Here is a 72089-nt window from a genome sequence, read left to right on the forward strand (position 1 = left end):
ATCTTGTGCACCTTAACAGGGTGGTGTGTACAAAATGAGAAATATGAAACTTCATATAAAATATAGGTCTTTCATGGACTCTTGGTTTGAATAGATCCAACAAAGATCCACTTCTGTATAGATGTGTTATAAATATAACTTAGTATTGTAGTATTCTTAATTATTTTAAGAGATTAGACAGATTAAGTTGTTTAAGGAGGAGATTGTCTCAAATCTCTCTGTAGCTTCCTTTTGAAGTTTTTGCTAAAGATCTTATGCAAGATCTTTGGCTTGTGTATATTAGGGGCTAAAATGCCATCTAAAATACTATGTGCTCCTTTGATCATGTGGTCCAATGAGGTATTTTTCAAAGGAAGCTACCACCCTCTTTTCTGGCACTTAGCTTTTAATTAGCCTTATTTTGGTTACAGTCCTGGTTTAATCGTGTGTGTTTTTTCAAGTGACTAAAAATATTTTTTCTCCAATGGATGATGTTATTTCACTGGGCAGTAGATTAATATTTTAAGATATTTCTTCTTCCATTTAGGAAACGTCGTGGAGCTTTTAATAGCAAGCAACTTCTGTACTTGGAGAAATACCGCCCCAAGATGCGCCTGCGTTTTAAAGACTCCAATGGTCACCGAAATAACTGTTGCATTCAGTAAAGCCCAGCAGCCTATGTTACTACTTTGGGATTAAAGGATGGAAACGAGAATTGAGCAGACTGCATGCCAAAGGCATGGATCTGATATTTTTAAGTAGTAAAGGAAGCTTCCATAGGAGTATTTAATAGGCTAAAAAGTTAATAGTAATGCAACTGTATTTAGATGAATATCCATCTGTTTGGAGACCTGATAAATGTTTTTGCTGTACCCTATTTCTGAGCTGTCTCCTTGTTTATTAATTACCAGTTGAAATATCCTTTAATCATGCCGTTGAGTCTTACCCACCTAGTTTCAACTACTAAAAATTGGGGTACTAAAATAAATCAGTCTGTAGAGAAATTAGGTGCCAAAATACTTAGCATATCAGCTACGTGTTTTTCCTTATAGATGGATGTAGTTCTGATAACGTAAGAACTACCAGCTTATCTGGACCTTACTATTTTTTTCTAGTCATTTCAATATTGAAGAATATGGCCTCTAAGATAGTCTTGCCTGCTCACTGTATGTTTTGTCTCCCACAATCGCACTAGAATTACCAGGATTTGCACAGTGTTTTTTTTTTTTTTTAAACTATGACTTACAGCAACTTTTTCCTCCAGTGTCTGTACTTTTCTGTTTTCTGACCTCTCCATTTTACAAATCATTACGCTCTGATTACTCATGTAGAAAATCTTTTAAATTGTACAGAAGCACACAAGTCTTTAATGTCTCCAGACAAAAAGCCTTACAGTAAAATTAATGTTGACACTTGATGTGCAACTTAACAGAGGGCCTAAAAAGGTTGGGAGGGGCTATTTAATATTTCTAGTAAAATGTTGCCTTTGTCTTGTGCAGGAAGTATAGAATATGCCCTTTACTTTAGTAAATATTTTTTTAAAACTTAGAAATGCTTTGTTATCGTAGCTAAAAATTCTTAATCAGAAAATTTCTGAAAAATCTTGTAGTTTCTTTTACTGTACCTATTGAAAGTTGTTTACCAACTATTGCTTTGTTGAAAGTGTGATTTTTTTTGTTTGTTTTGTTTTGTTTTTCCTCCTTGAGTTTCTGCTATGACTTGGGCAGACCTCTGTAATATTTTGTATGCCTTTCAAGCTGCGTAACTTAATATTTGGATACTTGATAATTTGTTTTATTATGTAATTGATAAAATGGTGATGTGTATTAATGTTAGTTCAACCATATATTTATACTGTCTTGGGAATGTGTGGTTATAGTTCTGTGGGAGAAATAATTTTGCCAGTGTTCACCAGCTTGTAAAATCTAGTGCGAGAGCTTAAACATCTAAATAAATACTGAAAAGCACTTACAAAGTTTGCTGAAACACTCATGATTCACTTCTTGTGTACTTTATTGGCAGTCTTATGGTGCCTAAGTTCTAAATCTATCCAGGCATCTTTTTTTTTTGTCTTCAAATCTGGGCCGGAGTGTCCCCTTTGCTGTAATGTTTGCTGTTTGTTTTACTCATAAATAAATGTGGACAAAATTAATAGTAGAGGGTATGGTATTATTTCTTTATGGAGCTTGCTTTTGACTTCTTTCCTCAGTACTAAAATAACTTAATTATTGAAATTCCTTGCAATAAATACAGAGGAGTAATAAAATGCTGCTGATATAAGTGCTCTCACGGCTTTATAGATGTATTTATATGTTATTGTACAATCCTAGACTGGTTTGGGTTGGAAGAGATCCCAAGGATTATCAGGTTCCAACCTCCCTGCTGTGTGTGGGTGGGGGGTAGGGGAAGAGTTCATAATGCTTCATTATCGAGGTAGAAACTTTAACGAGGCTTCTGAAGAATTGTTTCTGGAAAGGTATAGCCTCATTATAAAGAGCACTTTAAAATGTCAGTGTGTCTTGAAAAGGCCTGAAACTCGATATACTTTACCTTAGTTATGATTCTACACAGTAGTAAAATCTCTTGTAAGAGGAAATCAAGCTTTGTTTAAGTTTGTGTAAGTTTGTATACTAGTTTGTATTCTGAAGATACTATTTAAAAATCAGCAGTCTTGATGTGTTATATCTCAATCCTTGTGCTTCCACTTACCTACTTCCCTTCATCTTTTCAATTGCTGTAATCAATCTTAAAATTCCTCACATTGCAGTTATAATTCAAACTAAAATGACAGTCAAATCTGAAGTGTTCAGATAATTTTAGAAGTTGGGGGAAGTGAGGAAGTATGGAGAAGGTAGATAGTCTGAACACTTAGTTTCGGTGTCAGAAGCTTGAGGGGATCAAGTTCTGCAGGGTGACAGGACACTAGAGTACATCTTTTGATCCTATAGCAATGCTTAATCAGTTCTTTGTTGTTGTGACTTGTCAGACTCCATTTCCTCCAAAAACAAACGAATTTACACAGCAGAACTGGGGGAAAAAGTAGCATTGAACTCACTGAATGAGCAAAGGGATTGTTTAGTATCTTAACATCAACCCACCATCCGAGGTGACTTCCCCAGTTTACTGTAATTGGGGTAAATACAACTCTTCTATATGCAAAATGGTATTTTTGTTAAATTGGTCCTTGAATGGTTTTAGTATGACCAGCTGCATAGGGGCTTGCTAGCACCTTGTGCAAGTAAAAAGTGGCAGGATGCAGTTCTACTCTGTCCAGCTCCGTTGGCTTATTACTCCTGCGTATACATGACAGTTTATGGTCATTTGAAAGATTGAGACCACCTTTGGAATGAAAAAGTCATCGATATTTCTCTTGTCAAGGAAGAATTGCAAACATCCTACAAAAATTCTGTAACTCAGCAGTTAGCAGGCTGAAAACTGACACTTGTTCAGTGTAGGTAAGTATCCAAATTAAGGTAAAAATAATCCGTTCATATATTTCAGATTCTTCACATTTCTGTAGATCCTAGTGAAATACATTTGATTTTTTTACACTTAAACCTTTAGGTGTATATTCTTAGTCTCTTATGTAATTCCTGTATCTTACACATAGGAGGGATGAATTTAGCTTAACAGCTGTAACATACTTGCAATAGTAGTTTGGTCCTATGAACTTCTTAAAAGTGGACTTGACCTCAGGCACTTGCATAAACAGACACTGATAAAGAGGAAAAACTTTGCATAATGTTTTTTATCAGTTTAATGCAAAGATTAAGTCAACTTCTGAAGTGTGTATTTAAATATGAATCTGTAGGGAATGAAGAATAAGATTTCTTTTGTCTAACAAGACCTTTTAACAGAAAAAAAAATGTTGGCTCTATCTGAACTGTGAGTATAGCAGATGAAAATAAAGCTAGTTTAGGTTCTGTATAATTTATGAGTCTATAAAAAAAAAAAAGGAAGAAACTCAAATGGAATTACTGTATCTCCTTAATGCTAAGGCCTCACATTAAAGAGGCTCTACTAATGCATCTAATTTTAGATAATTTAAAATTATTGCTCAGCTATTGTTCTTTTATGTGTCTATATGTTGTTGGCAGTTCTTACAGCATATTACTCTTCTTTTACAAGGCTTTCATGTTGTGGACTGAATGGGTTGGGTAAGTATGGTTTGTAAATGGTAATGTTCCTTTGCATGTTTAACACAAGTTTAAAAATCTCTGTTAAGTATTTGGAGAAGAGGAGTATGATCTTGCAGTTGCGGCAAAAAATTGGTAGATTGTAATTGTAATGTTTTGCCAATGTTGGGGAAAGGCAGTTAAACAAGATACTCTGTAACCAGGCATCAAAATTGAATATGAAGTAGAAAATTTTTCTCTTGAATCTGACTACCTGAAGTGCTTGAGTACTCAATTTCAAATGAAGTGTAGAAATGATTTGATACTATGTAGTGTTACATATTTCTGATGGGTCCTGAAGCATTTCTAATGTAACACTCAAAACCAGGTAATGCTTGTTAACCAATCAGGTTCCTCAGTTCTCCATTAATTGGAGTCTTTGCATAAAGAGTGCAGTTGTAAGACCCATCCAAAGTGCTATAAAAGAACCACACAGGAAGATGTGTAATGCACAAATTTTAAATTAGAGCTGAGATCTTTGACCATATGAAAAACAGTAAAACATTGCTAATTCATATGAGCATTGCTCATTCTTGTAAATGCAGTGGTGGAGGGAAAAAGATGTATAATTAAGTATTTGTATTTGAGGGGAAAACTAAGGTTTCATAGCTGCCCATATCCATACCGTGTTTAAACTTCTGCATGTTTGACTGCAGCATTTAAGACTTTTTGTTTGTTTTTGTTTTTGCAAGGTGGCTTTTAAACATATGTGATACAGTTTAAATAATTGAGGTAGCATTCATTCATTTTTAGAGTTGTTGCAATTTGGCTATATTAGTAACTGTAGAGGAGACAGTCGATTTGGAAACCACAATAATCTATTTGGAACAGCGCTCTCTTTTTGTACATATTTGTGTAATCTCTACTGAAGTTATCACTAATAATTACATATGCATACATACATAAATACACTATAATTACAATTTGCCAGTTTAACTCAAATCCTAATAGCAGACCGAAGTTTCTTTTAATTGCTGGGACTCCTGAGCAAAGAGGATGTTTGCCCATTGTAATGGCTTACATTCCATTAAAGGATTTCTGAACTTATGTCAGGCAACTAATTGTGCTAACAGAGATGCCTAAAGCAGGCTGCATTACATAAAGGTGAGAGCATGTTCTGTAAAGGGAGCATGAGACAGCAAATTCAGTTCTGATCAGCACTGATATCTGCAGGTAGATAACAAAAAGTCTCACTTGTCTACACGCAATATACATTTCAAAGTAAGGTGAAAAGTCATTTATTTCAATTTGTAATAAACACTAATGATTATAACCTGATTTCATTTTTACTGATATGAATTTATGCTACAGCACAAAGCAAGCCCGACATTATTTTCCTTTTGGTGATTGCTTTGTATGAATTCTGTTAATTTTGATGTTGTTATAATGCATTCTGTCCTAGGTGTGTTGATAATTAATTATCTCAATAACAACACAATTGCTTATCATGGGAAAACATCTCTGTGAGGGAATAGTGGCTAAGTGATGGTCTGACAAGAAGAGATAAGGATGGTGCCAGAAGATCAAGTTGTCTGCTTCCATTTCTGATTCAAATGAGAACTCTAATTTTAAAGTGCGGCCAAAGAAAACCAGATACCACAGTGTTCACATAGGTGGGAATGCCAAACATAGAAATGTTTATACAGTGAAGAACTTCAGTGGTCAGCGCTGCATCTAGCCTGCATCAATGTAACAAAGCCTGAGTAATGGGGAAAATGCTTTTTGTGGTGGGTTTGAATCTTAGTTTCACTTCAGGAGTAATAGCTGTATAGAGCTGTACTTCATTCTTATTCTTACCCTTCATAAACTCGCACATGGAAATACTTAGCAAGCTTCACAGATACCTTTTTCTGAAGTTGAATTGCATTCAGGCTTTGTAGGAGGAACGGCTGAGGACGATCCAATCTTCCCAATGCACAGCACCACAGTTATGATACTGATCTGAATGCAACCATATCTCTTCGGCATTGTAGCTCAATGAATTTTTCATTGACTGGTACTAATAGGAGGCTATTTGTCACTTAGCCTCCCTTCTTCAGTTTCTGAGTAAATCTGTACTCCAATGTAGGAAATACAAACCCTGAACTTACCTTTAATGTCTCAAGTCAACTCTACAACAACTCAATTCACTCTAATAGAGATAGGTAATGGCAAAGGAAGCACAGCAGAAATGTAAGCCATGAAATGATTCCTTATACTGTGAGTGTAACTATCCCTTTGAGCTTGATGTGTGTGATGTTCTATATTAACACACAGCCCTCCTCCCAAGGATGGCTGCCTTTCTCTCCCATCTGCTCTTTAGGATGGGATGTCAGGCTTTTCACTACTCCCTTGATCCTAGTAGAGAGTTCCTTGAAAAGTACAAAACTTTAGGGGCTGAGATAAGTGCAGTTTCATAAATGAAAAAAAAAAAAAAAAGGATATTAACAAGAAGTGATGTATAACACAGTTGCTCACTATATGCTGACTGATGCCCTGCCAGTTCCCGAGCAATGGCAGCAAGCCCCTCACACCAACTTCCTGTTTTTGGTTCAACATGATGCCACAAGACATGGAATTTGCCAAATTTGCCACGTTTCAGAAAACAGAAGAGAATAATGATGAATTATGAACAATCTCAACCTAAATTAACACTTTGCCTCAGTATTGAGTAATACAGAGTAGAAGGAAATGGCTGCAAATTTTATGAAAATAAGTATGTAGAACATGAATATTTCTCATAGAAGCATTTCCAAGGGACTTTGTATTTTCTAGTTTGAGAGGTTGGAGAACGTCCACCTACAAATCCTGAAAGAGCTGACTAATCACGTTTCAAGTTCAGAGGCAAGATTTCTATTTGCATACCATAGGAAAGTTACAGGCAACACCCAGGAGAACATCTTTCTGCTTCTATAAGAGCTAGGGCTGGGACTGAACCATGCAGTTGTACCGCTCACCCTATACAGCCAATGACTCCCAGAGGAGCATGAGGAGCAGAGGCCCGTCTCAGCAGGAAGCCAGGGTTAGGAGTGGGTTTATTGCAAAGCTGAATGGTGTACAGCCAGTATTCCCCGGAGCATCATAAAATGTTTGTGACTTGTTGCTGTATAGACTCCCACTCAGATATATAATACACTATTATCTAATGACATTTGGATAAAATCTAGAATAAGAGCAAGAATTGTATTGACGGAAAAAGGCCTGGATGCCATGCATAGTCGTTGTCTAATTTGTCCAAGAAAGATTAATTCAGACTAAATATGTGTGTTCAATAAGATTTCTTCTACAACAGATGAGGGAACATCTAGGGAACATCTAGCAATATCAAATTACAATTTTGAATCTTTGAAGTTCTTTCACTTGATTTTGATTTTCAGAGTGATAAATCATATGTTCTTCATTCCTAAACTAGTTTATTTATACTGTATTTTTCTTTATTCTCTCTCTTTTTTTTTTTTTTTTTAATTAAGAATCATGTATTTAAGAAATAATTGGCCTTTTGTTTTTTACCAATCTGGTTACCTTACAGCCTCTTGGTTCTGTGCTTTAGCACTCAGCAGAACAGCCCTACAGCCCAACAACCTTAGCAAAAAGGCATGCTGACAGCCTCTATTTCTAGCATCATGCTCATGCTCCAGCTACTTGATGTGGTATCACATTTGTTGGCAGGAAACACTTGGAACAACCTGCTATAGAACAGGGATAGAGGGTAGAGATGATTGCTGAACATCCATGTGAAGGAAATACAATGCCAAGCCTTAGTGGAAAAGCAGAGAGGAAACACCACAAATCAGAAAACAGCTTCAAAGAAAACCTGTATGAATTTCTAATGAAGATATATCACGTACACAGTGCAACTTGTCTGAATAAAGTTCAGTAAGTATATATATATGGTGTATACATACATATATATATATGTATATATACACCTGAAGTTACTTATAGAATAAAGATTTATGCTTTTTTACATATCTCCTTATGAATACCTGTGGGAAAAAAATCATAAAATGAATACTTATTCAAAGCGTATTCTTTTTAACCATTATTTAGTACCAAACAATTGTCTCCACAGTACCTAAAAATAAAGTTAATCAGGCACTGGAGTGACACATCAGGTATTTAGAGTATTAGTAACTGTAGCAGCAGTTCCATAGGCAACTGCCCAAGCTACTGTAGGAAGTAACTCAGAAAAGCCAGCTTTATGTGAGCTATTGGAATTTGTTTTCCTCCAATCTAAAACTTCATTCAAGGATGTTTTTTTTCCTGTTTTACACAAATGTCTGCATATAATCATAACTCTATCTTATCTTCCAGTATAAAATATCTTATTTTAGTCTTTAATGTGTGTATTCCATTTGATAAAATAAATAGCTTGTATTATCTGTATGTTTCATATCTCTACTAAAAAATATCCTGGTATATAATCAATGGCCAAACATCCTCGTCTTCAGAATCACACTTTTGTTCTATTTTTTAAACCAACAGCTTAATCTACTTCTATTTCCATAGAACTGCATGATTTCTTGTTGCTCACATGAAACTACTGCTTTTTCTAATGATCAGCAGCTTTTGATGAGTCTTAAAGTGGGGAAAGAGAACAATCTTGTCTTAAACCTAATGGAAAGAAGTGGGTATAGTGCAACATTTGAGTTCAGGTATATATTTAGATGTTTGCACTCTATAACTACCTGAAAGGAGGTTGTGACACAGTGGGTGCCAGCTTCTTCTCCTGCATTAGCAGGAAGAAATTACATAGTTTACAAAATTACTGCAACACTTGAGCTTTAGTATGATTAAAATTAAATACTTTTAGAAAATTCAACAAACCTCCACAACCAAAAAAGAGCTGTTCTTGTGAGAGTTTCCCTGAATAGTTAAAGGACTAATGCTGTAGTGTATAACAATGAAAAATACTATCCTGGGGCACCGGAAAGACTTGATAGTTTGCAACATGTCCCATCACTTCATCCTTGATATAATTTGGGTGTGCAGCAATCCAGCTTCTTTCTATATTTTGACTGACGAACTGAAGAAACAGTATTTAATACACAAAAGCAAACCATGTTCAGTAAGAAATTTGACTACGTATAAGATATTTTCATAAGTAGTATTTAGAAAAAAACATCATGGAAAGCAGAAGAAGGGTATAAGGAAAACAATTCAGCAATCTTTTGGAATGAACTGTAGAGATTTGGAACTACTGGCAAAGAAACTGCCTTCTCCTGCTGATTTATCTTGTGTTTTAGGGCAGTGGCACAGAGTTCTCAGAAAATAAATAGGTTGCTTTCCAATGGAAATAACTTGCAAGATCTGGAATATTACCAAATATCTAATGTAATAGGATGGCATTATGAAAGTGTTGCTGGGAAAGATATCAAGTGGTGCAGCTGTACTTGTGCGTAGCTGATATGCCATTGTATACAAAGTTATCTGTAATGCCTATTCAGTTGCTCTCTGTGGTGATGTTGTTTTTTTTTTTGTTGTTTTTTTTTTGTTTGTTTGTTTTTGTTTTTCTTTTAATTAATGTTACCTAAAACCATAACGTAAGCATTATAAATGGAAAGATCGCTATATTTGATAGGCAGTCATGGCTAAAAGAAGTATATGAACTCTACTACAGTGACCTAGGTCACAGGAGTTGGGCAAGTTTGCAAAGTGTAAAAAAAGAACAGTGTGGCAATGAGCAGTGATCTGATTGCTAGTGATGCTTTGATGGTGCTTCCATCTAAAGTAGTGCAATCAATAGGAAAACCTGTGCGATGCAGATGTGGTAATGGGAGTTTCACTTCAGACAGTAATTTCATACCTTACTATAATCTTAATAATATATCAAAGTATTAGCACCTTGTTGAAAGCCTGTGGAGAATCTAGTGCCATAAACTCAGTAGCCCAGTGCTATGCCATTGTAATGTAGCACTATTCCTTGAAGCAGACGCCTGCCTTGGAGAGAGAATTTCTGAAACTGGAAAAGCACAGATGGATAATTTGAAAAATCAACTTGTGGTGATGTGATGTACATAAATATGATCTAAGAAGGACGGAGAGAGACATCTGGGTTAAAAACCACGCTTTGCAACGAAGGTGTTTGTCTCATTGCAACTAACCCGCGCAGCGGCTGAAAGCATGCCCTGTGACAGTGCTGTTGGTAAGTAAGCTGCATTTAAGTCGTCATAATGAAAACTAGAAGAAGGAAAAAAAAGGTTATTTGTTTAGGCAGCGTTACACGGTGCATAAATCTGTTCAGGTGCTGGAACAGGCTGCCCAGAGAGGTTGTGGATGCCCCGTCCCTGGAGGAGTTCAAGGCCAGACTGGATGGGGCCCTGGGCAGCCTGGCCTAGCATTAAATGGGGAGGAGGTTGGTGGCCCTGCATGTGGCAGGGAGGTTGGAGATTCATGATCCTTGAAGTCCCTTCCAACTCTGGCCATTCTGTGATTCTGTAATTCTGTGTGCGGAGGCCCACTCTGGCACGACGCACACGCACAAATCGACCAGAAAGCAAAAGAGAGGCAGAACGTGCCCCCGCAGGCCTTCTGCCGGCCGCCGCAACGCCGCAGTCCGTCTCGTGGTGGCCCCGGGGTTGCGAAGCGGGAGCCATTCTAGCTCCAACGGGAGTGACCGGGCGCGAATCAGCGCCGATGCCCTGAGGAGCGCCATTACCTTGCTGCAGGCAGACGGCACGCAGCACACGCGCCCTTCCCACCCGGTCGGGCCAGTCCCGCCCGGCGCCTGCGCAGCGTGGCACCGCCTCCCCGTAAACAGCACCATCACATGAGCGGCCGGGCCCGGCGCGGCGCCGCTCGCCTGACGCCGCGGGGGCGCGCTTACGGGAAGCGGGCGCGCGGCCGACACCGCCAGCCCTGCCCAGCCCAGCCAGCCAGCCGCGCCAGGCCGGGACGGAACCAGCCGCGGCAGGGGGAGCCCCGCTCCCGCAGGCCGCCCTCTCTCCCTTCACCGCGGCAGCCGCGTCCCTCCTGCCGGGGCAGCGCCGGGCGGCGGAGCAGGGTAAGTGGCCGCGGCAGGGCGAGGGAGAGAGGGCAGCGCCGCGCGGCCTCGCCCCCCTGTCCCGGGGCGTGGCGGACGGACGAGGCCCGGTGTGGCGAAGGCGCGCCCGGCCCGTTGGCGGGGCCCGGAGTCGCGGCTGGGGCCGGGCGGGCCGCGGCCTGCTTCCGTCGTACGGACGGAGCGCGGGCCGGGCGCGGAGGCGGCCTTCTTGCCCCGCGGAGGCGGCCCGCGGGCCTGGTGGGAGCTCCCGGCCCCGCTCCGTCGGCGATGACCTTGTGGAGGCCGCGGGCCTTTGGCCGGCCGGGGCCGGGCTCCGCGGTACTGTACGGCCCGGCCTGGCTGCCCGCGCATGCGGCGGACTGCTTGTCTGCCCCGGGGCCCGGCCCGTGCCCCCTGTCGTGCTCCTGCCCGCCATGCGCTGCCCCACGTGGGCGAAGCCTTCACCCTTCGCTGCTCTTGCCGGTTTTCACCTCTGCTGCCTTCTTGCCCCACGCAAACCTGGCAAACAAACGCCAGTTTAGAACCAGCTGTGCCTCTGCTATTGGTCTGACCTGCTGCGGGCTCCTCCTCCCATTCCTCATACTTAGCCTCATCAACTATTCCCGTGTTTAACTCTTGTGTACAGTACTCGCTGTAGGAAGCGTGGCACAAAATATGGTCATCTGGGGTGCATGGGGGAGGCTGTGGCCTGGTGGCATTCTGGATCCTGATTTTGAGTGATATGGCTATCCAGGGGCAGTGTGTCCACGCTTCCTTTCTAGTGCTGGAGTGTGGATACCTAATATGCATCGTATGTTAGGAGAGCTATCACTCAGGTTAACACGCATTCCTTCAGTATAGTCTGTATAGTGGAGACATAGCCGTGCAATGAGCAACTGAACACAATTGGATGCTTTCCTGTGTGACCTGTTCTAGAGAACCTGCTTTAGTGGCGGGCTTGGACTAGGTGATCCTCAGCAGTCCCTTCCAACTCCTACAGTTCTGTGACTGGGAGAGGAACACTGCTCACTGTAGGGTGAATTAAAAGAAATAGTGTGAGGAATGGAGCGTGAAAATGGCTAAGGGAATGCAGGAGCATGAAATGACAGCAGACGCAGTGTACAAATTCTTGTGGCTGCGTTGTCTTTTAGATGGCTGTTATTCCATTATGTGTCTATATGTTTACATTTGGTACTAACATCACAAAACTGAGGAAATATGATAGGATAATATGTGATAATTTTGAATATGGCTTTTCTTTAACAGTACTAATTCACATTAATTGTGCTTAATAAATTAATCTGTTAAAGTTTGGGGAACACCCAGTGAGGGAGATCTAGACATACTGTGTTCTGTATTTCTTGATGTAGTTTAGCTTGAATGGTCTTTATGCTTAGTTTGTAGCTTGCAACAGAACTGTGGTCAGCTCTCATTTTGCTTCACTACAAAGATTTTTCTTCTAATTTCAGTTCTGCTTTGAAATTCTTACTTATAATCAAAACATTTAGCTATTTTTTAACTATCATTATCTGTTATTCAACCATTTGTTTTTTGCAAGTATGTTACATTTGTTAACCCTCATGAATTTTAAGGAGCTGAGAGGGCATCTAGAACTCCAAGTCATGTTGAACTAGATCTAATTCAGTATAGTTGTCCCAGTGTAGAATTGGTTCTTGTTTCTGAGAAAACTAAAGCTCAGAGAACTGTTTAATAAGTCTGCTGTACTTCTGTGACCTCTTTGGAGTGCTTGACTCTACTCCTAAATGGAGTAAATGCTGTTCATGTGTGAAGGGCTGAGCATATGTATGATACGTGGAATAATGTTAGCTGTTAACTTTCTGAAAGTCTTCAGTTTTCTAAATTTAATTTTCCCTGAACAATGTAAGTATTATTGAATCCAAATCACAAAAATGTTAAGAAAGAAATTATTTCTAGGAAATAATAATCTTTTATTATCTTGCCTGTCATGTCAGATACCTTTTATGACTAAGAATACTTTTAAAAGATAGTATTTGGAAGTAGAAATGACAAAGTGCAGTGAAGAGGATATGAGTGTTCATTATATAACAGCAAAATGAGAAATATGGGCAGCTTGTGACATGCATCTGAATGATATCAGTGTGATCTCATGGAGGGTGTTATATTGCCATGGAAAATCTCCCAAGGTTTCACCACTGAGCATCTATTTCTGAAAATCCTAATTCTTGGGTGCTTTTCCAAATGAATCATATCGGAGAGAGTGAGAAACTCAACAAGTGTTAGGAATGAAGTTGCTCTATCTGGGACAACTGACAAGCAGTCAATGTAACGTATTACAGAGCTTAACACTTAGGCAGTGTTCAAACTTAAACTACCTTGGTCATCTTGTTAAAGTTGAAAAGTGGGCCCTTGTGAACCTAATGAAATTCAACAGGTTTTACACTTGGGTCAAGGTAATCCCATATATGTATGCAAACTGGGAGAAGAACTCCTTCTCAGCAGGACTACTCTCAAGGACTTAGGGGTGTCCTGGTTGATGAAAAACTGAACTTGAGCCAGCAGCACATGCTTGCTGCTTGGAAGGCCATTGGTATCCCAGGCTCCATCAGAAGAGGGCTGGCCAGCCGGGCGAGGGAGGTGACTGTCAACTTCTACTCTGCCCTTTTGAGGCCCCATCTGAAGTACTGGGTCCAGGTCTGAGGCCCCCAGCACAGGAAAGATGTGGAACTTTGGGGGAGAGAGAAGGGCCACAAAGATGGTCAAAAGGGCTGTAGCACCTCTCCTGTGAAGACAGACTAAAGGAACTGGTCTTGTTCACTCTAGAAAGGAGAAGGCTGTGAGGAGACCTTGTTACGGTCTTCCAATGTTTAAAGGGAGTTCATAAGCAAGAGGGAAGTCAACTTTTTACATGGGTGGATAGTGATAAAACAAGGGGGAATAGTTCTAAACTGAAAGAGGGGAGATTTAGATTAGATGTCAGGCGAAAACTTTTCATTGAGAGTGGTGAGGTGCTGGAACAGGTTGCTGAGGGAGACTGTGGATGCCCTGTCCCTGGAGGTGTTTAAAGCCAGATTGAATAGGGCTCTGGGCAACCCAATCTAGTATTTGATCTAGTGGCTGACAACTCTGCCTGCGGCAGGAGAGTTGGAACTTGATCCTTGACGTCACTTCCAACCCAAACTGTTCTGTGATTCTATGATAAAGCAGTTATTGAGGAATTTAAGGGGGGGAAGTGGAAGAGCATAGCAGTTATGGAAAAGGAGTCCTTTGGAGGTCCCTTCCAACTCCTACAGTTCTGTGATTCTGTGAAAAGTAATCTGTCTTAGGGTTTTTTATTTTCAGGGGAATATTTCTTCTTAGCGGGCTTATAAATTCTAGTGTTGTATAGAGATCTATAATGTGTCTGTGAGTGATATAAAAAAAAGTATAATCCTTCTTTGTTATCTGTGTGAGATTCAACAGTATTCACGGAGGGGATGGTCCAGCAAAGGAGAGAGGTCTGCTTTATGACATATGGAGGATATCCCAGCAATAAGTTGTTCTTGTGACAGAACACAACTTCTAGTGTAACACTTAATTCTTCTGCTAACAGCTGAAGTGAAAAAACGTTTTATTTGAAGAGTGGTTAATCTGTTGAAAGAAGGTCTGCTAATTTTATTTTGTGTGATATAATTTCATCTTGTATAATTAGGAAAATATTTTTCTATCTTTTTGCATTTCTTTGTCTTTTATCTTAAACCATTGTTTGAAATTTATTTTACTTCTTGGTCACTGAAAGAGAACAGGAGACATACAGATACTTATGGGATGATGTTTTAGGCATCCAGCTTTATCAGTGTACCTGCTGTGCACAATCCTGATGTTTCAAATACTCCTTTTGACTGCATGTTGCTGTTAGACATATCTTTGATGGTGTCCTGTTTGGTGAGAGATTGGTAAATTAGATAAAATCTGATTATTCTCAAAGGCCAAAGCTTAGCAAACCATATTCTGAGTTTTGTTTGATTTATCAGTTTTCTTGTTTGTTTTGTTTTTGATAAAGAGCACTGACATTTTCTGTAGTAAATCTGAACTCAGGTGTTCATAAATCAAATCTTCTCATCCTGTGAAAAGCATTTTGTCATTTCTTTTATTTTTTGAAGACTGCCCTCTATGATGGGATTTGAGACAGTGTGAACCAGAGTAAGAACAGATTGGTGTGGGAGCTGTAAAATCCAATTTAGTTACTGGCTCTGCCACTGACATATTGCCTAATACTGATTTCCTTCTTTATCCCATGATGTGTTTAGGTTGCGAGCTCTGTTGGCTAGAATCTGTTCTACTGTAGAGAACATGAGTCTCTCACTTGTGGCTTTTGGTGCTGAGTTAGCTATAAGCATTGTAAGACTAAATACAGCTTCTAATGCTGAAAACATGGATGCATGGCAGCTTAGCATTAATTTTCATCTAAGCAGTGGTAACCTTAAACATTAAGGTTTTGTATACATGGAAGTAGGAGAGTAAGAGTAAAACTTGCCGGTGCTCAGCAGGTGACGCTGGTTGATGGGTGAGTTACAAGTATAGGATATCAGGGGCACTTGAGGTGGTTTGTCACCTCTGTGGAGTGAAGAAGTGTCTGGTGTGCTGAGTGCTCTTTTTAGGTATGGTATTTACAAAAACACTCAGGAGAAGATTGCCTAAACCCCGTGTGCAGTTAGCTAACTCCATGTCAGTTCAGATGCAGTTTCTTTCTGTCCTGTTGGGAGGCTGTTCTTATAATTTATGGCTGACTGATGATGCAGTGTCAGCTTTTTGCGTATGTTTTGATCTCTAAGAAACAGTTTATTCAAATAGCTGTGTTCCATTTATACATTTTTCTGACCAGTGCTTTTAATACTATGGCTTGAGGAAATGAATGTCATTTGAGACTTCTGTGGAGTTCGTTAGCTGCTGTTTAGACCAGTCTTGCTCTGGTTATTTGGTGTGTGTAAGCTGATGGAAAGCGCTTACAGGACAACAGGCTGAGTCGCTTGTTTTCAACATTGTTGTGTTTCTAACATCAGTCCAGTCAATAGCTAGATTTAGAAAACCTTTTAGAAGCATCAGCCAAGTTCAGTGAATTGAAAAGAAAGTCTGTTCAGGAATGTAGATAAATGAAATGGAAAGAATTATAATGTCACTATGCTGTCTTCAGCAGCTTCAGACTTAGTGAGTCAAGTAGATCTGTTACGTAGGTGGGATCTCCAGCGTTTAGAATGCAGAGTATCCTGACTAGGAAGAGTGAGCTTTTTTCCTTCCTTTGGTTCGTTTTTCAGATGTTTTTCCTGTCTGTCCAAACCTCAGGCAATCATTACAATGTTTTTAATAGAACTACAGTATTTTTCTAATATCTTAAATTCTGTGGACTTCATAAGCTGGACTTCATTTTAAAGATGCAATTATTAAACATACAGGAACTTTATATGCTTAAATATAAAATGCAATCTGTGCAGAAGAGGGAAGAAATTTTTAAAAATGTTTTTAAAATCTTGTCTAGCACGAAGTATGTGTTTCTTTTTTTGTCAGTCCCTCCAGGTTCTACACCTCACATGATGATTGATGTAGTAGTCATAGAAATACTTTTTCGAAACTTGGTATGGTGCAAATTATACAAAGAATTGAACATTAGCATCTTGGAATCAAAATGTTGCCTTACTTTGTTCATGTGCTTTGCTGGCATGCTTCTCTAACTGTCTTAGCAATTGAAGAACGTCAGTTTTTTAATCTTATTAGATTTGGTTGTGGTGGGACTTCTATGTGAAACCACTTTGATTGTAAACTTGCAGTGATGATTTACTGCAACACTTGGCTAGAACTTTTACTTAATCATAGAATCATACTCCAGAAACAGACTTTTTGATACAATTTATCTTGAATTCTCTCTGTAATTAGCTAGGTGTTACTGAAGATGACTGTGGCCATTACATTGTAGATGTTTTGACAATTATTTTGCAGTGCATTTAGTGTTCTGAGTGGGTGCATGGTGGTTCTGCAGTACTGTAGGTAGTCTCCCCCCTGCCTCTTATCGGGTAGTTGAAGAGAAAGATTAGTTTGTCCGCAGCCATTTTTGGTAGCAGGGGCTGCAGTTCTACCAGAGCTTTTGTTATGTGGAACTTGCTATTAATGAAGTGGACAGCACCACCTTGATAACAGAAGTTTTTGAATGAGTACTGTATAGATGTTCTCCTCCTGTAGAAGGGAAAACAGGCAAACATTGTATGTGTCTCTCCTTCATATTTAATTTTAGGTAGAAAAGATTTCTTACAGTAATTTGTGAGTGTCATTGGTGCTTGCTGGTGGCTAAGTTTGCCATCATTTTATCATGTGTTTCTTACTCACATGCTTGTATGATGCAAGTGTTTAAAAACAAAACAAAACACACACGCATACAAAACAAACACATGTCATTACAGGAGGGAGTTTTAAAGTTCCAGTTGTGGCTATTATAATTATTTTCCTACTTGGAGCAGCTCCAGCTCTTCAGTTCACTCTGTGTAGTATCAAATCGTTGTAGCTTTGTTGCATAATAGAGTAGATCATACAGTACAGTACAGCACAGCACCTCCTCAGCTGCAATTAGCTTTGCTTGTTGCCAAACTTGGAAATCATTTTATGAACTCTGTAGAAGCCTATGGATTGCTGTAGACTCTTGTTGACATGCTGCATGCATAGATGCACTGCTTAATAAAAAACGTATTTTTTGGTGTAGGGAATTTTCAAATTACAGCATTCTTGTTGTAAAACTGCTACTTTATTATGTAAAAGCACCTGATTTGGCATGAATTTTCCTTTTGGCTGCTTGGTTGGCCTGTAGGATGTTGCGCATTAGACTGTTTTTGTCATGCTTAGTGTGTGAAAAGGCACTATGCTCTGCAGAGGCATCATGCTACACCTAACAGTTGTTTTCTGCCTTATGGGGGAATGAAGAAAGTCTGTCATGTTTTTAATAAAAAAAGGTATTTTTCATGCTCACATGTGTTTTTTGTGAACTTGTGATATTAAATACATTTTAAAAATAGTTTTAAAATGTTAGCAAGACAGGTACGTCTATGTCTTAGATTGCTCCCTTGATTACTAAAATGAAAGTAACTCAGTTAATATGCATGTAAAAGAAAGAATACTTACTGTTGTAGTGAGCATAAGTAGACTCATATTTTGTGGCAGTTTCCTAGAATAGGAATCTAGCAACTAATTCAAGCACCACAAACTGTAAATCTCACTTCTCTGCTTTTCCTTTAATGCCTTCATGCAAAAAATCAAATCTTGCTGTGTGGGTGAAGGTGGCTGATAAGGGAAAGTGTGGGAGAGAATGTGCCCTTTTCCTGTTTCCAGAAGCCTGGACAGCTTTGTATGTGCCAAAATCGGTCTCTCAGGCTTTCTAGATATTGCCAGACACTACTCCATCTCTCCCTTATGTCCTAAGATTACCATATTTACTATAATGATTAATCTGCACTCAGAGTACGTGGTTATGCTGAACTTTCGAAGAAGCATTTTGATGACATCTTTCTATCATGTAGTTGTCCGTTTTTATCAGTTGAATCTCTGCTGAAACAGTGACATCTTTGCTATGTTGCTAAGAACGGATACAGGAAATTGAGAATTTCTTCTTGTAAATTGTAGGTACAATCTTTGATTGAAGCTACTTAGGTCTCACCTGAACTTTTTCAAAACTAAAGTTTGTAAAGCAGTTCTTGCCTTTCTGAGGCCATCTGACAGAATTCTCATGTACTTGATCGGGGTTACATTTTCGTGTAAAACCTTTGTAACCTTGAATATAACAATAAGTGAAAAAATAGTAGGGTGAAGACTCCACTGCTTAAAAATAGTTACTTGCTTTGAAGTACTTGCTAGTTCCTGTGTGAGTGGGAATGTAATCTTTCTCAGTGTTGGGCCCTGGTCTTTGCTCCTGAGCTTTCTCAGTTTCACTAGTGTTGGCAGAAGCTGACCATGACTTTGTATTTAGAGGAACAAAGATGTGCATATGCAGAATACTAACCAGGTTCCACACCACCCCCTGCACCCCAGCTCTTTAAGGTTGAGACAACTAGAAGGATGTTTTGCTTAAACCTTGTTATAAGCACTCTGTGGAAGTGGCAGCACTTTGATGTTGATGAAGCAGCTATTAGTAACTTAGCATGCAGCTTCTTTTTGAGATAGCTAGAAAGAGAAATGATTTCAGGTATGCAGTGAGCCATAATAAGCCATAAGCAGATTTTAATTTTTTTAATTTTTCAAATAATTCCAGAATACCTTAAGAGTTCTGAAAACAGCAGAAAGAATTTACTAGTTTCTTAGGTGTTTTACAATTTGTAGCTTATTTTCTTATGATATTTTTCTTGTCTTTCTATAGGGCTGAAAGACACACAGGACTCTTCATGGATATAGTTGATACATTTAACCATTTAATTCCTACTGAACACTTAGATGATGCCCTATTTCTAGGATCCAACCTGGAGAATGAAATCTGTGAGGACTTTAGTACAAGTCAGAATGTCTTAGAGGATTCGCTGAAGAACATGCTCAGCGATAAGGATCCTATGCTAGGATCTGCAAGTGCCCAGTTCTGTTTGCCTGTTTTGGATAGCAATGATCCCAATTTCCAGATGCCTTGTTCAACAGGTAAATCTTATAATTTTTTAAGATTACAGTTTTAAATACAGTAATACCTCAGTGCCAATCCTTTTTCCGTAATGTAGAAATAACAACTTGGGATTTCTGTCTCTTCCCTGCCGCTTTTGTTTTGCTGTTTACATGCTTGGCATGTACAACATGCGGTTCTTTTTAATCTGGTCTGAGACAAAAGTAATTTGGGCTTTGACTTGAGTATGTGTAAATTATTCCCAATTAAAATTGTGATTTGTTTAGCATAACAACTGTGCCTCGTGGAGTTGGTAGGTGTTTTCAAAAATTTGACGGTTTGGGATGAGCAGTAGGAGCGTTTGAGGTGAACTAGATTGCTTCTCTAATGTCAGGGTTGCTTTGTCAGGACTGGAAGTTCTACTTCTCAGTTGATACTGAGTGCGTGTTGTGCTTTCGTTGTCTCGAAGCAAAACATTGGAACAGTAATACTATTGGTTATTGTTCGGAAACACCTGATTTGGAAACACGTTAGAACAAAGTTTTAAATAAAAATCATGTTGGGAGTTATGGAGCAGTTTTGAGAGACTGGAGAAAACTATTCTAACTTTGGAGAAGAGTTGGGAGAAAATTATATTCTAAAATTATGTATGTTGTAAATAGGTTTTTTTATTAATTTGACTACAAGTTTTGAATTTTTTTTTTTGATTCATTGCCATTGCCAAAAGGTGTTGTAGATTAGTGCAGAGAACTGATCACACTGACTTTTTTTCTATTAACTTTTATGAACTATTTCTGAAAATCTTGATGTATTCCTAGCATAATATATTCTGTTTCTGCTAACAGACTAAATTCTCACCTTCATTAGATCGAGTCCTGTTATGGCTTAGAGATTAATTTGCCTAAATAAAAGTTGTTACTGATTGAAGCAGTGACCCAGTGAGCTACAGAAACAAAAGAAGACTTTTGTTCTTTTACTGCTTTAGTACAATGTGATTTGAGGCCGTCTTTAATATTTTTGTTTGCTCTTGTAATAGTTCATGTCCTTACACTCTTTTGTCTTTAACCTAAAGGTAAAATGCATTTTATCAGTTTTAATGTGCAGCTGAACCAATTCTCCTCTCTCATGCCAACATGAAACCAGGAAAAAACATATCTCTGCCATCATTTTGTAAATTTGACTGGCTTTTAATTTTTGTTTCATTCAGTCAGGATACAGCTGGATGTTTTAGAAGTTATGGGGAGATATCTGAGGGCTTGTGGTACACTAGTTAAATATTTCTCCTAAAAGTGATCAGCAGTGGAATAATTAATACTGCAGATGTTTAAATAATTTTTAAGCTTGCTATTCATTTAAATAAGTGAACTAACTCAATTAATTGTGGCTACTATTTTAGTCTGCAGGGAATCAAAACTGAAAACATGACTGACAGTGGTGGAGTCCTCATATCTGGAGGATATTTAAGAGACATGTGGACATGGCATTAAGGGACATTGTTTATTATAATTATATTATGCTTATTATTTGTTTATTTTATTGTTTATTGATGGGACTTGGTAGGTCAGGTTGATGGTTGGACATGGTAATCTTGAAGGTGTTTTCCAATCTAGGTGATTCTATGATCCTATATGTTTAAAGCTGAATTTGAGTACATTTCTGTGAAAGGAGCTTTGAGAAGGGCAGGTGTCAGGCCTGTGTAACCACTTAACAGATTTGTAATAACCATTTTTCTGCTAGTCTCAGTTATGGGTCGATGTACTGCCCTTTTGCTTGCTGATGAGTTGACATCAGTCCTTGATAAGCATTATTTACAGGCCTAATACAAAGTGATTGCTTGCCAACACTGCACCAGTCTTGCTCAGCTTTTGTGTTTATATTGCATATCATTCACCTGGAGTGAGCTTTCTGTTACTGCTGAGCTCTTTTCAAGGTGGTGATCTTCCTGTATGTAATGGATGCTGATAGCATCTTAGCTGTACAACCCCTGAACAATTTAAGTACTTGTCTATGAAACAGAGCTGCTTTGATTTTCAAGTTTAATTTCCAGTTGCTGCTTGTTAGAGGCATTTCCACAGAAAATGTTCAAGCTGTTCTATAGATTGGATTATATGTGATTCTTATGGGAAGAGTATTAGCATCATAGTCAGCACTGACAAATACCAAAGGGAATGTGAATAAATATCTGTTGCTTGTGTCTTGACAGGAGGAACTTTGTCAGTGCCTTGTCCTACATCCAGTTTGTGCCGGATCTAATTTTTTTGTTCAATTAGATGACATTATTGATCTTAATCTACTCTGAGCTTGCTCTTTAGTTGCCACAAAGTAATGGGATGGGGTTGTCTTGTTCAACGTTGATTGAATGATTGGTGTTTGGAGAAGAAAAGATCGTTTCCAGGTCTGCTAATGACTTTGAGTAGAGATGGAAGTAATTTTTCATTACTTTTTGTAAGATAGAAGGGGCATGGGTCAAATCAGCATTTGTTATGCTGAAATCCTTTCAGGATGTGTCTGAAAAGTGAGTGCTAAACAGTGAAGATGTAGTTAGGTTGCTGGTCTGTGGGATCAAACAAAGCAGATTTCTGCTTCTGTAGCACACTTGGGAAGATTTTTATTTCAGTAATCAAGGTACAGACCATTGGCAAATCTTAGTCCTCAACTGCAGTTCTTGGGAACTTTGTAGTAATGAAAGTTGCTTATTGTGACCTATTGAAATAGGTTTTAGCAGTAAGACCCAGTGTCACTAGTAGAAGTTGACAAACTGCTGTCTTTGCCAGTTAAGAGACAGAATTTGATGAAGTGAGGCTTTCAAGAGTGAAATGAAACACTCAAAGCGTGGTGTGTAGGGTACTTGTAGGTGTGTTTCTGGTTCTGATCATCTGTATGGCAGAATGTTAGTTCTCCCAAAAATGAAATAATCAATGCAGATTAATTATGTGGAATAGCTCCCACCTGTCTTTCATGTTTGAGTACTGTGTGTGTGTGTGATGTGGTAGTTTTGGTTTTGTTTTAAATTGTGTTTCCTTCTTACCATTTTTCTTTAATCAGAAGTGAAAAATATGAAGCTTAGGGTATGACATTTCTCTTCAGAGCAACACCTTCTTTTCACTCTTGTTTGATAGCGTAGTGATAGGTTTTGTTCTGTTATTTCTTGCTGTAAGATATATGGAAATTTATCCACTAATTGTATGACCTTGTGAGATCAGACTGAAAACACTTGTAGTAGAGATTGTATGGTTTCATTCATTGCAAGTAATGCAGTGATTTGCCACTCATCTCCAAAGATGTTGACTTGCAATCAACAGCCGCAGAATGGCGATTTTCATCTTGTGTTGTTGAATTGAGTATGGCTGTGTGTGCATACATATATAATATATATGCATAATGAAACTAAATAAGCAGCATTCATACCAAATGGACATTTCTAGCTCTTGTAACTCTGTAGTTTTTCAGGATGTCACTCACTGGAGTAGTTTGATGTATTATATATTACACATGTAGTAGGATGAATGGGATTTGAATTGCCTAACATTCAGAGATGTTTCTGGATTTCATAATAGAATCAAATTTTTAACTAGTGTGTTTTATAAGTATGTTCATCACAGAAGTACTTCTAATAAATTATGTGGAAGACTGGCCCTATACGAGAGCGTGCAGAGGCTGTTGGGTGCTATAGCACTTTTTTCCTGTCCCTCTGGATTGCTACTTGGAAAAGGTTTCCTCCAGGTGCAGTCTGTTCTTTCTAGCTTTAGCCTGTGTGTTCATGAGTACTGTTGAAGGCATTACCTCTGCTAAAATTGTGGTCACATACTAAATGTTTGGTGTCAAAATGATTGTTCTGATTACAAATACTTTTTAATAATTGGCTGGATGTTTTAGATACTTCAGGCTGTTTTCTCTAAAATGAAACATACATCCTTTTTTTTTTTTTTTTTTTTTTTTCTTTTTTTTTCTTTTTTTTTCTTCCTTGCATATAAAGTAATTTTGAATGTAACTTCTAGATTGCAACCCAAAATGAGTTACAGTTTCAATATTTTTACCTTTTTACCTTCCTTCCTCTAAGCTACACAGTGTCTTGTGACCAAGGTAGTAACCTTTCTGTGTAAAATTGAGTTTGCTGCATTGGTGTCAGATTGAGAATTTGAAAGATGTTTTGCATGTTTTTTTGTGGTTTTTTTTTTTTGTGTGTTTTTATTTTTTTTGGGGGGTAGGTAATGAACTGTCAGTTTTCCACACTGTTGGTCCTTCTGCAGAGTTTACTTCTTTGGAACAGGGAGAGGAGTTGAATCTTCGGCAACAGTACAAAGCAGGAATAGTGGAACATTATTCGATGTGATTAGCTAAGCAAAAAACAGACCTTATATCCTCAAAATAAGAACTCCAGTTCTATACTTGAAACTTAACCTTGTCAAAAATGTGTCAAAAATTGGAATATTTCTGTCTAATTTTGGCTGAGAATAATAATTTCAGAGATGTTGCTGATATTTTATGTATTTTCTTCTCTTTCTCTTGCCTTCCTCCATCAAGTAAGGCCTGTTTGCCTCAATTATACATTGGTGAAGAATTTATCACAGTTTTGTTTTAACACATGCAAAATTTACTTGAATTTGCAAATATTTTTAATACGCTATTCTATTAGGGTCAAACACATGAAAAAATGGCACAGCAGAGTATTTTGGAAATATAAACACTTTGCAAGTAACAGAGACACTCAAAATATTAAGGTGATAGTAGTATTTCTTCCAGTATATATATATATGTATATTGACTATGACCCTTTTTTTCCTTCTTTGCAGCTTCTTCAGTTGTATGCTAGTGTACACCTTCTCTGTTCTGATATGATTTTTTTTCTTATTTTTCCTTCTTCCTACTTGATTTTCTATCACTGACACCTCTTTCTTCATTTCTGTAGATGCTTATTAATAAGATAATCTCTAGTTATTTATTAATAAGATAATCTCTTTCTGTCAGTATCTGCTTTGGTTGGTTTCCTCTTTCCAAATCTGCCTCGTCTTCCCTTTCATAATTCAATTTTCTCATCTCCCCTGTATCTGTTACTGTTCTGTGTCATTTTTTCCTTTCCCAGCAGGGTTCTGTGTTGAGTGCTCCTCATCCCACCTCACGTGGCTGTAGTAACTGAGTTGTAGCTCAGGTGGTTTGAAATAAACAAGATTCTGTGCTTCAAATTCACTCCATAAAATTAAAGCTACAGCACAGAGTCTTGTAAGTATGAAAATATTTTCATTCTAATATTTCAAACTGTCAATAGTAATCTGAATGTATCCCTTGTGTTAATGAAGAAGGGTGTTAAATTAGATTAACTTGTATAAGAACATGTAAAATCTGATGCTTTAATGAGCTGTGAAATCTGTTCTAGAACTGTTCCAGAAGTTTTCTGAATAGTCCTTATTTGTCACATTATCTTCAGTATTAGTGTAGTTCTGCATTAAAGGGTCAGAAAGAGGTGAGGGTGGTCTCTTCCCCATGCTCACTCCCTGCCCTTGGAGACTTTTGAGGCAGGGCTGGATCAGGCTCTGGGCAACCTGATCTAACTGTGGGTGTCCTGGTTCATTGCAGGGAAGTTGAACTAGATGACCTTTAAAGGTCCCTTCCAAGGCTAATGATTCTGTGATTCTATAGTTCTGTAGGAATATTGTTCTAATAAGACAACAGATGCCAAAGTGTTGTGCTGTTGAAGGAATGTAATCTTTCAGAACACAAGAACGGGTAGCCTGAGTTAGGATCCATCTTGTTCAGTTTCCTAATGCTGGCTGTTGTCCAAGACAGATATTAAGGAGAAAATAAAGTCTGACAGGGCAGTCAGTGTCACATTTTCCCCACTGTGTAGCTTATAGTAAATAAGTAATTAAAGAACATGTGGTTGAGTAGAGTAACACTGGCTTTATCAGTCCTGTGCAGCTTGTGTGATATCTGTGTGTATGCACTAAGATAGCTGCGTGGCTTGAAAAGAGTTGCCAGTAATTTTCAGAAATATGCTTTTCCTCTAACCAGAGGTAATGCAATGCAGTAACTAAATAAGATGGTTAAAATTAAATGAGTGACAGTAATTTGTCAGCTAAAGAAACTTCTAGCTTTCAGCTCCTGACAGCTTTCTAATTGCAGAGGTCCAGAATGCAGTTCACCAGGTGCCAAATTCAGCCTTACTTTAAAAGGCTATTTAAAAACTTTCTAATTTTTGAACTTGGAAAAAAAATCTTTGTTAGTTCATCCTGTCATGTACCTGTGGGTTGAATGACAGTCTTGACAGGCCTGGTTATTCATCAGTGCTTGGCTTTTAGCAATCTTTTACAACCTCTTTTTTTTGTTTGTTTGTTTTTAATGCTCATTATTGCAGTGGCTTCATGAGAGCTTTTAAAGCAGAAATTCAGAGTTTCAGAGGCAACCTGAAAATTTCAGCTTTTCTATTAGTTTCTTGCTTTTTTGATTTCTACGATAAATGCATTAAATCTAAGCAACCTTAAGTCAGCAACTGATTAAAAAAAATTAGCTTATTTCTGTTGTTTAAGTTTTGCCTTTAAAATTCTTCTGCCTAAGTGCCTGGATAGTGAGGAATAGGGTAATTTGCTTAGAGTCTTGTGTTGTGTTTGTAAGACTCTTCTATGTGTTTTTATAAAATTGCTTCAGTCTTTGGCTTGATCTCACAAATTTCGCATCCTACAGGGACCAGGATTCATTAATCACACATAGGATCTTGGGATAGGAGAGGCTACCATTGCAGAACCAGACTTAGAGAAGGTGAGGAGAATGGCTGGTACAGTGGCCTGACTGCCTCTTAGGAAACCTATTTTCAAGAGCAACCTCTGGGATCCTTCTCAGGTTAGTGGAGGATAGGAATTGGACAATGTTCTCTAACTCTGGCTGGGAGACTTGCGCATGCTGCACTCAGTACCCTTCCAAAAATGGGTTGTAGGTGGAGATGTGTGATGTGGGTGGGACTTGCAGTTTCGAAATTGTATCTCATGAGAAAACTCTGGTTTTTGAAGTCCATTGTTCTTCTGGATCAGCTTTTTCTACTGTTTATCTTTCTTCACCTTTTCTTAAATGAAAAGGAGCAGTGAGGGACAGCTGATCTTATTAAAACTGGGGACCTTCCTGTGGCATAAAAAACAATAAAAATGTGAGTCCACCAGAAAGCTATGAGGACTGTCTGCAGAAATTTTAAGCATTGGGTCATAGTTTCTTCTACACTAAAACTGCCTCACATGGGAATTTTTTGTCTTGCCTATCTTCATTTTTTTCCCTTTTGTTTGTTTTAAATGGCTTTTTACTTATTTTTCCCTGTCTCTTTCACTACCTTGCTTAGCCCTACAGCTGCAACACATTTTGTTCATTTTAAGTTTTAGGCTCTATCTTGGTTTTTTCTTTTTTGTTTTCTTTTTCCCCCCAGTTATTGGTCTTGATGATATTATGGATGAAGAAGGAGTTAAAGAGAGTGGTAATGATGCTATTGATGAAGATGAGTTAACTGTACCCAGCCGGAATTTGAGGAGCCGTCTGGAAGAAACATCAGTTGCATCACCCAGGAAATCACCACGTTTAATGGCACAAGGTGGTCATTCAATAGGTTATGCATGTTTTTGCACATTCAAGGTCAACTAAATTTTTATAATCCCTTCCTAATGTTTATACATGATAAATGAAGCTTAATATTTGATCATGTGAATTAGAGTACAGGCTGTTTTTCATACACTGTAGCTAGAATTCGGTATCAGTAGGGTGTATATATACATAAATCAGTGTGGTTCTTTAATAAAACTGTTACATTTTCAAACAATATTAGAAAATTAAACTAGCATGGCTATTTATTTTGGATTAAAAATTTTAATTCTGTTGTTTTTGTGTATTCTTTTTGTTTTAAATTAAGTTAAAATAGTAATCTTTCATACAGACATTTCAACATGCTTAATACTTACTTCAATTACATACTTAAATTCCGCATGATTTTGCTTATGGTAATGATTTGTGATTATGCCAAATGTTTATGATTAGGGATTTTTTGAACTTATTCAGCTGGTGGAGTTATTGACAGCCCTACTTCTTCCTCCATAGTGTACTCTGAGTTAAAAAGATAAAATTAATTGATTAAAAAAAATGGGAATTTAAGGAAGAGTCTGTTACGAAGCTGGTGAATATATGCTTTTTTAAAAACATAGTGAAATTGATGATTGCTTAAAATTTGAAAAGATGTCATCAAGTGAGGCTGTTACTGACTTTCAGATTCGTTTATTGTGCTTTCTAAAAACCTTCTAAACATTACAGCTATACTTCTAATCACAATATTATCTAGACATCATTTTTATTTAGATAAAGTTCAGTACTAGAAAACTAGTGGGTTTTGATTCTTTTTCATCAGAGGTTCATCAGAAGTTTTTTTCATATGCTATTTGCAATTTTAACAGCTGTTAGAGTAATGAAATGCTTAGATTCAAACTGTTGTGTTTTTGTTTAATGTATTAACACTTAGTTGTTTCACTAAACTTGAGTTCCCTTCGTGCCTGGTATTATAAGTAAGGCTAAATCATTTCTGTTCTAGGTTATTCTTGTGTTTGCAAATAGCAGTATACAGTAAAGTTAAGATGTTTTCTTTTTGCCTTCGTAGAGCCAGTCCGGAGTTTGCGACAGAGCACACTGGCCAAGCGTTCAAATATTGCCCCCGTAGCTAGTACCAAGAAATCATCTGTGAAAAGTGGATCTGCCACCAAAACAGGACAGAAACAGCAAGACAAAAGTCCAGCTAAAGAGGCAGATGTTGCCACACCCCTGAAAGTGGAACAGCCTAAAGAAGTTAGGCGTAGTACAAGGAGATCAGGACAGACGGAAGGAACAGTAGCAGCTTCCCAGAGTACAAAAAGTATTCCTAGTCCTGAAGAGGTAAATGAAGTGAAGTCCGAACCCCTTGAGCAGGCAAAAGTTGAGGAAACATCCCAAGAGTTAAGTTCTAATTCTGCAGGATCTTGTACTCTTCCTAAAGAAACAAAGGAAATATCAGAGATTGCTGCAAAGGCCAAGTCTGGGAATGTTGATTCAGTTTGTCCTGCAGATACTGAAATTACTGCACTTAATGATGAAGCAAATGATGTGAATGATTCAATGGGCTCTGAAGCTTCTTCAGAAGAAAAGGCTGAAAATAAAACAGTGGAATTGGAGAAGATAACAGAAGAGCAAAGTGAGCAAACTGGAAAAACTAATGATCTGTCTAGCGTTTGTGTGAATCAGAGTGAAGTTTATGAGACCTTTTCCAATTTGTCTGGCTCTGTAGAAGATGGGGTTGAATGTAGATTGGGTTCCTGCAGTGTGGAACTCCCAGATGAAAATAGATTGTCAGTAAAAGAATGTGTAACAGAGGCTGTGGATGATGGCAAGGGACTGGAGAAAACTGTAACTTCAGCAGAGAAATTACTGGACAGTACAGAGTTTGATAATAAAGACTTGAAAAGTGAAGAGTTTACTTCTGTTGACCCAGGAAATAGCATTTTAGAAAGCACTGTTCTTGACCATACAAGCCAAAATGTACAGCAACAGATCAACAGTACTACGGTAGAAGACTCTGACACATTAAAATTTCAGGTTGATGATAAACAAATTAACATTCCATCAAAATGTGAAAAGAACATGAAACCTCGGCATAGTAAATCTGTAGTAGAAAATAAGCAAGATATGACTGTGGGTACTGAACAGAAATCAAGTACAACGCAACAGGATGTGAAGCATTCAAGAACAAGAGCTGATTCTACTGTTTCAGGTCTTCACAGTTCATCTTCAGCAAGTCTCAAACGGAATGCAGAAGAACAAGAAAGTCATCAGCATCCAAATAACCCTGTTAAAATTAGGAAGAAACAAACTGATCTGGCTTTGAAAACAAAGAGTCGTCTTACATCAGCCTCGGTAAAAAAGCAGGCTAATACAATGCTGAAGAAAATACCCCGAGTCCAGGCTTCTGGGCTTGTGCATAAGTCATCAATTCAGAAAGCAATTGAGAAATCTACTCAAAGCAGTTCTAAAGATATTCACCACTCTGGGCATCCAATACCAGGACATATTTCAAATCTTGGTCAAAAGCAAGGCCAGAAACACCAGTTTGCTTCTGTGCTAAAAACAAATAGTTCTACAAAGGAAGAGCTAGAGGCAAAAGATGCCGCTACAGTAGAACATCTGAAGGAGGATGATAAAGAAAAAAACAAATCAAAAAGAACTGATAAGAATCTTCAACCTCGCCAGAGAAGAAGTAGCAAAAGTCTTTCACTTGATGAACCCCCGTTGTTCATTCCAGATAACATTTCAACTGTTAAAAGGGAAGGCTTGGAGCATGCCCCTGCTAGTGAAAGCAGACATGTTTGGGTGCCCAACAAGCAGTGTGGCTTTTGCAAAAAGCCACATGGCAACAGGTGTGTGTGGCTTTGTGCCTGCAGAGTTATTTATCGTTGGTCTCAGAAGACTTTTTTTTCCCTTTTATCAATTGTTTCTTACTGCTGGTACCCAAACAAAAGCATAGCCTAGTAATGGTAGCCTGTTATACTGTGAATTGGTTTCATTTGCCCTCATGCACTTTTGTCTTTTGTTTGGAATGTTAGAAACTAGCTTGGCTATACGTTTTTACTAGGAAAGTTTTGTTTGCATCTCAGCCGGAATGTTGTGTATTTTGAACTAACTTTTTTTCTCAGAAATCAGACAAAGCTTTCCATGGTCTAGATTCATTTCTTTCCACATGCTCCTTAAGCTAAAGGTTCACCATCTATCAGAGTTGAATGGTTGTATACATACGATTTTTAGCTGTTAGAACTAGGATTGTATTACATAGAGGTGAAGAGGGGAATAGCAAGTTGGGTGGGGAGCAGAAAAGGCTGGGGAAAACATTATGAAACTTTCACATAGGCATACCTGAAATTGCTTTCATATGCAGCCTCATTTGCCATTTAAAGTTGACGTCCCTCTGTCACTAAGTGAACTGAAAAAGGCCATTATGTTCCAATAATGTGCTGTCAATCCAGGAATAAGAATTCCTTCACTACCACTTTTTTATGTTTTAGATTCATTATCTAGTAACTGTTTTTTGCTCATTTAATTTGCAGTTGTAGTATCTGTATTGGTGTTATTAAAAGAAGTAATGATAGGTTTGCTCTGCAAACTTAATTTCATATGCTTTCTTTTAGAAAAACATTATTAGAACTTGTTACCATTTATCCCTCTGTAATACTGTTTTATTTTATGCCATTGGCATCTCCTCAGTTTAAGCCAGGACTAATCAGTTTGAAGTAAAATTAACGATATAACACATATACAACCTATGTATTTGTACAGGAATAAGTGCAGCAAACCAATTTGACATGGTCAGGTTTTAGTGCTCTTAGAATGGCATATAACAGTATAATATTTGGATGACCAACTGAGGTCATTGTTGATAGTGGTCATGAATTTTCTCAGATTGTGATTACTGGTAACTCAAGCTTTTTAATGTCAGGTTTTGTTGTGTAGGTATTTTTTTTATTTTGTCTTTTTTTTTCTTCTTTTTTGAGACAGCAACAACAAAAAATTGTCAGAAGTCTTGATCTAACCAAGTTTCAGCAGAAGATTGTATTACCTAAGTTTAGAAAGATATAGGGAATGTGATTGAAATATGCTAATGAGGAAGCTTTCATTATTGAACCTCATACTTAATAACAGAAAAATTAAGACCAGTCCATCATATTCCATTAACACTTTTTAAAAATTAATTTTTTTTTAATTTCATAAACCTTTCTGATTCGCTTGATGTTGCTGGGATTGAAGGGGAAGCAGAACTTACATCTGAAGTGTCTTGGCGTTTTTATGTCTGTTTAAATATTGGTACAAAGCCAAGCAAACATCTTCAGTATTCAATATTAAAATAATAAATTTAATAGTTTTGATGTATTTCCGAGTGAATAGCATATCAAAATTATCCAGAGGAATGTTTCCTCCTCCCCTTAATGCACTTTGTGGATTGCATTTCAAGGGATTTTTGTCTTCCTCATGTAACAGTGTGGTCAGCCAGCCCATTTTGTTTACTTGTATGTTTGTGGTATAGGGGTGAGGAGAAAGAAAAGTGTGACATGATAGAGAAGTATTTTAAAATGGACGAAGTTTGACAGGCCTAAGATATGGAACAGTATTTGCAATGGAAATTCTGTTCAGTGGTCACTTTAGAAATTTTTATTAATGCTGTGGTACAAATTATTTGTAGAAAAAGTTGAGCTGAATTTGCAGTCTTGTTCATAAATGATGTGCATTACCACTTTGCAATATGCCATAATAATGAAACACACAAAATTTAGGCTACAAAATACTAGACTCGTGAACCTTTTAATCTTCCCCGCAATAAATACAAACTCACCAACTTATTAACATAATACTAAGCTTGGAGAATTGATTCAGGTCAGAGAGAATGTAGAGATTGTTTCATCAGCCTTGTTTGTGTAGAGAATCCCCAAGCAGGATGCTTAATTAGGCCTTTCACAGCCCCAGGGTAATCTTCCTGTGATCTTCCTATGCTATGCTAGAAGAACAGCACAGGATGGAGGTACTGTTGGGTGCTGTTTTATTTCAGAATCAACTTGAAAAAATTGTATCCAGTTTTCTACAATTGACCACATTTAGAGTTGAAGTAGACTTACCTTATACAGCTGACAGAAGGATTTGGTTGGGAAAGGAGTCCATCCTTGTAACTTTAATGATCAAAAAAACTTTCAAGTTAAAATATGCCTTATCTTATAAGAGTTGTACCTCTTTCTTAATGTTGATAGATCTGATTATTCTTCTTGCTTTGAACAGTAACTGTTTATATTCTGCTTTCTACTTGTCTTGATGCTTGTAAGCTGGAACCAACGTAGCTGAATTGTATTTTGTGTCACCCTTCCCCATAAACTGGGTGATCAGTGCTTGACTTAAAAATTGGTTGTTATAATCTGTTTGCTTGATGGTTTTCTGCTGATTCCTATTCAGAGATTTACTTTTGCAAGATAACTAAATAAATAGTTGTTCTTTCAAATGGAAACTAAACTCTTTCTGCGTCAGGTCAGATAATTGATGTCTCTTTATATTCAGTAATTTTTATAACATATGGCACAGTTTTATCTGCTTAGAGCAAAGTTTGAATTGTTTTTTATTACTGATTGCAGTATTTCTTTCAACTTGTTTGGCTTTACTATTGTGTTCCAGTACTGTCAGATGTTTTCTTGTCATCTAGTAACATACATCACACCTGTAAATTTTGATTCATTCATATATAGATGAAAGGCATTTGTATATACGTGTATATCTATATCTATCTAGTTATCTATCTATCTATCTATATATATATGCGTATTGCACGAAGATCTTACAGACCAAAGTTATTACCTGAATTTCTCAGTGAGCTGAAACTATGTTGGAAATAATAAAATCTATCACAAATGTAAATGTTACTTTTCCTGAAGACGGATTGAAGATATTTAAAAATAGTAGAAGAAAAAAAAAACATGGAATTTCCTGGCATAGAGATAGATGAGGGTACCCTGCAGATTGTGAGAAATCTGCTAATGGAGGATTTCTTCTTGTGTCCATATTATAAATTTCTCCATTTTTCTTTGTAAATGTTCAATACGCTCAGATTCATAAGCTGAATTAATTTCTTTCTTAGGCAGATAGACAAAACTTAACTGAAGTTTTGAAGATCCTCTTCTTTGTTCACCAACTTAAATTTAATAATTAGTACGTAACTTGAGATTTTCTGTTTCTAAACAAATTTTCTAGAAAGCATTATGGAAAGCAAAAGGAAGTCTGTAATTCTAATTGCTTTCTGGTAATTTCCTCTTGATTTCTACAATTCTAGTAATTTTTTTATTATTTTTTATTTTTTTATTTTTTTTTAAATCTGTTTTTGTGTTGCTTGGAATTTGATGATGCCATTTGTGTGGTCAGAGTACTAGGACTTCTCAGAGCTCACAGATGAGCTTTGTACTGCAGGACAAGAGTCTTCCTTACTTAGGTCATGCTTTTTTCCTGCATTTCAGTTGTGGAAAATGGAGGAAAAGGTACCGATACTGTAAAAGGCAGTTGTAAAGGTGTAGAATTTAATTAAGAAAAGATAAAATATTCTAAATCTCTTGGGTACAGAGAGCCACCAAAAAGCTTCTGTAAAACTAATATACAAAATTACTTCAATTTATGTGTAAAGTTTAAAAACAAACAAATCCACGTGCTGTTGTTGCTGTAGCAAAATTAAATTACAGTGTAAACAAGGTGGCATTGTAATATGTCATTAAAAAATTTAAGGACTCCAGTGTGTTTCATACAACTGTGCCATTTTATTGCTAGTGTTTTTAATACAGATTCTATTAATTTGCTGCAATATTAGTAGAATTTCCATTAATACCAGTACCAGTGGAGAGCCAGGAATCCATGGAGTGGTTTGGGTTGGAAGGAACCTTTAAGATCATCTCGTTCCAACCCCCCTGCTATAGGCAGGGGCACGACCCTCTAGACCGGGTTGCTCGAAATCCCATCCAGCCTGGCCTTAAACACCTTCAGGATGAGAGCACCCACAGTCTCTCTGGACAACCTGTTCCAGTGTCTCACCACCCTCAAAGTAAAGAAGTCCTTTCTAGTATCCCGTCTAAATCTACTATCTTTCAGTTTAGAATCATTTTAGTTGTCTAAAATACATGGTTTTATAACATGCTTGTGTACGTTCAGTTTAGAGAACTGATTCTGCAAGATGCAAAACGTAGATAAAACCGCTTACTAAGGGAGCTGCCTTTAGTATTGCTTTTAGCAGGTTTGTGATTAGTGTTAGGAGATGCAGCCAGTTTTTTCATGGTTTGGGGAAGATCAAGGATTTTGGTTTTTCAGTTGCTTGAGCCTGTTTTTTGTTTTTTTTTCCATTTACCTTCTGTTTAGGCAGAATAGAATTGTCAGTGTCATAGATTGCTTCCATTTTAGAAAGGCTTGTGTAACACGAAAAATGGTAAAGAATCAGCCTTTAAATGAGAAAGGAGCTTGTATTGTATAATAGAGTTACTCAAATGATAACTAGGAAATTAGAGTTTTCAGTATCTTTATCCTATGCTGTGCACTCCTTGTAAAGACATCTGATGATAATGTTTCTTTGAAAACCACCAGTACTTGTTTCTAGAAGACTAAAAACCTGACAAAAATCAGTAATCAAGTGTATTGAACTTGTATGATAAACAAACAAAAACTTGTTCTCTGGTAACAAGGTTGTGCACTTTTTTTTTTTTTTGTAACTTTTTGTTTCTCTGAGTTTTGAATTGAGTCCAAGCTACACTGATGTGAAACACAGGCTTTGCTAAAGTTGCTGTGAATATCTTTCTCAGTCTCTATGGGAATGAAGTGGATTGGTAAAGGTTAAGCTCATCATTCTTCTAATAATGTCTGAAGGGAAAACAATTGTTTCCATGCAATGTCTCAGCTTTAATGTTGGCTGACTTGTAGCACAAAGTTTTATAATCTAATTTCACAGTGATTGGATTCTCTAGAAACTTGTTTTTGTTGTATGTATTGAGTTTATGTAAATTAATTTTAAAACCTGACCCTGCATTTTGAAAATGTGGTCCAAACCTTGGGGGATTTTTTAATATCACAGATGAATTTAATTTGTCACAAATAACCCTAAGGGAAGTCTCCCAGACTTAAAGGTGGTGATGGAATGTTTGCTTCAATTATTGTCTCTTTTCATCTATGATCTGTTCTGATTTTTGAAGGTGCATCTTTTTACACAGTACGGAGACTGCCAAGAATTATTTAAAAGGAATGAAACAATAAAATGTAAAGGTCCCAGTGAACTGTTACACGTTCCACTGTCACCTGTCAGTTCTTCTTAATTTTTTTTCATGATGAAAAGTTTTTATATTGAAGAAATGTAAAAGCAGTTCTAATTTTCTATTGAATGGGGGTTGATACAATATTTTAAAACACTTTTTTTTTTCTCTTTCAGCTTTACATCTTCCACTCCAGCCTTACAACACGGGTAAAACTCCTGCTCTGCAAATTGAAGCAATCTGCGTTCAGAAACTTTGGTGTTTTAAATAGTCCAAGATATCAGAACCTCTTCAGTCACAACTGACAGCTTTGCAAGAGGACATCTTTGATCCTTCAAGCGAGGCTTCAGTGTCCCTTGATGTCCCCTTTTAATTTTTGAGTGTTGCACTGTCACTTTTGTTATCCAAATACAATTACTGTTATAAATCATAATTGCATTTTGTGTGCAGATGAGTGAAACCGATGAAGATGCAAATACAGCCTTATGATACAAAGGATTTCTTACATTACTTGTATCAAAATCATATGTTCTCTTTCAGCCTTGAAACTGAGACTTTCAGTTGACTAGTGTGAAAACAGTGACATTTTCAGGCAGGCAGCACCACTATTTTTATTACCATTTTGTATAACAAAGTTTAAGCCAGATAATTGTGAACAGTTAAATTTTGTTTATAGCACAGGCTTCATGGACATTTCCAGATTCTTTTTGAGTCTTATTTTCTGAATCTGAAGTTTTATTATGCGTGTTTAAATACAGTGCAATTGAAACCTTATTGTAAAACCTTATTTGGGATAAACCCAAATGGATACTACGTCTTCAGTAGTTTCATTAAGATGGCTAAAATGACATCTCTCCATCTTGGTGTATATTCTTTGTGAATAATTACTTGTTTCTGAGCAGAATTCATTTACAGTTTTTCCTTTTTTTTTTTTTTTAATTATTTGCATAAAAATGTAGAAACAAAACCAAGAAAGTACAACTTGTAAATATCTTTGAAGTTGGGCTATTAGGAATCAGCTTGTTCTTGGAAGCCTGTGACTCTGCTCTTCTGCTCATTTGCCTTAAATTACTCCTGTTCAGCAAGGTTAAACTATTTAGAAGCTGAAATCCCTAGTTCAGAGTATGGGATAGGACTTTATTATAAACTGTCCAACTAGGTAAAGCCTTTGTGAAGGGGGAGGGAAAAAAAAAGTCTCACTTCTGTTATTGCTAGACCTGAAAATAAAGATATAAGACTGAATGCTTATTTGGTGCTTTACTGATGTCGCAAACCATCCGTCCCTTTTGCCACTTCCAGTTTGTGAGCAAAGCTGCAAATTACACATGCTGTCAGTTTAAAGCTGAAGTTCTGCAGCATTTTGTTTGTTTTAGTCCTGAGTTCATCTGTGCTTTCAAATCAAAATTTTAGTTTTGGTTGCTGCAGTTGCAATGTGTCCTGCTCATTTAACAAATTAGTTTCCAATGCTTGAGTTTACAAACTGAAATTTAAAAAAAAAAAAAAAAAAAAAAAAAGTTTTTAATAAAAATTCCAGTAGTATTTGCAGCTTCAAGATTGTGCTTTCTCAGTTTCCTTCAGTTTTTAACTAGAAGGCGTTCATTCATCAGTACAACAAAATACTTGTCTGTTTTGATCTTATTTCAGCTCTGTAGAAAATGGTTTTGGATTTTTATAAACCAGTTTTTGGTATTCCCAGAGTTTTAGTAATTTTTGCAATGCTGCAGGATGTATCATGTCAAGCATCTTGTAGATCCTTGGAATTGTGAAATAGGAATTGTGACGTAGGCATTCATGCAATATTTCATACCATCACATTTGGCTTTTTGCTCTCATAAGCAGTCATCTTTGTGTCAAATTTCCACCACTTCTCTTTTGTTTTCCTGTAATACTACAGTATTTCTGTGGTAGACGGTCAGAAGCACGTAACAGTAGTGTTACCATTCTTATATCTTGCTTTGCTGGAACATATATGTGAAGAGATGGAGGTACTGGCAAACTTGGAAGGAACCTGTGCCTTCATTAACTGAAACAACTGAATAGACAGGCAGATCTTTTTGTTAGTTGTCATTAACACCAACTAATGTACTTGTAGCTTAGGAAAAAGAGAAAATAGCTTTCTTCACAAACTAGATTATTATAAAGACTTTTTGTTTTTTCAAATCTAGTGAACAGCATATATATAATATAGACTACTAAAGCTGAAAGTGACCTGTTCCTCGAACAGCTGGAGCTTTAAAGCTTATCATACTCATTTTGCATCAAAAAACTTATTTACTTCAACTGAATTTAATAAATCAGGTATTTTGGGTAAGTAAGGACAGAAGATAAAGCTATGATTCTTTTCTGTTCTTGCACTTCAAACTTATGCTGCTAGACTAGGAAGATTCTCCATCTCTTGTAGTTTTTTGAGTACAGTACTGGCCTCAAACCACCTTGAGTGTTTGTCTGTAGTTCTGGTGAATGAGAATTTCTCTAAGCACACTTTGTAATATATGCTTAGTCTTTCAAAGTAGGTAAGTCAGAGAGTAGTAGCTCCTCATTTTTACAGGAGCTCGTACACATTAGGAGTCTTCCTTCGAAGAGTCTACAGACTTCAGATCAGTCATCTATGGGATTTACGAAGAAATTGTATATAATTTTTCAGTACTTACAAAGTCACACTTTTCATAATGCAATCACCTGCAGTCTTTCTGTATTTTCTGCCAGACATTAAGATACATAATATGTAAAGGAAAAAAAAAAAGATAAAAAGGAAGAAAAAAATTTAGGTAGGTGATACAAGAGATCTTTTACATCACTTGAAAGCAGATCAGTAGCACTTAACTTAGGTGCATTTTTTTTAATAAGAAATTATTTTGAAAGCAGTTACTTCTGAGTGAAACAAATCTATTGATGCATAATCTGTTTAACTCTGAAATTCCACTTTACTCCAAAATAGTTCCTGTGAGAAATTATACCTATCAGTGCAATTAGGGGCCAGTAATACTACTGAAATTTCAAAGTAGCTTTAGCAAAATCATTGGAAACTAGGGTTTTATCTTAGACCAGGTGATCTTCATTGCACTTTGAAATGCAAGCTGTGCATAAAGTCACATTTGCTGAAAAACAATGAAACAGTTTAAGTGACTGTGAGATGAAAAGTGTTCTTTAAGCAATTCTCATTTTGATGTTATAAGTATGATTCAAGAAGCTACTAGCTTGGAGTAAGATGGTGACAGAAGTGACATACCCAATTTCAAACTTACTAATAACTGCAAACAGGTCAGATTTAGCTGGAAGCCACATTCCTAACCCCAAGTTCACAAGAAAAGAGAAGGGGGGAAAAAAAAACTTTCTGGAAGTAGTTGTGTACTGTTTATATTTCTCAAAATGCTTAAACATATCTTACTGCAGTAGAAGGCTAAGTCATCAGCTGATACATTTCTACTGTGAGTTTGGAGGAAAACGTGAGATATGCTTCTGCAGGAAAATGTTTCAGTTTTCTCAAAGTTCGTTCAGTGGTTTTCAGTTTTTGAGAGTCTTCTTTGCTCAATTTGTTTTGGTAGTATTCTGAAAAGATTCTGTTGGTAGGGCTTACAGGTTACATTACATAGCGAGGTTGTGATATTCTCTTGGACTATTGCAAAAAGGCAAATAAAACCACTCAAACTCTGAAATACAGCCATTTCTCAGATCATACCATGTTGTAAGGCTGGAGATGGATGTAAAGCTACAAAAAGAATCGTTTATCAGGTAAGAACAAGTTGCTGAGATGCACAAATCAAAGCAAGTGTGATACATTCTGCTTGAATTGTTGCTTGCTTTTTTTTTAATGTGCTAATCTGTATCTTTGTTTTCAGGTTTATGGTAGGCTGTGGTAGGTGTGATGACTGGTTTCATGGCGATTGTGTTGGACTGAGTCTTTCTCAAGCGCAGCAGATGGGCGAAGAAGATAAAGAATACGTGTGTGTGAAGTGCTGTGCTGAAGAAGATAAAAAGGCAGAGTGTTTGGATCAAAGTGTTCTGGATACTCAAGTGAAAATGGACAGCCATAAAGAAGAAAAAGCAATTGAATATGAAAAACCGGGGATGTCAAAGCAAGGACCTACTTGTAATCTGAACGTAGCGACTGAAAAAGGAAAGCAGACAGAGGACATAGGAAAACATAAAGTCAAAATTTTCAAACGGGTGAGTCTTATTTAATGCTTAAATTCTTTTTTGCTACTGAGGGTAGAGCGTTTTCTCCTACCTCCCCTGTTTGGGAATACTACATTACAAGCCTTTTTGAATCTAGTATACACTGTAGGTTTTCTCATGTTACATAATTTGCATAATCTAATGCTGTAGCGTCCAATCAAAGCATAGCCAGATGATTTTGAACGTTCTATTCATCTTTTTTTTGAAGGAGTTAGTGAATTTTGCCTTCAAAACTCCAGTCACTTTTCTTAGGCATCTGTCCATTTGCTATCTTATTAAAAGCATACATCCTTTAAGCATTATGGGACTAGGTGAAAACAGCATTTTAGTTTTGACAATCTTACTTTAGGTTTGATTTAGAAGAAAATGCTTGATGTTTTAATTAGTATCTTTCTGCTTTCTTTTACTTATCAAGAGCAGTGAGGTGACTTGCTTTTTGTTAAATTTACTCAGTCTTTTGACATATTGTATCATGTTTAGCATAACTTAATCATCATTGATCATTTTTTGTTTTATTGCATTGCTGTGATTCTGACATGTAAGCTCTTCTGTTTAACTTTGATCAGGTTTTTTTTTTTATTTGTTTTGTTTTACATGTAAGCTACAATCATATGTGGCTTCCTGTAAATGTGTGACTAAAGCTGGTTATGGGATGTTCTGGTCTTCCTGGCAGCTAAACACAGTGTTTTTCAACATAGAGCTTAACTGCAAATTGCCTGTGGTGTGCCTTGGGCCAGTTCAATTTTCAAGGAAATTGTCAGTCAATTTGAGAAATTATTCAGTAACTTCCAAGACGGCATTACATGGTGGTGCGTGTACTTCTGGGGGGTTTACTATACTCGTATACTTAAAAATTTGAGAAAAATGCATGGTAATTATGCTGTGATTCATTACAGCATTCAGTAGAATGTTATCATGTAAATGTTTGTTTCAGGAATCTGGTGATGGGAAGAACTTAACAGAATCCAGAGACTCAGATACTAAAAAAGGCCAACATGTTCCTGCTCGTAAAGCATCGCAAACTGCTGTAATTCCTCGGCGGTCCTCTGAAGAAAAAGGAGAAAAAAATAGTAAAGAGTCACTTAATGTAGTTGAAAAGTCCACAAAATCAGGTAATGACTAGGAAAAGTACTTCATGCTGTAACTGACGTGTACAGTGAAGGGCAGTGATACTATGTAGTATCAATTTTTAAATGTTTTATTCCTGCAAATGATTTTCATTTGAAATTTTATTTGAAAGATGAAAGGTACATATCTTCCCTCAGAATAAACCTACCTGCATCCCCTGTCTCCCTTCCTGGAAACAGTACTCTTTTAAGCTCATGGTAAGATGGAATTCCTGTGATCCGGTATTGAAATCTTAGCAGCAGTGCTAATGAGATTTTGTATGAGAACTGTCTTTAAATCCTAAACTCAAACTTTGAATTCATGTCTAAAAAAAAATCTGCTTTTCTGGTCGTTTGTCAATTCTGACATTCCAGAAACTTTTTTTCTGGAAGAAAATAATTGAATGTATCAGGATTAAATGTAAATCTAAATGTAAGTATTTGATACTGAATGGCGTCCTTTAGACTTCAGATACTGTACTATTCAAGTTCTGAGTCGCAGAATAGCTAAGAACCTTTCCAACTACGTATTGCATGAGTGAAATGAGTCTTCAGCATCTGTGGAATCATTGAATTGTTCTAAAATGTATTAATTGAATTAAGAGGTGACAAAAGGGTGTCTCACTGATGAGTTCAGAGTAAGAATTAACCTGAAGATCACTTTTAAACTGGATGGCTTGGCAATCTCCTTTAGGGCAATTAACATAAAAATGGATAAGCAGTGAGTTTGTCTTAATCTTAACTGCTTTTTAGGATGCTTATAGTGGCATTGTTTATTGCTAATCTTTCCTATCATTTCCCTCTTATGGGACTGTAGTTTCAGATGGTTGAAATTTGTCTGAAATATTGCTTGCATGTGGAAACTTTCTATTTCCCCTGACACTCTCAGGCTTCATTTTATTTTTAAAAATGTTTCAACTTAGCTCTTCATCCAATTCTGAAAAGGAGATGAGCAAATAAAAGCATTATTAAAGCTGCTTTACTTAATAAGTCTAGCATATCAGATCACAGTGTAAAAGTATGACAACGGTTTCCAGTCTTTACTGCCTTTCTAGTGAGGAAAGAGAATTTATAATCTTGGTAGGGCTGATTGTCACATTAATTACAGAGCTGATGTTCCAAATACGTATTCTGCCCCATGGAAAATAAAATCTGTCCTTTTCTAGTTACTTGAAAAAGTAGTATGCTTCTGGTATTGAAGTGTTTTAAATTGCACACAATAGTTGAAGGAAATAATGAAGAAATGTTCTTTTTACCATCAGTCATAAAGCTAGGTCTTTATTAGTCTTAGATGTTTCTTTTTTTTTTCCAGAGTAAAAAAAAAAAAAAGAATAAGTTAATGTTTTTTTCTCTTTAATTTCATAAAAAGAAGTTAACTACTGTATATTAGGGATATATGCATAAGCTGAGACATGAGTAGTCAGTTGAAACTTTGCAAATTAAAATTTGAAGTGATTGTTGAAATGATTGTAGTTTGGGTATAAATGTATATTGTTTATATATAATTTTAATTGTACACAATATATCATTGTTATTATTTACGATACAAACATTATAGTGGCCATGTTTGAGACTGTCTTTTACCACCTAAACTGGCAGCTGAGATTCTCATGATTGGAGTAGTTTTGATGGCTAATAGGTTCACGAATGCTATGTTGAAAAATTCCATTTTAAAGTAACATTGAGTATGCTTGTGGTAAGTGCTTCCCAGTGTGCTTTTTTTCTCAATGTAGCAATGGAAAAATTAGTTTTAATTAAAATTAGTCTTAGTAGAATATCCCAAGTTGGCGGGGACCTGCAGTGGTCATCAAATACAGCTCCTGGCTCCAAGTAGGACTACACAAAATTCAAACCCAGTGTCTGAGAGCATTGTCCAAATGCTCCTTGAGCTCCAGCAGCTCGGGGCTGTGCCGACTATTCCATGCCCACCACCTTCTGATTAAGAACCACAGCCCAGGGTGCAGTTGGCCTTTGGGCTCCCAGGGCACAATACTAGCTGAGGTGCAACTTGCTGTTGACCAGAATCCCCCGATCCCGAAAGAAAACAGACAAAGTAAATGTTTATTGTAGTGGCCGTGCAGCTTATGGTTTTTAACTCTGTGTTTTCGTAGGTGTTCATGAGAAACAAGAAATTAAGAAAAAGAAAAATGAGAAAGGACCAATCAGTACAGCACATTTACCAACCGTGCCAGCTTCCAAACCTTCTGCTGATCAGATAAGGCATAGCGTTAAGCAATCTCTTAAGGAAATTCTGATGAAAAGGTATGAAAATATAATGAAATGCATTTATTAATTTGTGTTTGCAAGTATTTCCTTTCAGAAGAAAACAGAGGGGAAATAATATTTGGAAGTAATTGCTAATTATTGTATTTGCTCTTCTATTGTTTCACAGGTTGACAGACTCCAGTTTAAAGATTCCTGAGGAGAGAGCAGCAAAAGTTGCCACGAGGATTGAAAGAGAACTGTTTTCTTTTTTTCGAGACACTGACTCAAAATATAAGAACAAATATAGAAGTTTAATGTTCAATCTAAAAGATCCTAAAAATAATGTATGTATTACTTGTCTGTAATGATTTGTTGAAATCCCTTATTTACCGTGTACCAAAGGAACAGTCTTCTATGAAAATGTTATTAAACCTCTCACAATTAATCTTGTTCATTATTTTTCCTCTGTTTCCTTGTCTCTTTGATGTTTTGTCCTCTTGTTGCATACCCAATCTTCTCTGTTTCTTTGTGTTTTTTTTTTTTCCCTACAATTAATTCTACAAATCTTTGCTCTCAGTGTACTTAATAGTCAGATTTCAGATTGTAGTGAATGTAGCTTGCCTTGTCAAAGTTGTCCTTACTACTGATGTGTATTTTTTCTCATAATTTTCTTTTTTTTTTTTTGTTTCTGTCATGTAGCTTGTTTCACTGGAGTTCTGGCTTTCTGTAAGCCCATTATTTGATATAGCCTTTTTCGCTTGTCTTTTTTACTTTTTGTCAGTTATTCTGATCATTTGTATTCTGTTCTGATCAAGTTTCTTTTTTCAGTCTCTCGTTCTTTAGTAATAATGGACTGTAAATTGTAAATTCTCTAACTGGCTTGCTTTGTTTGCTCATGCTGCCAAGTAATGTAAGTCCTCCCTCCTACCTGCACGCCCCTTCGATTTCACTTAAGTCAATCAGGAATTACAGATATCCTCTTTATTATTAGCTTCTTTCTGTTGTGTCGTACAGAGAATTTACAGCTTTACAGAAAAGTCTGTTACTGCTGCAGTGGGGATAAACTTACTTTCTATTTTTGCAACAACAGTTAATCATACAGCTGATCATTAAGGGTGTATGTAGATGTAGACTGAACAGGGGACTCTGGAGATGAGATTTTTATCTTTAAAAAAAAAAAAGTCTAGTAGTGTTTCTGATTCAGAGAATATTTTAAAACAATACTCATGTTTAGAGAGAGTATATTGAATTTGTTCTACTTTGTTTTCTGTTAGGAGCTGTTTTTGTCTCCACAGCAATAGTTTTCTTTTTTCTTCTAGATATTGTTCAAAAAAGTACTGAAAGGAGAGGTTACTCCAGACCATCTAATAAAAATGAGCCCAGAAGAACTGGCCTCCAAAGAACTGGCTGCTTGGAGACAAAGAGAAAACAGACACGTGAGATTTGTCAACTTAATGTTGTTTAGTTGGCTGCCTAAGTGTATTTATCTTCTGTTTCCAGGTTAAGTGTATTTAGAAAGAACAGAATGCATGTCACATAAGTCAACTCCAACTGGTCAGGAAGACCTCCATAATTTATTGAGTATTCAAAACTGAAAGGAGATGTTAGTACTGAAGTGAAAGAACTCTAGTAAATTCCTGAAAGGGGGCAACGATGCAGCTTTGTTTCTACTCTTTTTTTTTTTTTTTTATATGTCTCAAAAGGAAAGGCTTTTGTGTCTTTCCAGCAAGATTTTAAAGCTCTTGTTGGAGCTTTGTAGAACAGTTCTAACCAGGGTGGGAGATCTCTTAGAACTAGCCAGACATAACCAGTGTTGTTTATAACTCGCGTGTCGATGAAACATTGCATCTCACCCATCAAGAAGTCTGGAGCTGAAAATGTTATCTGCCAATCTGGAAACCATCTAGAGAAATAATTAATAATACACAGTATAGGAAGTTTATTAGGTTACTTTAAGCATTACTTTCCTTGAAATAGAAAGTCATGCTATATTTGTAACTGTGTTGATAGTTTAAAAGGAGAAGCAGGAATAGTAAGAGCTGTGTTACTACTTTTATACTTTTTCTTGAATAGTACCCAATAACTGACAATAGTTAACAAATGACAGTTAAGCATAGTTATTTAAAAATGGCTATATTAGAGCATCAAGATGTCTAATTTACAAAATCTGGATTTGTATTGGGGAGAATCTTTAATATTTATGTGCCAATATATAGGACTGAAAGGCAAAAAATTTGGATAGGGTTGATTGGGATATATGTTTTATGTTTGGGTTTTATGGCACTAGAAATTGTTAGTTATGTTGGATGATTTCCAATGAAAACAAATAAATGAGTAGATACCATGACATATAGTAGATTTGGGAACAGCGCATACAAACTGTTTCTGGATTCAGAAATTGAGATGTGCTTTAAGAAGCAATTTTAGAACTAATGGTGTTTTCCTTTTTTCAATGGAGCCAAGTAGCAGTACTGATGAGAATTAGCATATGCATTACTGGAAGAATATATTTAATGTTTTTTCTTGGGGAAGAACATTATTAGATTTATGTACTCAAGATCAAGCTCTTGAAAAATTACATAAATCTAGGTGTAGTTATGTCCTACATTATCCCCTATATATTTCCTATTATTATGGAAAAAAGTTAATAAATTTTTCTTTAGGAAAATGTGGATTACTTGTACTTAAATTCAGTGTTCAAGGTCTGCTTTACAGTTTCCTTATTCTTGTATTTTAAGTGAAGTTAGATGAGGTTCTTGTGTTCTTCCTTGAAGAAACTGCTTAACACTTGTAAAATAAGAATATACTCTTTTATTCACGGAGAGGTCCTTGATTACAGTCCTTATTTTATATATTACATATGCTGAGTTCCAAATTTTATTATGTGGAAACAAATAAATAGTATAACTTGTTTTTACAGACAATTGAAATGATTGAGAAAGAACAGAGGGAAGTCGAAAGAAGACCTATCACAAAAATTACTCACAAAGGCGAAATTGAAATTGAAAGCGAGACACCAATGAAAGAACAAGAAGTTATGGAAATTCAGGTAGGAAAGAGAAACAGCACATTTGGTTCATAGATAACGTGGTTGTAAGTCTGATTACTTGTTAGTTCTGTTTTAATTCTTCTTTCTTCTTGCCTTTGACTTAGAGGCCTGGTGGGTTTTTTTTTTGTTGTTGTTTGTTTGTTTCAGATTAATTAATGAATACAGCAGAAAATACTCTAAATCTTATGTAAAATATATTTGGGAATACCTATTCACTATTTTAATGAATTTTTATAGATTTTGTCATAGCCTTTCAAGTTACAGAGGCTTTATAGCCTCAGAGCCATAGATGCAAAGGGAAAATTAGAATCATAGAATGGCTTGGGTTGAAAAGGATCACAATGATCATGTGGTTTCAGCCACCCTGCTATATGCAGGTCGCCAACCACCAGACCAGGCTGCCCAGAGCCACATCCAGCCTGGCCTTGAATGCCTCCAGGGATGGGGCGTCCACAACCTCTTTGGGCAACCTGTTTCAGTGCGTCACCACCCTCTGTGTGAAAAACTTCCTCCTAATATCTAACCTAAACCTCCCTTGTCTCAGTTTAAAATCATTCCCCCTTGTCCTATCGCCATGCACCCTTGTAAACAGCCATTATGTCTGAAAGGAAGAAAATACTATAAATAAATAGAAGCAGTACAAATAGTGACATTAGGAATATTAACAGAAGAAAAAACCTGAGATGTTTTGACTTTCCTTAGGAACCTAATACGATGAAGTTGCATGAGAAGTCAGAGGAAGCTGAGAAAGATAAAGAAGGAAATGAATCTGCGTCTCCAGACACCACAAGTCAACACAAAAATCATCTCTTTGATCTTAACTGCAAAATCTGCATAGGTGACAAGAACATATTTTTATTCTCAGTTTGCAGACAAAGATGTGGCAGCAGAGTTTTACAATTTTAAAATGATAGTTGCCTTCTATTTATAAAATGTAGATAGATAAATCTTTTTAATGAATGCATGTATTATTGTTGATACCTAATGTATTTATCCTATTGCACTACAATGGCAATAACATCTTCCATGTTTTCTAAGGAAGTTCTCTTAGCTTTTTTTTTTTTTTTTTTTTCCAATTACAAAACAAAACATGTTCAAAACATTGTAATTCATCTCTGTAGGTCGAATGGCACCACCTACTGATGATGATCTTTCTGCAAAAAAAGTGAAAGTGTCTGTTGGAGTTGCACGGAAGCAGTCAGACAATGAAGCAGAGAGCATTGCAGATGCGCTTTCTTCTACATCCTGTATTTTAGCTTCAGAATTACTGGAAGATGATAAGCAAGACTCATCAAAATCGTCATTCCCGCCTCTTCCAAAGTAATATAAACTTAAGAAACAGTATTTTTAAGTGAAACACATTATTTCTGTTGTTAAATTATTATGATTAATTTTAGTTGTTTTTATAGCATTTTGTAATTTCATATAACGGAGGTTGTACACCTCTTCTTAGGAATGGGGCTAATTGCTTGCTGCTGTGCATTTGTATAAATAATGCTACTTGTGTAGTGACTACAAACCTCTGATTCTCGTAGTTCCTTTCAGGGTAGATAGGTTACTTTATTCAAGGTGTATATGTGCTTGTATGGATATATATAATGTTAGGGAATTTGAGTTTGCTGTGAACAAATTGTGATGGATCAAGCTAGTTTCAAATCTCAAAAATTATTTTGCTAGTTAGTTGACTTTCTGATGTTTGTTTTTTACACTTTATCAGTTATTACCCTTGTGTACTGCAACAGCTAGCCCTTTAAAGTTTTGCCACCAGTTAACTCTGAGTGTGTAGTACTGTAGGTCTGATGCCTTGCACTTAGCACTGGTGTTCATAGTCTTTGTCAGGGTTGTGGGACTAGAGGTCTTCTCAGGGGTGAGAAGGTAGAGCTGAAGTGATGCAGTCTTTCGTACCGATTTTCCCATTGCTTATTCCTGGTGCTTAATGCTTTCTGTATTATCTCCAAAAAGACAGAGAGGAGAATGGAGAAATCTCAACTGTTATCAACATAGTGTATTAGATTTTTTGCAGTTTTGTTTTTGCCAGGCATTTCCCCTGCTTGTCCTGCAGTATTATTGTATCAGGCATCTTTTCCTGCCTGCTCTACATCCTTTGTTGTTGCCATTCAGATTTTGTTATCATTTACAAATGCTTTCTGCACCCCATGTGGAAGCCAGACCACAGCTCTCTATTTTTGTTTTATGCTTTGCTATGTACACAATGCATGTGTGTGTGGCTGACTGTATTCTTAGCAATGTTTTTCCAAAAATGTTAATATACGTTGCTTGTTTATGCACTTTTTATGTTTGGTTGTTGCCTTTTTTTTTCTTTATTTGTAGCAAGTAATTATTGTGTCATGCTTAACGTTTCTTTTGAATCATGGGGTTCATGAGGCCTTTGCTTTGGCCACAATGATGTCTGGTGAAAATGATAGTTGGAGAATAGCTGACAACATTGAGTTTAATGTATGGAGCATCTTCATTTGAAAGAAGAGTAGTTTAGCTTAGCAAGGCTTTTGACACTGTCTCCTCTAACATCCTCATAGGTAAGCTTAGGAAATGTCTAAAGGAAAGCATCCACCTGGATGCTGCTTTCCTGTGTAACCTGTAGGAAACCTTCTTTAGCAGGGGTTTGGAGTAGATGATCTCCAGAAGTCCCCTACAATTCTGTAGTTTTCAGCAATGTCAGACTGTGTGTTCTGGGATGCTATCAGCTTTTTTTGTGTTGAGGAGAACACCACAGAGTAAGTGAGGGAAAGCAGCAGCCATAACTTCTAGGCCTGTCACCATACTCCTTTTAACACGAAAATGCAGTGGCTGTTCTTGAACAGGTTCTTCTTTCTGATGAAGAATTTTCTTCCTCACCACTCCTTCCATTCTCCCTTTCCTCAGCTTATAGTTGATCTAGTATGGATGTTGCTGTCAACTCTCTTCATTTTCTTCCTTTCAACCTTTACTCTCTTCTAAATTGCAATTATGAGGATAGTTTTTCTGGTCTTGGAGACAGGTTTCTAGAAAAACACTGACTCATTTGTTTAGAATTGACCATAGTCCAGGAATGCAACCTTTATCAGGACATGATCCTTCACCAAGGACACGGGACTTCGTGTTTAGAATGGTTTGCTGAAGATTCAAAGAAATAATTTCTAGTGTAGAACAGCATGAAACAGGTTACTGTGTTACTACACAGCACAGCTTTTGTTACTAGTGAGTGACTGATAAACAGTGCTAGTAGCATGCCTAAAATATATTTTTTTAAAATGGGTTCAGAAGTGTTAAAATGTAGCTGTATTATTTTCTGTGAAGAAGCTCCCAGGCTGAGAAACGATTTTCTATGAAATTATTTAAGCTTTCAGTTTATTTTTTGCAGTTGCTATGCTATAGTTGCTGTTTTGTTGTCGTTGCTGTTTTGTTTTGTTTTTTCAAGTGTGAGGCGGTAAAGTTGCTTTGTATGGGTAATGATGTTGGAATTGAGAAGAGGTGCTGACCGAGCCAGTGGAGGTGATGCCTGGGTGAGAACAGCTAGCTGGCCAGGCAATGTATCTGTAACTGGTGGTCAGTGTTGCAACAAGAAGTAGGAGCTAGGAAAGCAGGGTGAAGACAGGCCAGCAGTTCACATGCTGTCTTCTCCCTCCCTACATGTTGCAGGGGGAAGATAGATCTCAATGGGTCTGCAGCACTGTACGTGTCTCTCTGTCTCCTTTGGTACCATTTTTTAGTTCTTGGAAAAAATAATTTCTGCAGGCTCCAAAAATACAGTACTGAGCTAATATGCTGTTTATTTAATGGCTCTTCATGTGAGAAATATCTTCTTCTACCCTGGAAGATGAGGAACAGTAGGCTTGTCTGCTTGTGTATTTTCTTACCCTCTCAAGTATTCTTAACTGAAAAATAAAATTCTTAAGGATCTTATTTTATGAATAAAGGTGATGATTTACATGTCATGCTCTAAACAAAGTGGTTTTGTCTTTTATTTTTTTAAGATCGGAAACACCTGGTACTGTAGAATGTGAAAGTCTGTTTCTGGCACGCCTGAATTTCATCTGGAAGGGTTTCATCAACATGCCTTCTGTGGCAAAGTTCGTTATCAAGGCTTATCCAGTTTCTGGCTCCTTTGAATATTTAACAGAGGTACTTACATTTATTGCAAAGAGTAGACAATTCTTTTGTGAACTTTAGTGATTTATTTACCATATAGGCTAATGGTAGTATAATGATAAAAGACAATGAAATGTGATTATACTGAACACAGTGCGTGCAGGAGGAAAGAAGGTAGGCACAGTTTATCTGTGTAAGTAAATATTTTTCAGTTTGCCCTAAGTGAACCCATGGTTCAGCAGGATTCAAGTTCTCCAATGTATTTTAAGGTGTTTTTCTCTCATCTTTCTTGAGAATGAATAGCAGTTTCTATTGAGATAATTTTCCAAACATTCAACTGTTTCTAGTTTGCTATAAAACATCTTCTGTGTTAGGAAACTTAGGACAAAATTTATTACAGAAATAATCATCTCAGTGGCATCCATTTTCTGAATTACAGGTGAGGAAATGAAATCTTCCCTTTGAATTGAAAGCATTAAACAAGTCAGCATCAATTTTTGTAAGAAAGTGTCTATTGGAGATTTCTGTTAACATTATGAGCAGTCTTTTTTTCTAGAATAGAAATGTTTGTAACAAGATTTGGATTTTTTTTTTCTAATCTGGTGCAATTACAGCCCTTGTAAGGCAAAATTAACCTTAAAAATGTTTACTTAGTATTCTGTTCAGGCTCTGAGAGGCAGGAAAAGGATGCAACTACTTGTAACAGTTGTCACTGGAGCATAAAATAAAGATCAAAGAGCATGTAAGGCTCAGTCTTACTTCTCACCAAGTGACGCAGGATGTGTCAGCCTTCTAATTAAATAGTGTTAGGTCTTCTATTAATGTGCTTATCTTAATTTTACTGTAAATCTTCAGTCAATTGCAGATCACATATTACCTCTTGGTGTTAAAGGATTGTTTTAAAAATAGAGTGTACTTAGTATAATTCTTCTGCTTTATTTCAAAACAACTCATTTTCCTAAGTTCTGCAGTTATTCTGGAAGTCTGTTTATGTCATTAACAAAAATGAGTTCAGTTAGTATCTAAGAACAATTTTTCTTCTATGTACGTAAGTGTGTAGGTTATATATTTTCTCATTATTTAAATTTTAAAAGCTTATTATATTTCCCTATAGGTGTGCAATTCTCATAACAGCTTAATCATTAATGAAACTTGAGTATTTCTGGAGTGGAGTTCAATTTTGTTACTGTGGTGAACTGTTTTGGAGGAAGGTGTATATGAACAGCTTTGAGTGATAACTAATTTAGTACTAATTGATTTTGCTCTGAAAATCCTAATAGAAATATCCAAAATCTGAATTTAATTAATTTTCTAAATTATTTTTTCTACTGTTGTAACTTCTACTGACTTTTAAAATTAGTAGTTAAGAACTTTAATAATTAAGAATGTTTTGAATATATAAAATAGATATGTTTGATTCAGATTTTTGATTTCCTTTTTCATAGGATTTACCTGATAGTATTCAGGTAGGTGGCAGGATATCCCCTCACACTGTCTGGGAGTATGTAGAAAAAATCAAAGCCTCAGGGACCAAGGTAAGAAATTCTACATAGTGCTTGCTGTTTAGCATACATTCTGTTTACTCTGTATATCTTATTTTCCTGGAACATCTGCAAGATATGTCACAATTCAAGGATAAAACTGATAGTTATGTTAAATGGGATGGCTGTCAGCTTGTGGAATTTATTTTTTATCTAACCTTAATCTCTCATTTATTGTTTGAGAACACACGTATTTGTTGGAGAGAAATGCATATTTGAAGACAGCTTGACATGTCAGAAGTACTACTTTCTAGTTTCTGTATTGTTAGAGTATGTAAATCCACCTTGGTGGCCCAAGGTAGACTTGTACTGCAGTGTGCAAATTATCATTGTGTTGAGGAGCCCCAAACTAGACACTGCTTTCTCAAAAGTACTGAATAGAAGGGGATTCTGCTGTGGTTCTGACACCAAAGATGCAGTTGGCCTTCTTTAAAGCCCAGTTGCATTACTGTATTACTTATATTCAATGTAAGCCCATCAGGACCTGCACATCCTTTTATGCCAAGTTAGCCAGTTAGCCTTGTAGACCGTCCTGATTACTGGAGATATTTCATACAGAGGTGCAGGATTTCTTCACTTACTTCAGCTTACCTTCATGAGGTTCTGGTCAGCCCCTTGGAATAGCAACTTGCTCTTCAGCATATCAACCCATGTACTAACTGGTGTCATCTCAGTTTTGCAGTCTTCTGTTCTGTGTTCCAGCTCATAAATTGATCAAACCATTTAACAGGATCAGCCCCAGCATCAACTGCTGACCTGGGCTTTGGGTGTTATTCTGGGATTTGGATACTCATTTTCCTTTAGTATTAGATATTATTTTAGACATAGTAGACTATACAAGGTAAATCTTCCTAGTAATGTTATGGATAGGGAGGGGAATAATCTAGGGAAGCATACCAGCTTCCAAGTAAACTTCTTATTTAGTAGGCTGATAAAAGGATGACTTTTTGTCATGAGTTGTAAAGCACTTTTTTTTAAACTACTGAACATTTTTTATTTATCTTTTCCATTTTCCTTAATTACTTTTGACACTGTTTCTGCTCCTTCAGTTTTCTCTGCATTTTTGGGGAGGCTCTTTCTCATCTTTGAACTATGCTTTTAAATAAAGAACAGTAACTAAAACAGTTGAAATTTCATGAGAAATGTATGTATGATCTTTTATTTCTCTTTTTGTTAACAGGAAATCTGCGTAGTTCGCTTTACCCCTGTAACTGAAGAGGATCAGATATCCTATGCTTTGTTATTTGCCTATTTCAGCAGTAGAAAACGTTATGGTGTAGCTGCCAATAACATGAAGCAAGTCAAAGATTTGTATCTCATCCCATTAGGTTCCTCAGATAAAGTCCCACATCATCTCGTGCCTTTTGATGGGCCTGGTAAGTACAGCATGGAACTTTATTATCATAGCACTTCATGTAGAAGCTTATAACAGTAGAGGGAATTAAATTTTAAAAGGCAATTAATGATGTTATAGAAAGTAAGTCATTCAGTTCAAACAAGTCACGATTTTTCCATAGTGTTTTATTAACTTCCTTGAGAAGACATTAATTTTCAATTGTAAGATCATTCTGATTTTTTTAAGTGTCATTGAAAATATTACTTTGAACATAGGTTTCTTTATGTTTACAATCTCAGAAAATTCACTGGTGCACGTCACCTATAGTAGTAATCCTACTGAGTTCCAAATTGATACTGTAACTTAAAAACAGTATTTTTCTGGGTTTTTTTATTTGAAATCTATTAACTTTTTTTTAAACTTGAGCATCCCAAGCTTTTTAAAGGAGGAAAAAAACCAAGAAGGATGGACATTGGAGGTTCTGAAAAAAAAAGAGTAAGAAATAAAAAGCTCCAGAAATGACTGGAGCTGCTGCTTAAGCCTGATTTTTTTGTGTCAATTTATTTTGATTATATATAAAAAAAAAAAAAGATGGATGATTTCATTTTACATAGGATGAAACTAATACAGGATTAGCTACAAATCCTAATTCTCTTTGTGAGAACCTAGTTTAGACAAAACAAAATGCATAGTGAAGAGAGAGATAGTAGTATATCTTGAAACACAGTACCTTTCTGAAATGATGAAAGCATTTGGAAAGTCACTCATGGGTAAATCTTTGAAGAAATCTGTCTAACACAGATTGATTTTGGGACTTGTAGGTGTTAGTGTTTTATTAACATTGTTTTTCCTCTTGTGCTTCTCTATCACTGTTATTAGAGAGTAACTCTCTTAGACTAACACAAGTTGTTTAACTTCTTTTTTCTTTTAAAACTAGATATCCTATATAAGTCTTGTATTCTGTATTTAGAAGTTATAGGGGGTGATGATGGAAATCTCAAATGTCTTAAAATGAAGAATTTCTGTAATACATTATAAGAGCATGTGATTTATTTTTGTTAAAACTGATTACTTTAACCAAAGCACAAGTAGTTAATACATTGCTGTTACAATTTTGTGCAGGGATTGAAATTCATCGACCAAATTTATTACTGGGATTGATAATCCGCCAGAAAATGAAGAGACAGATTTCTGCTGTTACAAGTGTTACTAGTAGTTTTGTGGATGAAGTTTCTGAAAGTACCTTGAGTAGTGTGCCACCAGAAAAGAAAAGCAAGCCAAGCAAACCTGAAGTCTCTCATAATGAATTGGCACTAGAAGAAGAAGAGGAAAATGATTTTTTTAATTCTTTCACAACTGTGCTACACAAGCAGAGAAATAAACCTCAACCATCTAATACAGAAGATGTTCCAGCAGTTATTGAACCATTGGTGGAAAGTAACAAGCATGAACCACCAAAGCCTCTCAGATTTCTTCCTGGTGTTCTAGTTGGGTGGGAGAATCAGCCTTCTACTTTGGAGCTAGCAAATAAACCACTGCCAGTGGATGATATTCTTCAAAGCCTTTTGGGTACGACAGGGCAGGTATGTGAACAAAGTAAGCCAGAAGCAAGTCCTGATGAAGATATACCTTTATTAAATGAGCAAGCAACCTTAAAAGAAGAAAACATGGATGTTGATGAAGTAACTGCTGAAGTTAGTGAAACAAAGGCTAGTTCAGATGATACACAAGAGTCTGCTAATGCTACTGTTGGACCTGCAGATGCAGCAATTACAGGGTCCTCAAGTTCTACAAGAAATGCTGGAACTTTGATAGGACTTAATCTTAAGGGAAAACCTCTCGATGTCTCCACCGAAGCATTTCTAGCAAATGTATCTGCTCAGTCACAGAATAAAGAAACTGAAGAAAGTAAAGAAAATGATTCAAAGTGGCAGACACCTGACAAGGATAATGTCACACAGGAAATGAGAAGGACCACAAATTCCAACTTTTCTTCTTCATCAAATGCAGGGAAAAATACTGAGAACAACACTAATGTAAGTTCTACTGAAGGCACTACTAGTAATACCTCTAAATCACCACCATTTATTAATCTTAAAAGAGACCCTCGACAGGCAGCTGGGCGAAATCAGCAGACTAATGCTTCAGAAAACAAGGAAGGGGATGTTAGTAAAAATGAAGACCAACAGGTTGCTTCAGGAAATGATCAAATGGAACCAGAGAATAATCAGTCTTCTGGTGATACAGGCTTAAACCTGTATCCAAATGATGCACAAACAAATGAGATGCAGTATAGTTCAATCACAACAAAAGCAGATAACGCATGTGCATCGCAAGCAGAAGATACCAAACAGTCACAAGAAGATGCAATGCAAAACATTGAGGCTCTGAACTCATTTAGAATAGGACCAGCAGCAACTTCATCTCATTTTGAAACAGAAAATTCTTCTTGTTCTGAATTTGTTTCCAAAGTTCCAAGCCCTGTAACAAGTGGCAGCTTCTCATCTGTTAGACCTCCACAACCGAATTTCCAGCATCCTAAATCTAATCCACCTGGATTTCAGTTTCAAGCTCCTGCACCTCCTAACTTCCCTCCACAAAACAGCCCTATGTTTGGATTCCCTCCTCATTTGCCACCTCAACTTCTTCCTCCTCCAGGCTTTGGCTTTCCTCAGAATCCAATGATGCCATGGCCGCCTGTAGGTCATTTATCCGGTCAGCCACCACCCTATGCTGGACCCATTGCACAAGGGCTACCAGGGGCTCACAAACAGTCAAGATTTGTGGGGCCAGAAAATTTTTTCCAGAGTAAAGACACCAGGAGACCAGAAAGGCGTCATAGTGATCCTTGGGGCAGACAGGAGCAACATTTGGAGAGAGGGTTCAGTAGAGGAAAAAACGACCAGCAAAGACAAAGATTTTATAGTGACTCTCACCACCAAAAGAAAGACAGACATGAAAAAGAGTGGAACAGTGAAAAATACTGGGAACAAGATTCTGAAAGAAATAGACGCAGAGACAGAAACCAGGAAAAGGAGAGAGAGAGGAAGAGTAGAGAGGAGGGACATAGAGACAAAGAAAGGTTGCGACTTCCTCACAGTGATAGGGGTGCTGATGGAAAAAGCCCCAGAGAGACTAGAAACCCAGAAAAAAAGACAGAGAAGCCCAAACCTGAAGAAGAAAAGGCTCAAGAAAAAGATAAAGAGAGGGAGAAAAGTAAAGAGAAACATAGAGAGCGAGAAAGTGAAAAGAGCAGAGACAGACACAGGGACCACAGTGACAGATCTAAAAGCAAAAGGTAAAAAGATGCAGGCAGTCTTTTTAAAATCCTATTTAAGTAAACCATTAGAGTTATGTAGTAAAACTTTCTATTAAAAAAAAAAAAAACAACCAACCAACAGCCTGCTAGGATTGTGCCATCTTTTTTATTCAGTCTTGGTGTTTTGCAGAAACAAGTCTGTGTTTTGGTACTACTCGATGTACCAATGCTCATCCTTTTTTTCATTATACCAACTGTTGCTAGAAGTAGGAGTTTAATATTTTTTAAAAATTTACATTGCTGTATATTCAAAATTTTAAAGATTTCTTTTATTAATATGCAATAAAGGCTTAGAAATTTTCTTAGCTGATAAAGCTGGCTTTAGTCATGTCTGCAATATAGTTGCCTTTGGTAATTTGTGCTCTCTCCTGTTTTAAGATGCTCGAATAATTTTAAAGATTACTTTAATACAATAACCTTCTTTGTAAATTGCACTGTTTTTAAGGACTCCAGCAAGACCTCAGAATCCACACATGCTACAACAAAACACAACATGCTTGATGGTGTGAAGAGTTTTTTAAATTATTCAGTAGTACAATAAAGTAATTCAAGTGTATTTCATCGGTTTTTCAAGTATTTCCTAAGCATCTAAAGCAGTCTGTGACCAGAAATTGGAAGGCTGAGCTGCTCGAATGTTATTGCTTTAAACTGCACTTGTTTAAATAAGAAAGCATTTTTAACCTAAGTTCTTGAAAATATGTTTTGTAGTAGTTGATTCATTTTTCCGACCATTTTCCATGCTTCAAAAACTTGAATACCTGAGCTTGTACATTACTTTGTGTTTTGCTATCCTTTTTACTGTAAAATGTAAATATTTTAAGGGATATTTTGATTCTAAAATGATAAAACTTTCTCACATACTGTGTGTGTTTGATTTCATAGGTGTGAAACTGTAGGTTGAAAGAATCTAGAAGGCTAAGGTGTAGAATGTAGAAATGTAGAAATGTATTTTACATTTCATGGCTACGCTGTTCTGAGTTCCGGAGGAGCAAAGAGAGGGGAAGAAGGTAGAGGAATGTTTGTCCCATTGGGACTTGCAGTAAATTGATTCCTAATCGTGACAGCCATTCCACTGCAAAAGAAAAAGCCCAAAAAAGAAAACCTGAAGACAAGCTGAAATCTCCTGCCCTTATCTTTCTCAGATACACCTGTCATTTTGCTGAGTCAGTTAGCAACAAACATTCCACTATGTAAACCAAAAATGAGGTTTATTGTTCTATTTTTCAGTATTCTGTTTTTTTTTTTTTTTTTTTAACTTTGAGTACATTACCTTCTGTATGGACATGGCATTTTGCACTTTGCTGTAGAACAGCCTCTTCTTTCTGAGAAGATCTTTCAAGTTTAACACCACACTAATAATATTTGCTAATTTTAATGTATTTTAAAGTAAAATTTCCTTTCAATATCCTACAAATAAGTAGCTTCACAGTCAAATTGACTAAAATAAAAACCTTGCACCAAATGAAGAGGTGGCAGACTTTTATTCAGTAATGTTTCTCAGCCTCATAGTTGAGATTCTTAAGCAAGAAATCCTCTTGTAAACAAAGCAGTAGTTAACCTGTCAAGTTTCGTTGTGTAATAAAATGATACTAGTTTTTCCAAATTAATTAATTCCATGGTTTATATATTTGGCATTAATATGTGTGTGGGTTGTGCAAATATTTACATCAGGGTTTTTAATATATAAAAAAATAATGAAACCTGTGTTTGGTTTTGAAATCAGTTTTAAATCAGTAGCTCTGCTTGTCAAGATTTTCCTTTTGACCTGTCCAGAAGAGCTCTGAAAATAAACTGTTATCACTGAAAATTGCCCCTGTTAGCTGAGGTGGGAATATTTTCTGTCAGTTACCAGAAATATTTGTTTGGAAAGAATATATAAACGTTTTCCAGATTTAGCTAGTGCTTTACTATCTGCCTCTTGGAGAGCCAAAGGAGAACATCTCTACTGGAAGAGTTTTATTAAGATTTTAAATTAACAGACAGAAACATCTGACAGAATTTGGTCCTAGAATCTGAGCTGTGTAATGGGAAAGAACCCCCACTGCTGCAGGAGTAAGGGGTTGCTGCCTTCCCCACATCTTCAGTCACTCTTCTAATGTTGGTAATTGTCAGGAGTGCTCTGGTTGCTTGCTGTACACTGAACTGGCAGTACACCAGGAACCCTAGAGTGAATGGAATAAATCTGAAGACGCTCCCTTCCCCAGCATCACATGGCCATAAAAGGCCCTTCTAAGAGAAATGAAGACAAGAATCTGGAGCCAGCTCTAATGCCAAGTAGGCTTTGAGAGCTGTTGTTAACTTGTTGGATAGGGGGGAAGAAAGCTCTGCTGTATCAGGCTGATTGCTTAAAGGTTCAGAGCAGCTTAAAAGGATAGGAAGAACCTCGACTAGATGTTTGCAAATCCCTATTAAAACAGCTTGTGACAGCTCCATGTCCTTGCCCCTCAGCTCATCTCTGAGTCATCCTTAACTGTTGGCAACAAGTTCCTTGCCATCTGGTTATGTGGAAAGTGACATGTGTCACCTGGTTTTGCTGTGCCTGTTGTCTCTGTTCCTGACCTGCTTTACAGAAGGGAGGAAACAAACCAGAAATAGTTGCTTGTTCCTGATCAGTACCCACTGTGGACGTACTTTCAGCATAAGAAAGTGATGGTAGATCATGTGCTTTTGAGCATGTGTTCACATAGTAAAGTTAAAAAAAAAATAAATAGCAATTCAGTACTATTATTTCTGCGTATTTTATTTATACAGCAATTCAGCAGTCAAATGAGAAATAAATGCCATCACAAATCTTATGTTTAAGCAGATTAAGATATAACTTCATTGGTTTTTATTGGCGACTGAAGTGTAGAGTATAACAGCTTTTTCACAAGGAATAAACTTTCATATTTTATTTATTGAAGAACTCTATTTACTTTTGAGATTAAAAATGCATGAAATGAAATTCAATTCACGGTGACTAAGAATTTGTCTAGTAAAATTTTAAAATCTCATTTAGAGGGATAAAAGAAGTATATAGCTAAAGCAGAGCAGTTGCTTGACAAAAAAGCTGTTAGTAAGAGAAGTTACTTGTAGGCAGATGGCCAACTGTCCCAAATACTGGCTGAGACACATTATTCTGTGCTCAAACTTGGGAGACCCCTGGTGGAGAGAAACAGTGGGCTGTTTTTATGCCCGAGTGTACATGAGCTTGTTTTTGTGCTCAATAATTAAAATACCTTTTGTTTTTGCCTCTAAAAGAGAATGATTTTAAACATAATATTTTAGCATGAAAACAGATCAAATTTTGATTTTTTACATAAATGTTTATGTAATGGATAGCAACTCAGAAGTTAGGGAGAGCAACTTCATTAGCTGAAATAGTCTTTGTGGATTTAGTAAGTAAATACAAATGTTATTTTTATAAACATGCATGTTTAACCCCAGATACAATGTTTTTTCCACCTACAAATGTCAGATGTTACTCTTAATCATAAAACTGCAACATTAGAAAAGAGGCTGTGCATACTAATGAAATGTAGCTTTTTCTCCAAAAAAAAGTTGTCCTTGTCCACAAACAATATTAGATTGACAACCATCCATCTACAAAATACAAAATTATCTCCAGCTGACTAAAAAAAAGAAAAAAAAGAAAAAAAAAAAATCAGACTTCATTATTTTAAAATAAATACTGAAGAGTATATATAAATAGGAGTAAATTAAAAATTCTGGCCACATTTTACATATATTATTAATACCCATCATTAAAACAGAAAAAGGATTAGGAACTATTTCTCTTATTTTTGTAAACAAATTCTAGATTGTCAGTTTAATACAAGAGGCAGTACAAAAATGAAATGCAACACTTTCAAGGAATCTTAATTAGTTCTTCAATTAATTTCTATGATCTCCATTATGAACATTATAACCTTCTCCTTTCATGAGCTGAATTTTTCTAGAATCTTGGAAGAGTGCAATATCTTTCATTTTACCAATGAACTCCTTCTGAAACAGCCCTACAGTGACTGTATGGACTTCTCTGCCAATTTCAAATCCACCGAAATAACAAATTCCACCATAGTTTAAAGCAGTGTATTTTCTGTGTGGATCAATATCTTCAAAAATAATTAGCTCCTCATCAAGATACACCTTCACACATGTTTGATTTTGAATTACAGTAACAAAATGCCATCTTTCATCAGAACAGGTGGAATCTTTGCTCTGAATCATTGGAACAGAGATTCTTTCTCCAAGATTAATCACAACTTTTAATGTTCCGTTGGCGAGGCCAATGGCAAGGAAATCATTGTCTTCATCTTCAGCTTTTCCCAGCCACACCATTAAGCCCTCAATTTGATTGGTAGTAAAGTTTAAAGAAATACGGCTATACTGGAGGTCTCTTTTTCCATAAAGGGGATCTATGTATTTGATGTAGGAATTACCAACAAACTTTGCTGTGAAAAAGCTGATTTTGCTGTCACAGTGCTTACCTGACCAGCCTAGTGCACATACACAGGTATATGAAAGCAAAGTGGGCTGGGGAATACAGAGAGCTTGCGGCCTACATCTGTTCTGCAAGCAGTGAACAGACTCTTCACACGTGTTCCCTATCCATCCTTGTGGGCAGGAACAAGAAAAGCCTGAGCTTTCAACTTGGCATGTTCCATTATTTTTGCACACTGAATATCCACAGGCGGTTCCGTCACAGTCACCAATATTGGCTCCACCTTTGGGATCCGTCGCAGTCAGCTTCAGTTCTTTGTCATTTATAACAACCTCTCGTATGCAGCCACTGAAACCTGTGGGTTCGTTTTCTGTTGCCATTGAATTCACAAGATTTAGAGAGGATACCCCTCCAACGTAAAAATCTGTGTGCGTGTCCAGCACATTCATCCCAGCACTGGCTGTATGGGTAACATTGATGCCATCCAGATCCAGGTAGCCTTCATTACCAACTCTTCCTACTCTGAGTACATGCCAGGTCTGCCCATCAGCGTGGACCTTCTGACTAGCCCGTAAGACAATTGTTTTGTCTCCAAGATTGTAGCGTAGCTGTATAAATCCTTTTGCTAATGATATACATAGAAAGTCACCTGTAGAAAAAAGTAGGAAATATATTTACTTTCAGAGGCAGCATGCTGAAGAATAATCCTGATGCTTTCATGCCTGCATTTCTCAATTCCATAACTTATTTCCAGTAGGTCTTTAGCATCATTTTTCTGGAGGCCGCCATAGCAGGAAGTGTTAGGCTGAAGTGTCTTCTCATGTACTACTGGTGCTTTTGCCTGACAGGCAATATAAAAGGCTTTGAACTATTACAAGCATGAAGGAAAATATCTGGGAATGTTAGGAAGCAGGAGCTGAAAAGAAGGTATGAAGGGCAGAGATAGACTCCAACAGGGAAAGACAACAGAGAGGCAGAAGAGGAGGGCAGCAGGGTGTGAAAGAGTTGCATTTTCTAACTTTGTAAATGTTTGCCCTCAGAAATTAGTTTTGTTTTTTTTTTTTTTTTAAAGGTAAGCTAACAAAATTGATAAATAAGCGTATTAAATTTGCATATACTTTCTCTCCTTGCAGTTATCAGTAAAAGTTAGATTTTTATGTAATCTTTCCCAATGAAGAAATGCTTTTTAGATTTGGAAAGTGCAATTTCCATAAAGATTCCACATTCTTAAGGGTGGACCTGTTTGTAAAATTAATGAAGTTTGCTTTTGTTGCTGATTGCTCACCTGTCTTGTAATCAAGAGCTAGAGAAGTTGAAAATTTCTCCAACACCTGGCCTACAAGGAAGTTTTTGATAGCTATGCAGTGTGACAGTGGTCTGTCTGAGATGACATTAGAAGACAGTGGTTTACACAGTTTCGGCAGGCTTAAGTTAACCACAGTAACTCAGATGCAAAACTAATGCTGCCTTTTGCTAATGTACTGTAGTTAACTTTGGAGCTCTGCATTACTGCTGAAGCAGATCTGTTGTTACTTCATCTGCTTTTAGGGTAAGGGGAGCTTATGGCCAAGCATTCTGGATTGTTCAACACAGGTTTGAGACCTCTCTTCAGATACAAGTAACTCGCTCTCATGCTATTTGAGAAGAGGAAAAAAAAAAAAAAAAGAAAAACAACTTTCTACCTCCATCTCTCTCCGAGGTTCTCAGGGCACTTTGCTACTCCTCAGGTTGTGTTCTGTGCTTTTCAGATGATGATTTGTCATCTTAGCCTTTGGAGAACAGCACTTTTATTACAAACTTTATGATGTGCATGCTGATCCCGGAGTTCAGCTCAGTATTTCTCCATGAGGTTCAGGTACTGCTCAGGGACAAATGGCTGAAAATATTTTAGGGCTGGAATAAAAGGTTTTCCTGGAGGTAAACTATGGGTGTGCCTTGGTTACTTTTCACTTTGACATTTGACATTTTCAACAAGGGAACTGTTGACCCGCCCTATCTGAGGGATGATTTGCACAGCTGAAGTTTGTGTGGGCTTATGCCATTTTAAGGCTCGCATCACCATTTTAAATGAATAGAAAGCATCCTGACCACTGAATTTCCCCTCTCAGCAGTCTTAGCATGGAACAACATGAAGCAAAGTAGTTGCAACTGTTTTAGGTTAAGCATTATCCCAATCCATCCCATAACTAGCTGGGGCCAAAGACCTGAGGAAGCTTGCTTTTGTTAAGCAGAAAGGTGAAGACATCCCCAGTTTTTCCAGGACTAGATTTCAGGGCTGGTTCCTATGTTCTAGAAAATACAAGACAAGACACAATTTTTCCTTCCAGCTTTTCAGATTAGTATCTAATCTAGTATGACTATTTATTAGCATTGTCACAAAAGAGCAGAGACTCCTGAGGTAGGCACTTACATTCATCAATTTGCTGTGCATTCAAGCCTTTGCACAACCTGTTGGAGGGTGTGCAAGGAACTGTAGGACAATCTGTCTCAATAAGTTTACGTCTGCCTCTTTGGAAATAGGCTCTTTAAGCTCAACTGTAGCCTGAAACAACATGCAGGACCCTGGGTGCTGGACAGAATTTTTGACAATTACAGCTTTCAGTTCTGTTCTGAACTATACCTTGCCCCATCATCTTCCCAGTTTAGGAAAACAGAATGACAAAATTAAAAAATTGAAGAGGTTGTCATTGCAGGTGTTGCCTCAAGCAAGAAACTGGGTTTAAAACACTTTTACTTGCAATACCAAATTCAGAATTGTCACCAAATGAATGAAGGTTAAAGTTGCTCCACTTTAAAGTGGATATTTTTTCTTTTCTGTAGAGGAAGTGAGCACCCTATAAGAGGTATCAATTTTTCTTCATCATTTTGATTTTCATGGTTTCATCGTGAAGGTGTTCAAGTCTTGCCTGCTCCATGTCCAATATCCAAGTTTCCAGAGGCCAAGTCAACTGTGTCCTGAGTAGCCAGTTGCTAAAACTAGGAATTAATGAGAAGTCTCACATAGGTTCATCCAGCTACAGCTGTGAGATCTGGATTATCCACAGTTGTATCTATTTGCATGACTTCTTATGACAGACTCTGAATGCATCACAAAAATGTTCAACTTCTACTATGAGTAAGTATGTAAATCTGTAAGTAGGTTAGAGTCACACAGTTTTAAACTCTCCCAGACAGTAGCAATGCTATTTCACGTTCAGACTCTATCTAGACAAGCAGATGTCTCTCTATATCCCTATCTTAAGCGGGGAGTATGCTTAAGCAGTATCAACTCACCATAGGAAACTCATCTGCATAGTAATGTGTCAAGGCTGTATATTAGAAATGTGTTCTAACAGTGCCTCACTCTGAAATATCATATGCATGCAGAAGAATTTCAGGGTGCAAAATGCTATGACAGGATTAAGTTTGCACAGCAGCATTGGCCAAAGATCTCTTCAGTAGCTGAATTCACTGTCAAATCTGCCTAGTGATGATGCATTTCCTAGAAGGGCTGAACGTACTATCAGAGGACATTGGGCTGACTGACCGTGGGTAGGGAATCACAGGTGGTATTTTTAGCTCTTCTCTTTTAGGGTGTCTTCCCCTCCGTGACTCAAAGTCCGCCCTTCTGCTCCATGCATATGTGAATGAGGCAAAGTCTGTCTTATCAGAGTGTATGAATTTATTCCTATACTTCACTGTAAATTAACGTGCACTGATAGATTTAAGTCTGAGCTCTTACATGAGGGGTTGTCACCCCATTAAGAGTAAAGAGGATTTCCCAATGGTTTTTAAGGCTGAAGAGGTTTCCAAAGTATCCTTTCAATTCATTTCAGTGACACATACATTTTTCATGCAGTTGTCATTTGCCTCAGCAATAGAGAGATGACTCCTTGCTTGTCATAAACTCACTGATAAGTTTTTGTAGTACTGAAGATCTAGGCTTCTTTACCAAGACTCCTAAGACATCTGACACTTATGCTTTATTTCTTCCTTCATTCTTGTGCAGAAGCCTCCACAGCGTGATTTTCTGCTGGGAACAGAGGCTTCAGTGAGCTCGGAGCTTCATCAGTACTGGAGGGTGCAGTTCTCAAGAGCTTCAGTCAATGGTTGCAGAACAACTGTGGTCTTAATTCCTTCAGATCTCTGACACAGCGTTTCTGTTTGCTGCCCTCAGTCTGTGACTTGTATTGCTATTACCTCACCTTTGTTTCCTCTAATTGAGGGCAAGAATGCCAGTTTGTGTAGTTGTCATATGAGGAACACTGTTTCTTACCCCTCTCCTTCCACCTTCTATTTCAGGAACATTTACTGATCACTGGCACTGTGAGTCCCAGAGTCATAGAGGGAAGGAAAAGCAGAAGAGAGAAAGCCAGAAAGAAGTTTTGTACAGGGACAAAGGACAGAGAAAAGATGAGCATGATTTCCACTCTTCTGCAGTTTCTGCTACTGGTTACCAGCCTCGGCAAGGTTGAAGTTCTAATGGTTTTCAGCTTACTCTACATCTTTTTACTCTTGTTGGCTTTCGGAGCTTGTTAGTTGGACACTCCGTCTTTTGCCACACCCGCATGCACACAGCTAGACATCAGTCAGATGACAGGTTACAGCAGCTTCTTGCACCTCTTGTAACTTGAGCCTGGTGATGATCATAGCAGGGTCCTTAATGTCTAGGCATTCCTTTATAGGAATTACTCCACATACATACAAACTTTTATGGAGTATTAGAAAATTATTATACTCCCTGTACAGAGCCATATTTCATGGATAATGCAAGTCTGAGAACAAGTATCAAGCCAGAACCCCTAATCTCTCGATTTAGATAAAAGTCTCCATGTCAATTGGTATATTCTACCTTCTGCTTGGAGCACCATCCCAGAGCAGAGGTTGCAGATAGGATCCAGAACAATCTTCAGTTACCATGATGTTCATTCATCCACAAGGAGTAGGCTATTTTCGTAAGTTAAACTTTTCAGTCTCACATTTCAAAAATGCTATTCTTAATGAAAAGATTTTTCTGTTTCATTTACACACCACTATCACGCTACCATATTTCAGCAGCTAGCATGAGTCACCTTTGTCGAGCAATCTCAATTTACTTGCCTCTTTTTTGCTTTGCTTGTGCAACGCTATAATACAATGTTGTAATGCTATGGTGCAACAGAAAGCACAACAATGACAGCAGGGTAGCAAAGTTCTAGGCTACAGCAAGTGAGGATGAGCCCAAACACAGCAGCCAGAGATATAGAATAAAAGGAAGAAAAGCTACTTACCTTTAGAAGGTCTCAGGCAGGGAGCTCTAGCAAGACACTCTTGCCTCCACTACTAACTCTTAAATGAGGTCTGGGAAGGGGTGGAGCTAGGATCCACCCCTTCTGGTCACTCAGCAGCATTGCATGCACCTGAGCTTCCCTGGGTTGGTCCTGCCTTCCCACCAGGTGCTCAGTCACTGGTTCAGGCCGGAACTTTGCATTTCCACTACAGTTTGCTATGAGTCCTCATATACAACAGACATAAGGACAATGGGGATGGCTGTTCTATCACATAAGCAAGTGAATAATTCTGCTTCACAGACTGCTAATTTAGTCTATATGAACCATCATAAAATCAGATGAAAAGCAAAAATGATGCCCCTCTTGCCTACAGAAACATGGACACCAATAGCCAACCTAGTCACTGTAAGATACTTTTCCACTCTTCTCTGTGTAAGTATTCCAGCAATTCTGAGTATTTTCAAAGGATTTTATCCAATATCATGATTGAATTTTCACCATAAAAATGTCTTAGGAAATGACGTAGACATCACACAACCATAATCATTTTCTCTTAGTTTAGGTTCTTAAATTGAAATGCTTTAAGTATCAGGAATGGAGGTTTTTCAGACCAGGCAGGTGGCATATTCCCAATAAAAGGAGACAGAGCACTGTTGTTGCAAATGTTGAGTATTAAATTTAGTGTGAGTCACCCTATTCTGTTTATTAACCTGACTTCCTTCTTAGTCACCCAGCATAACTGTTCTTTCTCATCTCATCACAGAACAAACCTTTCCAGCTCCTTGGCCTCAACTCTTGAGTTGTGCAGGCAGCCTGCAGCATATTTCACTTTTATGAACAAATATAAAGCTTTAGTAGTGCTATGAATTAATGAAAAATGAATGCTCTTCAATGTTTTTTACCCAGAGTGACAAGGTCTTTAAGTATGCAGAGTGGTTTCCATGTAAATGACTAAATTATACATTCTTCAAGCATCTGCTGGGCATCCAGATGAATTAAAAGCTATTAAATGGGGCTCTCACACCTTTATTAGTAGAAATGGGACACAGTTCACTTGTAAAATGTAAAGTGGCTTGGCCTTTTACTGACACTTAGCTGAACTCCAAATGCTGTATTATTTGCAGAGATACCACTCAGAAGCAGCACATACAGCTATCTACATTTTCCACGTGTTTACCTTGCTGGCGTACAACAAGCAATCAAAGCAGGGGAAAAAGCTCTTTGTCTTCCTATCTGCAAGTTTCCAAACTAAGATATGTGCATACAATTCACTTATTCTGGACCTGTACTTCTTCCTTTTTTATTTTTCCTTTTCCTTGCCTTGCCTGCTCTGCCCTCCCTACTTCCCATCTTCTTATTAACAACTATATTAACAACCTATTTAAAATATTGCTAGACTTTGGAACAGCTTTCTTAAGAACTGCACAAATTAGTTAATTATTAATAATATTAATATTAGTATTGAGTCAAGAAACAGTCGTCAAAGCAAGAAGGCCCATGACTGACAGAATTATGGGAACTTCTGCTAACAGACTGGTGAGATGTCTTCTAGTGCTTTAAATGGGTGTGTTTAAGTAATCACTTTGTTAGAGAAGTGGAGACCGGAATCAGCAGATCAAGTTTTGAATAAAGACACTATCCACCCTTTTCTAGAAATGTGTGTAATATTTTTTGAAAAGAACAAAACAAGAAGGAAATATTTCAAGGGGAGACTGGTGGTTAGTTCTTTAACTATTAATGCATTTTTCTGATGAGAATATGGCCCTGAAGTCCCTTGCAGGGAAAGTCCCAATATACTATTCATATCAGGTAATAAGCCAATGCACAACTGTGTCAGTGTGACATGCTACAACTCAGTATCATTCCTATATTAGCTGCAGAGTCAGATCTCCTTTCTTTTACAAAGCAGACTTTGTTGAGTGAGAAAAGAGGAAAAGAGGGGGAAAAAAAATAAAACAAAACAAAACAAAAAAACAAGAAAAAGGAAAGGAAATGAAAGGAAAAGGAAAAGGGAAAGGGGAAAAAAATATAAAATAAAAAAAAAAAGGAAAAGAAAAAAAAGAAAAAGAAAAATAGAAGAAAAATATTCTAATTATTCCCTATTAAGAAATTTAGAAAAAGATCTTGTGGTTTGGACAATCAATTTATTAAATCTTACATAACTGCACAGAAGAAAAGGGCTTATACAAAGTGCTTTGTGAACTAATCCCCACCAGAAAGCTCTTTCACATCTGTTGGCTGCTAAGAATACTTCTGAGTCTTTCATCAGCCTAATTCTGTCTGGATTTGACAGGATTAGATTAAAGCAAATATCAAGGGCCACACGATTAGCTTTTCCTAAATCTTTTAAAACTTCAGGGCAGTGAAAAAGGTAGTGGGAAATGTGTAAAGAAAGTAAATTACGCTACAGAAGACATTTTTTGTTTTGAAATGAAATTCATATGGTTCTAGAGATTGATTTTAAGAAAATATGCCTTTCTGCACAAACTAAACATTCCTGAAGGGCAATAAGGGCACGCAGATGCTAAACCACTCCTGGCCTGAGTTAAACAGGCTGAGCTCTCTCTTTGATGCTGCCAAAGAGATATTTAATTTCTTTATATGCTAGCTGTTTCCATGACCTCTGACTATTCCAGGGTTCTTTTGAGAGAGATCCTTTTTTTCTCATCTATTTTTCATGGCCCATGTAATGATTTAGTTTACACAGGAGAGAACTATGCACTGAGAGTCTCAGAATTTGGCCTCTGAGTGATAGAATTATAAAAGATTCATTGTAGAAGACATAGTTCTTTGAAAATAAATGTGTTTGTATTACAGATGTGCCATCTATTTTTCTTTAAACCTGCTTCTTTGTATATGGTTGTAATTGGAACAAGACAAGCCAGCACTCTATGATATATTATCAACCTTACCTAACAGCAGCCTGCCAAAACAGCTGTGCATAGAATAGGAAGGTGGTAAATTGGGTGTATGTCTGTTCATACATATGCACATCTGAGGATGCTAATTCAATTGCCTCAAGGCTCTGGGCCTTGAATGAAGAAACAAAAAAATATATGATCAATAGTTGCATACTTTTTTATCACACAAAGCCCCATTGTGGCATAACATTCTGCTTCATACAATTGAGCATTTGCTCTCACCTCTCATGAATAATTTGTGATGCTTCTGTTTAAAAACATGCAAGACATCACATAAATGCAATGTAAAGATGAGATACATTAAAAAAATATAGTGCAGAAAATATACATCTAAAAGACCAAATTTTAAAATATATCCGCAATGGCCAGCAAATCACATTTTTGGCATGAAGTTTTAGGAATGTTTCCTCAGTAAAATTTAAAAATTTATTTAAAATTTAAAATTTTATAAATAGTAGAAATCTTTTATTGAAGTATGTTTTTCATTCTGTATATCTGGAAAATGCAGAACTTCAATTTTTTTTTTTGCATAGTGCGCCAGCAAACTTTTCAGTACTATAGAAGAAACAGTTAAACTTCTGATGAACCTTAGTGCTCTTTCAGTTTGCTTTTGCATATTTTCAGTTTTATCTGTTTTTATACTGCTTTAGTTTCGTTCATTCTAAAATACTGGGCCAAACTCTCAGCTTGTGAATCCTAGTGTAGCTGCACTACAACTATGGAAGCAGTACCAGTAAACACCTGTTGAGGATTACATTTGTTGAAGATGCAATTGCTTTTCAGGAGAAAATGGTTTGTTGAATCAACTTCATTAAATCCTTGTTGGCTTTGGACTCATCTAAAATTTTCTTATATGTGTTTGTTCTCATGAACGTGATTATTCACAAGGAGTTACAGGGACTTAACATAACTTCACAGAATCATAGAATCACTACGGTTGGAGAAGGCCTCCAAGATCACCCAGTCTGACCATCCACCTACCACCAATATTGCCCACCAAACCATGTCCCTCAGTACAACATCTAAACATTCTTTGAACTTCCCCAGGGATGGTGACTCCTCCACCTCCCTGGGTAGCCCATTCCAGTGCTTGACCACTCTTTTGGAGAAGAAACTTTTCCTAAAATTCAACCTTAAGCTCCTCTGGCACAACTTCAAGACATTCCCTCTAGCCCCATCGCTAGTAGAAGAGACTGACTTCCACCTCGCCGCAACCTTTCAGGTAGTCGTAGAGAGCAATAAGGTCTCCCCTGAGCCTCCTCTTTTCCAGACTAAACAATCCCACTTCCCTCAGCCACTCCTCATAAGACTTGTGCTGTTTCTTCAGAAAAGCAACTGGGTTTATAATTCTAGCTAATTCTAAAACTGGGAGTATCCTTACCTGACTGAGTACCCAAACGCTGTGCAGTGTAAAACAGGATACCATCTGGAGAAAGAGGCTGAAACTGCAGTTTGATATGGGTCTTATGTCGGATATAAAAGGGTGCAAATGACATCCATGATGATTCTTTACTTCGGAAAGATGGATCACTGATGGAAATATCTGAAAATATAGGAGGAAATGTCGTCTTATGAAAGATACTTGAGAATACTGCATCATTGTGACACTAGTTGCCTACAGGGTATTCTGTGTAGTTCACGTATGCTGAACATATACTTCCAGCTCTTTCCTTCCTGAAGACTAAAAAGAAGATGCAGAATAAAAGTCACGTAACAACAGATGAATGCCATTTTGTTTTCTGGGTGCCCCTATTTTCATTGACAATCTAACCTGCAGTTTTCATGCAAACGAAATGTGATCTGATTACTGTTCAATTACATAGAAATGCAAGTGTTATTTTTACATTTTATAAAAGTTTAAGCAAGAGTACTTTTGTAAGAGTCAAGATAAACAGTCATTTATTTACTACACAGGCAAGAAGAGCTGAGTCTGTTCACCTTGGAGAAGAGGAGGCTCCTCTAAACTTATTTATTATTATTGTATGGTTGTTAGCTTCCTGTATTTGTGGCTTAGTGGAACACCGCAACACTAGTGACCACAATAGTCAAGCTACTCAGATGTGCAGAGTACTTTTAGATCTTTGTTTAATAAGCTCTTTTCACTATTTAGTTAACAGCAGTACTAAATGTCTGAACACTAAGCGCTGCCCCACACTTTCCTCACAGTTTTTCCACTGAACCTGTGTTCTTTCTTGTCTGACAGACCAACATCTTTTCTCATTTTGATGCTGCAGATTTCCTAGAACATTTATAGAAACCTGCTTATATTATCTTTCCATATTTAATTTTTCTCCATAGCATCTGCCTCTGAATTCAATTCTCATCCAGTTGCACCCTGAACTGCCTATCACAGATGGGCCTTAATTGTTAGACTGGTATACAGGTAGCATGCTGCAAGACATGTAATTTGTCTATTTGTCATACAGCCTCCCTCAGAACAGGATTCAAGGTGTTCCTGGTGGATTGTTCCCAGCAGACAGATGCAGCATTATGCAGGATTCAGATCTCTCGTCTGTTGTCAGTACTTGATGATGCCTCAGAAAGTAACAACACAGCTGGCCTTTTAGTTATTTTCCCCCCTAGGTTACAGCTAATACTTCCAAGGAATGTGCATAGATTTAATTAACATCATGCAATCTCAGTTAACTCTAAAAGTTTCAACGTTTGTAAAACTGATTACAGTGGATTAATGAAATGGCCTAATGATTCCAACAGAACTTCTGAAGATCTGCTACTAAACCTACACATACATTCTTACACAAACACCTTGCATTTACAAACCACTCCCATTTTATGCATCAAATAGCAGTTGTGATATCAAGGCTGTACAATATCCTTAGTAATACATTTTGTCAGAAATGAGAATTTTTCTGGCATCTATGCTTAAAAGATGATAGTACTAAAAATGCTGTCCTAAGAGCAGCAATTACTAAAATAATATTAACAAAACTTGTTAATCAGATTAAGTGATGCAATGTATACCACTAAAATTTTACAAGCACTATCAGTTACAAAAGACAAAACAAAATAAAACTTAATGTTAGTAATTTTCATACATTTTTATGTGCTTGTATTTTTTTATTTGATAAGAGACAATATTCTCCAGTAGCAGTTAAAGATTCAGTCCATACATTGGTGGCTTCATGTTTAAAAGTCACTCTGAAATAATAATTCATTTTGTTCATAGACAT

The 72089-nt window shown here is 37.0% G+C and overlaps 3 protein-coding genes across 13 annotated transcripts in view; 2 read left to right on the forward strand and 1 right to left on the reverse strand.

The window, feature by feature from the left end:
- Positions 1-2131, forward strand: part of PTP4A1 (protein tyrosine phosphatase 4A1) — a 15120-nt gene extending 12989 nt beyond the window's left edge. For both annotated transcript variants that reach the window (XM_042889357.1, XM_042889362.1), the window contains exon 6: positions 527-2131. In XM_042889357.1, coding sequence (XP_042745291.1) covers positions 527-644 — 118 coding nt within the window. In that variant the 3' untranslated portion in view covers positions 645-2131. The remainder of the gene's footprint in view (positions 1-526) is intronic.
- Positions 2132-11045: 8914 nt separating this feature from the next.
- PHF3 (PHD finger protein 3) lies at positions 11046-57166 on the forward strand. Of its 10 annotated transcripts, none has more exons than XM_042889676.1 (17): positions 11096-11136; positions 24780-24913; positions 26372-26527; positions 27099-27260; positions 28311-30096; positions 39324-39651; positions 40595-40772; positions 42878-43028; positions 43159-43315; positions 44291-44407; positions 45892-46020; positions 46723-46858; positions 47142-47340; positions 49995-50142; positions 51555-51644; positions 52831-53026; positions 54109-57166. In XM_042889676.1, the coding sequence occupies exons 4-17, from the start codon at positions 27119-27121 to the stop codon at positions 56286-56288; spliced, it is 5937 nt and encodes a 1978-aa protein (XP_042745610.1). In that variant the 5' UTR covers positions 11096-11136; positions 24780-24913; positions 26372-26527; positions 27099-27118; the 3' UTR covers positions 56289-57166. The 10 variants fall into 10 exon arrangements, with proteins under 10 accessions (XP_042745584.1, XP_042745657.1, XP_042745610.1 ...); XM_042889659.1 differs by lacking the exon at positions 11096-11136 and adding an exon at positions 19646-19734 and having other exon boundaries at positions 24777-24913; XM_042889711.1 differs by lacking the exon at positions 11096-11136 and adding an exon at positions 19646-19734 and having other exon boundaries at positions 24777-24913; positions 26372-26446.
- Positions 57167-59943: 2777 nt separating this feature from the next.
- EYS (eyes shut homolog) overlaps positions 59944-72089 on the reverse strand; it is a 643894-nt gene continuing 631748 nt past the window's right edge. The window contains exons 37-38 of the mRNA XM_042889745.1: positions 70280-70441; positions 59944-61377 (exon numbers count right to left, since the gene is read on the reverse strand). Of these exons, the coding sequence (XP_042745679.1) occupies positions 60179-61377; positions 70280-70441 (1361 nt within the window). The 3' untranslated portion in view covers positions 59944-60178. The remainder of the gene's footprint in view (positions 61378-70279; positions 70442-72089) is intronic.

Source organism: Lagopus leucura, unplaced genomic scaffold (assembly GCF_019238085.1).
Source record: "Lagopus leucura isolate 7727_CA_CO unplaced genomic scaffold, USGS_WTPT01 Super-Scaffold_73, whole genome shotgun sequence".
In the NCBI taxonomy this organism is placed as follows: domain Eukaryota; kingdom Metazoa; phylum Chordata; class Aves; order Galliformes; family Phasianidae; genus Lagopus; species Lagopus leucura.

What these genes read in the sequence shown, in the direction of transcription:
- PHF3 (XM_042889650.1), top strand. Translation starts at nt 19,491, where the DNA reads ATGGATATAGTTGATACATTTAACCATTTAATTCCTACTGAACACTTA. An exon ending in TGAAAAGTCCACAAAATCAG is followed by an intron (nt 40,773 to 42,877) that starts GTAATGACTAGG and finishes GTGTTTTCGTAG; the next exon opens with GTGTTCATGAGAAACAAGAA. An exon ending in TAAAAGATCCTAAAAATAAT is followed by an intron (nt 43,316 to 44,290) that starts GTATGTATTACT and finishes TTTTTCTTCTAG; the next exon opens with ATATTGTTCAAAAAAGTACT.